This window comes from Arachis hypogaea, chromosome 2 (assembly GCF_003086295.3).
Source record: "Arachis hypogaea cultivar Tifrunner chromosome 2, arahy.Tifrunner.gnm2.J5K5, whole genome shotgun sequence".
NCBI classification, from domain to species: Eukaryota; Viridiplantae; Streptophyta; class Magnoliopsida; order Fabales; family Fabaceae; genus Arachis; species Arachis hypogaea.
Genome location: NC_092037.1, coordinates 16,411,315 through 16,483,403, shown reverse-complemented (window position 1 = coordinate 16,483,403; position 72,089 = coordinate 16,411,315). Strand labels below are relative to the sequence as shown.

At 36.6% G+C, this 72,089-nt stretch overlaps 1 protein-coding gene and 1 long non-coding RNA gene across 3 annotated transcripts; both read right to left on the bottom strand.

Annotated features, from left to right (window-relative positions):
- Positions 1-20,954: 20,954 nt before the first annotated feature.
- On the bottom strand, positions 20,955-23,426 carry LOC112739622 (membrane magnesium transporter). 2 transcript variants are annotated; one of them, XM_025788984.3, is made up of 5 exons: positions 23,108-23,426; positions 22,634-22,805; positions 22,493-22,545; positions 22,311-22,411; positions 20,955-21,275 (listed from the first exon to the last, which is right to left on the bottom strand). In XM_025788984.3, the coding sequence occupies exons 2-5, from the start codon at positions 22,704-22,706 to the stop codon at positions 21,182-21,184; spliced, it is 321 nt and encodes a 106-aa protein (XP_025644769.1). In that variant the 5' UTR covers positions 22,707-22,805; positions 23,108-23,426; the 3' UTR covers positions 20,955-21,181. The 2 variants fall into 2 exon arrangements, with proteins under 2 accessions (XP_025644769.1, XP_072071882.1); XM_072215781.1 differs by lacking the exon at positions 23,108-23,426 and having other exon boundaries at positions 22,634-22,850.
- Positions 23,427-39,173: 15,747 nt separating this feature from the next.
- On the bottom strand, positions 39,174-42,129 carry LOC112739601 (uncharacterized). Its single transcript, XR_003170535.3, has 3 exons — positions 41,526-42,129; positions 41,314-41,452; positions 39,174-39,341 (listed from the first exon to the last, which is right to left on the bottom strand). It is a non-coding gene; the product is annotated as an uncharacterized lncRNA (long non-coding RNA).
- Between the last annotated feature and the right edge of the window lie 29,960 nt (positions 42,130-72,089).

Here is a 72,089-nt window from a genome sequence, read left to right as displayed (position 1 = left end):
CTAATGAACAAAGTGTTCTCAGAACACATCGGACTACAGCTGGAGGTGTACGTCGACGACATGCTGGTAAAGACACAAGAAGACAGAAACTTGCTGACCGACCTCACCAGTGTTTTCGGCACCCTCAGAAAACACAACATGAGACTTAACCCGACAAAGTGCACCTTCGCCGCAGAAGCCGGAAAGTTCTTAGGCTTCATGCTGACTCAAAGGGGCATTGAAGCAAACTCGGACAAATGCCAAGCAATACTCAACATGAAGAGCCCGACGTGTGTCAAGGAAGTACAACAACTGAATGGAAGGCTAGCCGCCCTATCAAGGTTCTTGGCGGGATCAGCGATAAGGTCACTACCTCTCTACTCACTCCTAAAGAAAGGGAAACCCTTCTCATGGACCCCGGAGTGCGAAAAGGCCTTTCAAGACTTCAAGGAATTCCTCGGGCAGCCACCAATCCTAACCCGACCTCTAAAGGGAGAAGAACTCGTACTATACCTCTCGGTTGGGAATCGAGCAGTCGCTTCAGCGTTAATACGAGAAAATGACCAAGGACCGGGGCAAGTCAAATACCTCATAGTAGGGGTCGACTACTTCACAAAGTGGATCAAAGCTGAACCCTTAGCCACTATCACGGCTCAGAAAAGCCACAAATTCCTATATAAAAACATCGTCACAAGGTTCGGAGTCCCCTACTCCATCACCACAGACAATGGAACACAGTTCACAGACACAAGTTTTCAAAACTTGGCGGCCGAGCTAAAAATCAAACAGCAGTTCACCTCAGTTGAGCACCCACAAGCCAATGGACAAGCGGAGGCCGCAAATAAAGTCATCTTGGCTGGGTTAAAACGAAGACTCCAAGAGGCCAAAGGGGCATGGGCCGAGGAGCTCCCCCAGGTGCTATGGGCATATCGGACAACCCCACACTCTACAACGGGAGAATCGCCATTCCGACTAGCTTACGGGATGGAGGCAATGATTCCTATCGAAATAGATGAAGGGTCACCCAGAGTCATCTTCTACAACGAAGAAGGTAACCCACAGGCACAAAGGGAAGAACTCGACCTCCTCCCCGAGGTCCGAGAAAAAGCCCGGATCCGAGAAGAAGCCTTAAAACGGCGAACGGCCCTCAGATACAATCAGAAAGTAATAAAACGAAGCTTCTCAATTCACGACCTGATTCTGATCCGAAATGACATCGGAACACAAAAGTCGGGGGAAGGGAAGCTAGCTGCAAATTGGAAAGGACCCTACAAGGTAACAGAAGTCTTAGGAACAGGCTATTACAAAGTATCCGACCTAGAAGGCAATGAGTTGCCCAGGGCCTGGCATGCCTGTAATCTAAGACGATACTACAGCTAGAAAAACTTAAACCGAGGTGTACTCTTTTTCCCTACAAGGGTTTTTTAATGAGACACCCGGACAAGAAAAGCACCCGACCTAGCCAAGGGTAAACACTCTGTAAATATTCTTTCTTTTTCAATACTAATCGAATTTTTTCCTTCTCCTTCTTCCTCATGATGAAACCAATCCTGAAAAGTATCCCGCCAAGGCGCATTAATTTATGCTCGACAAAACGCAAAAAATCATTGCCAAAAGACCACACAAGGTCGGCAAAGATAAAGCGACGAGGTTCAGATTAATGTGAGAAGTTATAAAGCAACTCTGAAAAGGCTCAAAAGGCCAAATAAAAGAGGTCGCAAAAATAACTTAAAGGCCGACCAACAACAAGGTCGGACCCAACAAAGGGATGGCTAAAAAAAAAAAAAAAAAGGGCAAACGGCCAAAGAAAACAAAGATTTCGAAAACGCTTACTAAAAGGTTGTTATACAAAAACAACTAAAAAGTACAAGCGAAAAAACGAAATCAAAGGGAAGGATGAAACAAAGTTTCAAAAAGCGCTAGCTAAAAGGTTGTTATCCAAAAACAACTAAAAAGCATAAAGCAGAACTAAAAGTCAAAACGCGAACAAACACCACATAATAAAGCTAAAAAGTTACTACAAGTAGCTAATAGCAAAAAGGTGTTCAAAGCATTAACAGGTAGTAAAAACCATCCAAAAAAGAGCCCACAGGCCGGGCAAACAACCAAAGACAAAGGATTACAGGGAATCAAGATCCTTCCCGGACTCCACATCGGTAGGAGGCTGCGGAGGAAGAACCACAGAAATCGGGACAGCCTTGACAGCACCGACATCTCGGTTTAAAACCTCCACACCAGACTCCTCCCTGGCCAAAGGTAAGGTCGGGTTCGCAACCGGAACTTTGGGGTCAGACACCGGAACCTCATCCTCATTGGGAGCAGGAACGATCTTTCCCTCCACGACAACATTATCCATACTGAATAAACTCAGGTCCAGGTCAGGAGCAAGAACCCGGACCTGAGCCTTCAAATTATCAAACATAGCATCCATACCCCTAGCCACATGTCCTTGTAACTCGTAAAAATCATCTTGAGCGGATTGCAACCTCTCCTTTGTCTCCACAAGCTCGGCATATGTCCGAGTACAACTCTCCTTCGCCGCCTTCGCCATCTCCTCGGATGAATTCGCTGCCGCCACAGCCGCGGTAGCTTTAGCTTTCTCCTTCTCCAAAGACGCCTCCAGCTCAACAACCCTAGCAGCCTTCAGCTCACTAATCCTCTCGAACTCAGACTGAGCTTTCTCAAGTCGGGAACTGGTCGCACCAATGGGGGATTTCTTGAACTCCCGGGCAATAGCGGCATGAAGACTAGCCATCCGGACACAGCTCCGCGCCATATACTGAAAATGATGCTCAATAGACACATCATCAGTAGAAATAAAAGTCTGAGGGAGGACATGCTGTTCAACCCAACCAAGAGCATCAAAATCCTTATCATTAAAACCCACAAACTCTTGGGAGGTCTTCTGCTTCTTGGGGGGAGGACCCGAGGACGAAGGAGGAGAAGAGTTACCAGGTCCAGAGGTTGGAGGATCCTGATTTATAGGTCGAAACTGGGGAGTAGGAATAGTCTTCGACCGAGTAGTGACACCCACAGTAGTCTTCTTCGGAGAAGATCGGGCAGAAGCCTCCCCAGCCTCGATATTTCGAGCAGCCACGGACTTCTTTGTCCGACGAAGGTACTTCATGGAATCCGCCTGAGAAGACATCTCTGCAAAAATAAAAGAAAAGGATCACCAAAACAGAAATTCCACCAAAACAAAAACAAGCAAAGACAAAATACTAAAAAGATAATCTCGTAGGGTCGGGAACTACCTAACTCGGAACGGAGAAGGCTTGGATCCCCCAACATTTTCTTCATGTCCAAGTGAGGTGCCCGACCCCATAAACTGCTTACCACACCCACAAAGGCCTGCTCCACCTCATCTAGACTCTCAAGGGTATACTTAGTAGACACTACTTTCTCCTGCCAACAAAGAGGAAAAGAAGGCTCCCCACTCTCATCTAAAAAGAAGGATCGGACATCTCCAGTAGCCCGGACCTTGAAATAGAAGTTCTTAAAATCGTGAAAGGACTCATCATACAGGGTGCAAAACTTCCTTCCCTGGTTAGCCCTAAAGGAAACCCAAGATACCTTCCCTCCACCCGACCCTGGCTTCGTCAACACAAACAGGTAGGAAAAAAGAGAAATAGAGGGAGCAACGCCCAAGAACTGACACAAAAGTTGAAAAAGCTTTAAAAACGCCCAAGAATTTGGATGGAGCTGCGTAGGAGCAAGATTACAAGACCATAACACCTCGGACTCCAGATCGGTAAAGGGAAGTCGGACGCCCAGCTTAGAGAAAAAACAATCATAAGCATAAAAGAAAAGCTTCTCGGAACTATCTAAGGGCGGGAAGCACACTCTCTCCTCGGGATTCGGGGCTACTAGTTCATAATCCCTCTTAGACTCTCTATTTTCACATATGCTACAATGCCTACGGAACCTAACTAAGTACTCAGAATCTACCACGGTAAGGACTCTTAGAGGAAGAGGGTCTACCCAATCAAGACCACATGGAATTTTAGTCGACATCGCTTGAAGAACCTTTCGAGACATAAAATTCTTACCTACAAAGAAGAATACAACAGCAAGCAAAAAATCACATAAAGAAGACGAGCACGAAAACCCATTCAGCAAAGCGAGAAACAAAGACCTCACGAGAAGTGGGGCAATACAGAACAAAGACACCGGGGAACAAAAAAAAGAGCCCCCCCCATATAAAAACAACAGCAATGGCGGCACCTCTTTTGGGGCAACCCAGGCATAAAGAAAAAGAAATAAACAAGAAGCCACACAAAGATCAGAAGCATATGATCACAAGAAAAGAGAAACACGGAAACAAACCTGAAAGAAGAAGCGAAGGCAAAGAGCTCCGAAGCAAGTAGAACAAACGACGGCACAAAGGAAACGCTGGAAATTTAAAAGACACACAAAGAAAGATTCTGGAAAGCAAACAAAGGGAAAGAAGAAGCGGCACTCTTGAAGGCATAAAAAGAACAAACGCAGAAAGGAAAAAAGGGAGCAATAAATAAAGCCTTCACAGAGCCCGAACGGAAATCGAGGAAAAATGGTAAAATGCAATAAATGCAGGAACGGCCATTTTGAATTTTGAAAAACAAAAAAAAGACTACTATGCCCAAGCACGACCTCCCAAAAAAGGACGAACTCGGGCAAGGGCACTGTTCATACCCTGACCGGAGTCCTCCAACTCGGTAAATCCGCAAGAGGTCCGACCTTGTCCTAAAGCTCACACCTAAAAGTCGGACCTCGGACAAAGAGCTCGAAACCGGTCACAAGGAAGGCCCATCAAAAGGAACACAGCCCAAACCTAAAGGCCGAAAAGGCCTGGAAAAGGCGGTTCCACAAAGATAGAGATAAACTCCCAAAGATAAGATAAGATAAGAATATCTTATCCGGGGAAGATCACTGCCAACTACTATAAATACACTGGAGCACCCAGGTATGGAATTCATTCCAAATCTACACATATCTGTTTGGACCCATGCTAACTTAAGCATCGGAGTGTCATTGCAGGTACAACCACCAACCGTTCTGCATACCCAGCTCGGGTCACCGAGCCCCCACCTCGGACCTCTCCGGACGACCGAGCTACACGTTTCAGGCAACCCTCGGAACAGAAGGGTTTAGGGTTGGCACAGTTATCTATAACAATATATAATGGAAAAATATGAGTTTTGGGGTCCAAAATTTTTTTTTCAGCTATATCCTTCTTAATTAACTCCTCCACTTAAGTATAGTTTAATTAATCTACACAATAAAGCAAATATAAAACTTATATAATAGTAGTTAAATGTGAAAAGCAATGATAGTCTTATGTTCTAAGATACTATATTAAATTACAACTTAAATTTATAATTATTAGTTGAAAATTTATAATAGTGTACTATTTTTTATTATATTAATTAAAAATAATAGTCTTTTGATTTTATTTTTAAGGACTTCTGATATCAAATTTTGATCATTTGAGTAAAAATTTTGAATGCTTTATTTATGTCCTAAATTTTATCTTAATGGAACAATAAGACAACTTAATACGCACATGAAGAAAAATTTATTGTCTTTATGTATCTATATTCAAAAGAACAAAAACGAATTCTTTTAACATTTCAACGACTCATAAAAGTTAAAAGAATGAATGATTATAGATCAAAGTGATAGACAAGATTAAAAGTTACGATAATGGTACTTGGTGATAATTAATTATGATCGAGTGAAAAGATGGTGGAAGAGAAGAAGAAATTGAAAAAAAAAAAGAACAAGATAATACAACAATATTGGTCATACAATGACAGATATGTATATAGAGAATAATAGTAAGAGAAAATAATAGTGTGTGATACAGTAAGAAAATATAATGAAAATATAAATTAATAATTTTTGAAAAATAATAAAACAAAAAATAATTTAATAAATTGAATATAAAATTAAAAATAAAAATATTTTTTGTTTATTAGAATTATTCAAGAAGATAAAAAACGCTTTGAATATAAATTTTTATCTTTGCTTCAAATTAAATACCGTTGAAAAAATAAATAAATAGACTTATATAATATTTATATATGATTACTTTGTAAATATTTATCTTGATTTTGTTACACAAAATAATAACATAATAATTTTATAATATTTTATTTAATTTAAATTTATAATTTTTATACGTTTTAAAAGTTAAATAACTTATAAAATTTATATATATATATATATATATATATATATATTTTATTCTTAATTTTTAAATTATTTTATGAAATTTATAATTTTAAAAATAAAAATATTAAAATTAATTTCTTAAAAATAATAGAAAGGCTGCTGAATAGGCACAGTATAGCTAGGGGTGGCAATGGGTAGGGTATGGTAGTGTTTGGAGCCAATCCTAACCCTATCCGTAGGTTGAGATTTTTATATAAACTCAACCCTACCCTACCTGCGGGTTGAGAATATCTCAACCCTAACCCTACCCGCTCTTAATCCGCGGGTACCCGAGCCTACCCGCAGATTACAAAAAAAGATGCAATATTATTATATAACTTTATGATAATTTAAAATAGAATTGACTTTTATATAAAAAAAGTTTATTAAATTATCAATTAATGATCTTCTTTTAATAACTAAGAATCTTTTACATTTAATGAGAGGTATTTGGTTCAACGTCCACTTAAAAATATTTATATATATATATATATACATATATAAGGTGCGGGTTGGTCAGGTAGGGTTGAGACTCAACCCGTACCCTACCCGACCCGCACGAAAATCCTACCCACACCCTACCCTACCTACTGCAAATCGAGTTGGCAACCCTATCGCAGGTAGGGTACATATTGCCACCCCTAAGCATAGCCTGTTTAGCTGCTAGTTGAAATCTAATTCGAATATCATGAATGAGTAGGAAAGAAGAAAACTTATTCCATGTGAAAATTCAAAATGAATAGTAGATTAAATGTGGACCGCTGGATTTGATGGCGTGGTCTCCAAGGTTCTCTTTTGCATGACCATCATTACTTTGGGACCATGCCTTTTCAGGAGTCAGGTGAGTGTGACAGATATACATGTCCTAATAAAATGGAAAGAGTATACAAAGATAAAATTGTGAAAGAATAATAATGAAAGAAAAGAAAAGATGAAGAATTTTTATTGATTGTTGCTTGATTGAATTGTTCACTATGAAGGCAAAACTAAGTATATATAAAGCATTAGTCTATAAAAGATAAAAGATAAGATAAACATAAGATAGAGATAAAGATACAAATAACTATAAGATAAGATAAAGACTAAAATTATAATTGAATTTGTGTATTCTGTTGGGCTGAATTTGTGGGCCGTGAGACGTCTTTATTGCTGTCATGGGCTGAGATAGAAGAGTGATTTAATACGCCCTCGCAAGCTGGAGGATGAAAGATGTCAAGAATACTAAGCTTATTCAGATTAAGATGGAAGGGTTGAGGAGACAAAGGTTTGGTGAAGATGTCGGCTAGTTGCCCAGAAGAAGGAATTGGGAGAAGTTTCATCACTCCAGCTTAAGCTTTTTGTCGAACCAAGTGACAATCAACCTCTAAATGTTTGGTTCGTTCATGAAAAACCGGGTTAGCAGCAATATGAAGAGCACTCTGATTATCACAATATAAAACTGGTGGGTGAATAGGAGAGATGCGTAAAAATTGTAACACATTTAGTATCCATTGAAGTTCACAAGTTGTGTTGGCAAGTGCACGATATTCTGCTTCCGTGGATGAGCGGGCAACGGTGATTTGTTTCTTGGTCTTCCAAGAGACTAAAGAATTGCCTAAGAAGAAACAATAACCTGTTAAAGATCGTCGAGTGTCAGGACATCCAGCCCAATCAGAGTCACTGAAGCCAAGAAGCTGAATTTCTGATTCCCTTGGAAAGAAAAGTCCTTTGCCGGGACTAGTTTTCAGATATCGTAACACATGCTTGGCAGCTTGAAGATGAGATTCAGTAGGAGATGCCATGAATTGACTTAATTGTTGAGTTGCATACATGATGTCCGGTCGAGTAGTGGTGAGATAGATAAGACGGCCAACCAAACGGCGATATACAAAAGGGTCGGATAGCAGGGGACTTTTGTCTTGATATAGTCTTGTGGTATTATCCATTGGAACAGAAGCAGGTTTAGCACCTAATAAACCAGAATCCTCTAAAAGATCAAGACAATATTTTCTTTGAGATAAGCAAATTCCCTTCTTTGATTGAGCAACTTCGATACCCAAAAAATATTTTAATGGGCCCAAGTCTTTAATTCGGAAGTGTTGGTGCAAAATAGACTTAATGGTAGCAAGTTCAGAAATGGAATTACCAGTGAGAACAATGTCGTCAACATAGACTAGAAGGATAGAAATTTGATCACCAATGAATTTAACAAATAGGATATAATCAGATGAGGTCTGCTGATATCCATGAGATAGCAAAAGATGAGAAAGTTTGTCATACCACATACGACTAGATTGTCATAAACCATACAGTGACTTTAGTAGCTTACAGCATTGATTTTGTTGAGGAGATGTAAATCCGGGTGGCAGAGTCATATAAACATCCTCAAAAAGATCCCCATGTAAGAAAGCGTTATTGACATCCAACTGATATATGGGCCAACGCTTCATAAAGGCCAATGCCAAAACTAATCTGATGGTGGCAGGCTTGACAACAGGGGAGAAAGTTTCTAAAAAATTAACACCTTCAGTTTGAGTGAACCCTTTAGCCACAAGGTGTGCTTTATATCGATCAACTGAACCATCAGGCTTGCGTTTGATGCGATAGACCCATTTACAGCCAACCGGCTTAACCCCTGCAGGGCAATCAACAAGACGCCAAGTTTTGTTTAGCTCAAGAGCATCCAACTCATCTTTCATAGCACTACGCCAATTAGAGTGTTGATTGGCATCCTTAAAAGACTTTGGCTCAACGTCAGAATGTAGAGATAAAAGAAACCTTTTATGTGAAGATGAAAGAGAAGAAAAAGACATGACTGAAGATAAAGGATACTTGCACTTTGAGGGAGATTAATTTGTAGAGATGAGAGAGGAATTACACAAGTAATCAGAGAGGTATGCTGGAGGTCGGTGAGGTCGGTCGGAATGACGAGGATGGGGTTGCTCAGGTGGTGAAGAAGGTGACGGGGGATGAGAATGTGATGGTGGACTGGTGTCTAGTACGGAAGGAGAGGTGGGTGTCTGTGTTGAAAGTGATTTGGTGGTCATGGGTTTAACTTGGCTAGGTAACGATAGTGAGGAAGAGGGAGAGGTTGTTGGAGAAAATAAAGAACTAGGTGGAGTTGGGTCAATGGGTATAGGTGAGGGTTCAACTAGAAGACTAACTGAATCTTGTTTTTGAGAAGGTGTGTTTGTCAATGTTGGGCCGAGTGTATGGAATTGGGCATTTTTTGTGACTAAGGGTAAGATCATTTCATAAAAAATCACGTTTCTAGAAATCTTAATTCTTTTATCTTCTAAAACATAAACAATATATCCTTTAAAACCACTTTGAAAGCCAATAAATAGAACCTTTTTTGCTCTTGGATCAAATTTTGATCTATTTGCCATTAGGGTAGAAACAAAACATAAGCATCCAAAAATTTTAAGGTCATGATAATTTGGTGGATGATTGAATATAATCTCAAATGGTGTTTTAAAACTAATTGCGGATGATGGAAGTCTGTTAAGTAGATAAACAGCATGTCTAACAGCATAAGACCAAAAAGATGATGGTAAATTAGATTGAAACATAAGAGCACGAGCTATATTCAAAATATGTTGATGCTTGCATTCTACCCTTCCATTTTGTTGAGGAGTTTCAACACAACTACGTTGATGAATAATGCCCTTTGAAGCATAAAAATCAGGTAAAATAAATTCTGGTCCATTAACGGAACGAATAGTTTTGACTTTGGAGTTGAATTGTGTTTCAATTAAAGTAATAAAATTTTTTATTTGATTTTGCACTTCTCCTTTTGATTTTAATAAAGTAACCCATGTAAAACGGCTAAAATAATCAACAATAGTAAAAAAATATTTATGATTATGAATAGAGCTTTGTCGAAACGGACCCCAAATATCAAAATGTAATAAATCAAAACTTGCATTGGCTTTGTTAAAACTTTGAGAAAATGAAAGTTTCTTTTGCTTAGAAAGATGACAAATGTCACAAGCCTCATCATGATGCATAGAGATAAAAGAAAATTGTTTATGTAAATGATTAAGTCTTTGCCCAGAAGGGTGTCCTAAACGAAAATGCCATATATTGGAAGGTGTAATGGGTGGAGATTGGATGGAATTTATGGAATGTATAGTGAATGAATTTTTACCGAAATTGGGTTCAAAGACATATAATCCCTCTCTCATTCTGGCCAAATCAATCGTCCCCAAATTGTTGCTCTGTAAAGTGCAAGAAGAAGATGAAAAAGTGAGTTTACATGTGAGTACTGAAGTAATTTTTGAAACAGAGATAATATTAAAGTTGAAATGAGGTAAATAAAGAACATCATGAAGAACCAAGGATGGTAAAAATTGAACGATGCCTTTATAAGAAACAGTAGCTTGAGAACCATTTGGTAAATGAACAATAATAGGAGAAATTTGTGTGTAAGAAATAAACCAAGACAAATTTGATGCAATGTGATCTGTGGCACCAGAATCAATGATCCAAGTATTCAAGAATGAATCTCGATTTGAAGAATTGTTAACAATAGAAAAAGTATTGAAAGAACAAAGATAATGAATAGTTGGACTTGGCTCAAGTTGGTTTGAAGGACGAGCTTCTTCATTGAAAGGAAGTGCCATGAAAGAAAAGTGTTGGGTTGACGAAAGGTCCAAAAGAGGCTCCGGATGAAGTTGCTGTTGTGCCATTTCTCCTTGATCCATGGATGTCAGCAGAGCTCAAGAGGAGCTCTGATACCATAATAAAATGGAGAGAGTATACAAAGATAAAATTGTGAAAGAATAATAATGAAAGAAAAGAAAAGATGAATAAATTTTATTGATTGTTGCTTGATTGAATTGTTCACTATAAAGGTAAAACTAAGTATATATAGAGCATTAGTCTATAAAAGATAAAAGATAAGATAAACATAAGATATAGATAAAGATACAGATAACTATAAGATAAGATAAAGACTAAAATTATAATTGAATTTGTGTATTCTGTTGGGCTGAATTTGTGGGCCGTGAGACGTCTTTATTGTTGTCATGGGCAGAGGTAGAAGAGTGATTTAACATGTCCTATTTAAGTAGGAAGTAAGAAAATTAATAAATGATCTCTAATGTGTTACTTTAATCTAAGGAGGAATTAAAATCATGATTAAGTAATGGTTGTGAGAGTGTTGACGAGACTGCGGGCCCTTCAAATTGGGTCACTACAAATACCCATTATTTGGACGTTACATGGTTGAAAGACCTCTTTGGTATCCTTTATTTGTTGTTGTTTTGTTCGTTCCAAAGAGGGAGGAAGGCGTTTCCCTTTTATGCAGTGAAGGTAAGGAAACAACTTGGTATTTACACCTCTTGGGTTCATTGCAAGGCCCAGGTGGATGGTTTTAGTAATGTTGTGTTCAAGGATTTTCGTTTTCACCACTGAAATAGAAGTAAGAGATGAAAATTTAATTGGAACTCTCGCTCTGCTAAGGGAGCTCTTCTTCTCTCAATAGGAGAGTCATCCAAGAACTACAGGTTCTTCTCCAATAGGGAGTCTTTACATCCAGCACCAAAAATCTACAAATATTTTCTTATCCTGTCTTTTCTCAAATCTCAAAAAAACTACAAAATACAACAAATATATTGAGCAGAACACATTATGAGCAACATTGAAGGAAAAGTAATCAAGCTGAACAAGCCTGGAGAGCTGGGATATAAGAAAGAGTGCTTAAATATGGTGGGTAAGATAATAAGTGACAAGGAAATAAGCTTTAAAACATGCAAAAACGCTCTTCTGGGAATGTGGGGAAATCCACAAGGTGTAGCAGTCACTGATATAGGTTCGAAGAAAATGTTGTTCAGCTTCAAAGATAGAAGGAGAGGGCTGCAGATCATGCAGAATGGGCCATGGAATGTCAGAGGAAATATGGTCAACCTTAGATTATGGAGGGAGGGAGAATCAGTGTACGAAGTAGATCATGACTTTATGGAGTTTTGAATCCAGATACATGGTATCCCACACGATTTCATGGATAAAGAGACAGGTAGACTCATTGGATAAATGCTGGGAGTGTTGGCTGAGGTTGAGGAACCAAAGATGGATGGAGTGCTGAGGAGACCATATCTAAGGATCAGAGTTAGCATCGACATCACCAAGGCCCTACCTACAGGGTTCTGGTTAGACAGAGAGGAGTTACCACCGCTTTGGGTCTTCTTCAGGTACGAGAGGTTGTCGGACAGTTACTGCTTCAATTGTGGAATACTAGGACATGAGAAGAAGACATGCAAGTACCCAACAGCCATGGCATGCTGGGATACCACCAAAAGAAAGTATTCACCAGGTCTGGGAGTGGGTCAAGGCAGACCAGTTTCAACCGTGGGAGGAGGCAAATCAAAACAACAAGGATGGAGTGAGGATGGTGAGGAGGGGGCGCGTGAGCAACGAAACATGGACAGGGAGAGTGAAGAGAAGAAAAACTCAGAAGAGAGCAGGATAAGGGATGAGCAGGCACATCAGCGAAAAATCAGGGAGGAAAGTGTCTGGGAAAACCAAACAGGGAGAGAGGAAGAGATGGCTGAACCAGAAGAGCAGGTAGAGAGAGTACCAAAAATCCCTGATTTTCAGGGAATTAGGGATACGGGGCCAGAGTTAGGAGTTGCATACAAAGTGAAGAATCTCATTGAGGAGATAAGGGAAAGAAAAAATGAATGGGCTAATAAAAATAAGGCCCAAAAAGGAAAACAAATTATAGAGATACAAGGGTCAAGGGAGATGGGCCCAACAAAGGAGATTGGGGCCAAAGAAGGGGTAAATCCTGTTCAAGCAAGGATGGGGATGGGAAGTGGGCTAAAACAATATTATACAATTGAGGAGGGGGAGGTGAATAGCTATAGAACTGCTGAGTGGACATTGGGCCTGGAAAAGGAAGGAGGAAAAGAGACCATAGGCCAAGAATTAAAAAGGCTTATGCTGGCAAAAAACAAAGATATACAAACGCAGGATGGCAGAGTACAGGGGAAGAAAATACAAACATTGTCAAAGTGTGAAATGGAGGGAGACATACTAAAGAAGCCAATTGAAGAAATGCAGAAGGAAAACAATGAAGTGGGGGGTCAGTATAGGTTCGGGGGCGAGAGTTTTTACTATGTGGAGCTCGCAAGTGATGAAGATCAAGAGGTAAGAAAGGAGGCACATGCAGATTGGGAAACTCAACTAGCCAAAAAGCTGGAAAAGAAGCTGAATTTAAAGAGGAAGCGGGAGATCATACAGGTGCCACTACTAACACAAAAGGAATGGAAAGAGGAGCATGATGACAAGGAAATCAAGAAATTGAAGAACAACAGAGCTGTTCTGAACGTAGGAGAGCATCAATTAGCAATGCAGGATTCTAAACTCTTTAAGGGAGGTCAAATGGCTGAGGAGGCGGGCCTTAACATGCCCCAACCTCAGCCATGAGTATAATTAGCTGGAATTGTCGGGGAATAGCAGCTGCCCCGACAATCTCTGAATTATATAACCTATGTAAAAAAGTTAAGCCGCTAATAGTGTTTTTAATGGAAACTAGGGCAAGTAAAGAAAAAATGAATAGGATAAGAAGGAAGTTGTATTTTGACAATATGTTTTGTGTAGAACCCCGGGGACTGTCCAGAGGTCTATGTTTGCTTTGGATATCTAATATTAGTATGAATATTTACGAGTGGTGTGACAACTATATTAAAGCCAATATTAACATCAATAATGATTTGAAATGGCAGGGTATTTTTGTGTACGGGAATCCAGTTTTTCAGAAGCGGAGGAAGCTATGGCAAGAGCTAACGGTAAGTAACATGAACAAGGAGGAACCCCAAGCTTACATGGGTGACTTCAATGATATTTTAAGTCAAGATGAGAAGGTAGGTGTCCATCCTCAACCAAAAAACTGTTTAGAAACTTTTAGAAAATTTGTTGATGATAATGGTTTAATGGATGTTGACCTTAAAGGAAGTAGATACACTTGGTTTAGTAATCCTAGAAATAATTTTGTTACTAGGGAAAGACTAGATAGGGTGTTAGTGAATTGGAAATGGCTGCAAATGTACCAAAATGTTATTCTTAAGGCTGCTCCAGCTATAAGTTCGGACCATTGTGCACTTATTTTAGAAACTCAGCTGGGAGGACGGATAAAAAAAGAGTTCAAGTTTGAGGCTTTTTGGGCAGATCACGAGGAATGCAAAGAAGTGATCAGGAATAGTTGGCAACAGGATGAGGGAAACAGGAATTGCTGGAATCAATTCATAAGGAAAAGAAACAGATGCGAAAGGGAGCTAATCGAATGGAGTAGAAGAAAATTCAGGAGAGCAGACAAAGAAATAGAAAGAATGAAAACAGAGTTACATAAGATCCAAGAAGCTGATTTGATGGATAGAGACCAAAGAAGAGAGAAAGAATTGAAGACCAAAATATCAGAACTTTGGAAACAAGAGGAAAAATATTGGGGTCTCAGATCAAGGCTGAAATGGCTAAAGTGGGGCGACAAGAATACAGCTTTTTTTTCATGCATCGACCATCCAAAGAAGAATCAGGAACAGAATAGATATAGTGAAAGATGGAACGGGTCGGTGGATACAAGGGGAAGCAAACATAATGAGGCTAGTAGAAAGGCATTATACCGAATTGTTTGCTTCGGAAGGGGAGAGAAACATGGAAGAGTGTGTAAAAGACATTCCAAGGAGAGTCACTAGGGAGATGAATGAGGAGCTCATGGCTAACATTAATGAGGAGGAAATAAAGGAGGCAGCGTTTAGTATGGGGGGGTTAAAGGCTCCAGGGCCAGATGGTTTAAACGGGTTATTTTTTCAACAACACTGGGATATTCTGAGCAAAGATATTTGTGCGCTAGTGAAGCAAATTTTTGAAGACGGCGTTATACCGGAGGACCTAGGGGAAACAACGGTTGTTTTAATTCCCAAAGTAAGTCGGCCGGAAAGCCTCAACCAACTCAGACCTATTAGTTGCTGTAACTTTGTATATAAGATCGTAACAAGAGTCTTGGTGGGGAGATTAAGTAAAGTACTTGATCTCATCATTTCCCCAGTCCAGAGCGCGTTTGTTAAAGGAAGACTCATACAAGATAATATAGTTATTGTGCAGGAAGCTTTTCATAAGCTAAATAGGAAAGGAAACTTGGGAAGTCAAGATCTAGCCATAAAATTGGATATGAATAAGGCCTACGATAGACTGGAATGGAGCTTCTTGCAAAGGGTTATGGAAGAGTTCGGTTTCAGTAGTGAGTGGGTGAGGTTGGTGATAAGCTGCGTGAAAAGTGCTACTTACAGATTTAAAATAAATGGAAACTTGTCAACCAAGATATACCCACAGAGAGGTCTAAGGCAGGGAGATCCTCTATCACCTTACTTATTTATCCTGGCAGCCGAAAGCTTCACGTTCTCATGGAAAAGGCGATGAGTGACAACCTTATTTCTGGAATTAAACTTGCACCATCTGCACCGGTTATTACTCACTTGTTATTTGCTGATGACTGTATAATTTTTGCAGGTGCGCAGGAAGAAGAGATTTATCAACTCATTCAGATTCTAAATAAATATACCGAAGCATCAGGCCAGAGAATCAACACTGAGAAGTCTAGGTTGATATTTGGTAATCAAGTATCTATTCAAAGGAGGGTTAATATAGAGGAGATCACCGGAATGGCATCGTGGGAGGATCCCGGGAGATACCTAGGGTTACCAGCGAGATGGGGCAAGTCAAAAAATAAGGCCTTAGAATGGATAAAGGAGAGGATACTAGATAAGATGCAAGGATGGAAAGAGAAACTATTAAATCAAGCAGAAAAGGAGGTTTTGATAAAGGCGGTAATACAAGCGATTCCAACCTACGTTATGAATGTCATCAAATTTCCCAAATCTTTTTGTAAAAGCATTGAAGCAGCAATTGCGAGGTTCTGGTGGACAAATAATGGAAAGGAAAGGTCCATTCATTGGAAAGGGTGGTCAAATTTGACAAAGTGCAAATTAAATGGAGGATTGGGATTTAAGGATGTAGAATGCCAAAACATTGCGCACTTGGCAAAACAAGCATGGAGATTACTAAAGGAGGAGGACGCAATCTGGGCTAAGACACTAAAGGCCATTTATTATCCAAATTGTAGCCTGTGGGACGCCGAAGAAGGAAGGAATGCGTCATGGATATGGAAGAGCTTGTTGGAAGGGAGAGACTTCCTTAGAAGGAAAGGTAGATGGAGCGTAGGGAGTGGAACAGAGATTGACATTTGGAAAGACAATTGGGTGATGGGAATGGACAAGCTGGGGAGGCATGGCGAAGGGCAACCCAGAAGGGTCTGCGAGTTGATAAAAGAGGGTGAGGGTTGGGACGCGAACAGAATTCAGGAGTTATTTTCAGAGAACATAGCTGATTTAATTAAAAGAACACCCATAAGTTTGATTAATAAGAAAGATCATTTTGTATGGCCGGATAGATTGGATGGTCAATATTCAGTGAAATCTGGATATTATTCTGCGAAGGTGGAGAAAGATACAAAGGAGGAGATAAAATAGAGAAAAGCCTCAACAAGTCAGAATTTTAGGGAGGTGTGGGAAACTATTTGGAGATTACCAGTGCCACAAAAGGTCAAGATGTTCTTTTGGAAAGCAGCTCATAATATATTGCCAGTGAACGTTAATTTGTATAAGCGTAGATGTGCAGTTAAACCATCATGCAGCATATGTCAGGCTGAGAACGAAACAGTTGAACATGCATTACTATTGTGTCCGTGGACCAGGGCAGTTTGGTTCGGTTCTAGCCTTCAAATTGCGCCTACAGCCAATAATGTTTCATCTTTCGAGGAATGGATGATGGATACAGTTCGGAAGATAAAGAGCAGGACAGGGAAGGAACAGGATAGAATTTTGTGTAAACTGGGAAGTGTTTGTTGGTGCATATGGAAGGCAAGGAATCAGCACATTTACCAGCAAATAAGAATCAATCCAAAACAGGCAATTATCAACGCAGAGCAACTAGCAACTGATTATCACAATACAACAAGGAGTCGCAGCACAGACAACACATCAAGAGCAGATAGGAGTGGTGAAAGGAAGAGGATTACCTGGAGGCCCCCGCCACAAAACAGGCTGAAGGCGAATACTGACGCGGCTTTCCATAGAGAATCTAGCATCGCAGCTGCAGCAGTCGTCGTCAGAGATTGGCAGGGAAAGATCATTACTGGAACAACATCAAGGTTCATCACAAATTCAGCAATAGCAGCAGAGGCTCAAGCATATAGAGAGGCACTTATTCTGATTAGGAATTTACAAATGGACAACTGCTTAATTGAAACTGACTGTTTACCTTTGGTTCAAGCCATCAAGGCTAGAATGCCGATAGCAGAAGCGGATGCTATCATTAGAGACATTTTCCAGCTGCTGGACAAGGCTCCGGACGTGGGAGCTACCTGGACTCCAAGGGAAGGCAATAATGTAGCTCACCAACTGGCAGCAATGGCAGCAGGGAATGAAATCAGGAGGCAGTGGATATTTGATCCTCCTATTCAAATCAGGAACACAATCAGAATAGAAGCTGGATTCGCAACTCATCAGCACAATCAGCAGATTCATAAACAATTAAAAGGTGTCTCAAGTCCTACTAACCATCAAGGGTACCAATTAGATAATGGGTTACCTGAGAGGGAGGAAACGAAGACTCAGGACAACCAACAAGCTGAAGTGGGGATGCAGCAGAGATCCACCGCGGTGCTCCAGCCAACCTCAGAGATCAGCAACCACAAACTCGATTCAGGGAGACGAGTATACAGAGGGATCGTTGACGGATCCAGAGCTGCGCAATCGAGTGCGAGGCAGAGGATTAACGGCGAGGTAAACACGATCGAAAAAGGAACGTCCTCACGGCGGATCCACTACCAGGGGCATCAACAGCGGCGGTCGGCGATGGGTGGCGGAAATGGAGATTCCATGCTGACTACCGGTATATGCAGATCGATGATGTACGAACGCTGCAGTCTTCAGATTCATGCAACAACTCCTTCAGCCCGTAATGGAGATCCCGGCGATATTGGCAACCACAATCATAGAACGTTGAACAACACAAGTTCCATCCTTAGAAGCGGGCACTAACTGCGTCGGGTCGGGCACCGTCAGACTAGATCATTGGGGGGGTTGGGTTTCTTGTTCTGTTTGTGTTGCTGGGTCAGTTCTCTGGCCCAAAATCATGACCAAAAAAAAAAGGATTTTCGTTCTCGTGAGGATGCACTGAGATGGCTTCACACTTGTAAGAAGAAAATTGTAGAGACGTTGGCCCTTAGCAACAATGACCGTGTGTTTAGGCCAGTGACAGATTTCCTAGAGGATAGACACTTCTCTTTTCACGCTGGTGCTGTCTCTACTGGTGAGTCATCACAGCCAGAATCTCTTATTTACAGGTAATATTTTTAACCATGCGGGACTCAGTTCGCGTGTGTGGTTTGAAATTTGAAGTTCGTAATTTGTGGTGTTGTTTTATCATTGTTTGAAGAGCGTGTGGTAGGCGAAGGACTTCTTGTATGTTGAGAATATGAAAATGTTTGGCTATAGCCAAAGTTGCGAAAACCAGACCGGTCAATATATCGGTAGAATGACTGATTGAATGGTTTAGAAGTTCAATTGGATTAATTAAATATAAAATAAAATTATTAAAAATTTAATATATACTTTTAAATATTTAAATTTAATGTTTTCTAAACTAATAAAATTTAAAATTTTATAATTTTATATATTAAATATCCATTAAAAATTCACAAATAACTTCAAAAATTAACAGGTATAACTGACAAAAATTAAAATCCACATAATATCACCATCAGTTATTCTAATTTCAAATAATAAAAATATAACAACATAAACAATGCATTGAAGCACTGCATCATAACACCATCAACTTAAAATCAGAAAAATTAATAACCCAAAATTAACAAGTCAAAAAAAATTCAATCTTACAACAAAAATTAACATTTATAACTAACAAAAATCAAAATACACATAATATTACTAACAGCTATTCCAAATTCAAATAATAAAAATATAAACAACATAAACAATGTATTGAAGCACTGGACTATAACACTATCAACTTAAATTCAGAAAATCAATAACCCAGAACAACAACTCAAAAAAAAATCAATCTTATAATTTTCAAAAAATCACTGAAAAATGTTAAATAAACAAACAAGACCAAATTGTTAAGCAATCAAAAGATTTTGATGAAGGCGACTTCTATGAATTTTCTGAAAATGAATTAACCAGGATATTAAAACGCTTAAATGTCAATGTTATTTTAGGCCAAAAGTATCTGCATTATATAAAATAAAAATTTATAATAGAAATATACTTGTGATTTTGGAATAAAAAAATTATAATTCACCCAATTTAACTTATGTTAAATATTAATTAATTAACTTCATGACTTTTCTATAAAATCTCCATCCCAAGTTTTTTATTTTTATGCTATATATTTCCCTAAGATGTTAGTATCAAAATAAATAGCCAAACTCATATAAAGACAACATAAACTTTTATTTCGAGAATAAATTTTTTCAATTTTTTTTGGTTAAATTAATATTGTCAAGTGTGATTTTATATGTTTAATATCTTTTCTCATTTTTTTTTAGTTCCACTTAAATAGTGTAAAGTGAAAAATCACATTTTACAACAACAATTGAAAGGAAACAATTGAAAAGATCTATTTCTCTTTCTAGATGGTCAGCTCCTTTGTTTGTCAGAAGTCTCTCACTCTTAGCACCAAAATGACAGCAATAAAGACACTTGAAGAATGAAGATCAAGTGAAGATGTTATGGAAGAACACTTTGCTATCGTTGTTTCTTGGAACCTATTCTGTTTTACTTATCACATTTGCCTCCCTCCCAAACACGATTTTCCAATTCAATTCCCCAAATAATTTTGCAGCATAGCACATGCTTATGAATATAATTTTAATACTCTTTGGTTTGTTATCTGAGAGGTATTTCTTAAAATTTTCTAAAACCAAATTGTTACTTTGTTTGATAATGTGTGCTTTTGTGCTGAAGCAGAAACATTACAGTTTGTGACATTGTGAACATCTGATCCAAAATTGGAAAAGGATCACAAATTGCTAGAACAAATTAGTACATATATGATATGTTAGAATTAAGAAGAATTATTTGGGTATTTAATATAATGTTGTCCACTATCTAACCTTTTTTTTCCAGATTTTATCTATGATTTTTTGCATTTATGGATCGCAGTTTTACAAGTTGAGATCCGGCTAGACATAACATGTGGTCCCATGTGAAACACAATCACAACTTGACCTAATGTTTATTACATCTCTGTTAAAATGGGCCACACGAGCCGTATTACACCGCATTCCAATTGTTTCCCCCTCCCAGTTGATTCATCTACCAATTTCAAAAATCAAATTGTTGCTTTTAATGTAGGTATAAAGATCTTTCAATTACTTACTAAATCACATTATGAGATTTGCCCATTGCATGTTGCTGTATATGAGTTATGACTTGATCTTACCTGTCTTAAGCAATTATTATGCGTTAATAAATATCTATCAATCATGTCATAGCAACTGTAAGGTCTTGTGTTTCGAAACTACTTGCAAAGACGACCCTAAATTTTGGCATTTATCAACATTTAGCTTCCAGGTCAACTACTCTCCCAACTACCAAAATAAACTTTATTATTGTAGCTTGAAAATGTTGCCAAATTCTAAGAATAACATGGTGCTTGAAGAGCTACGTTTTCAAAAATATTCCTCCGGTTAGAAAACTTGTGCACAACAACTAAGAAGGTTAAAGTGCAAGCTATTCCTTCATAATGATTTAAGTGATAATATGATGTCAACATTATCAGTAAGTGCTAAGCAGCCAGTACAGGAATCTGAAGTATATATAAGCTACAAAAGGAAGGTGCAAAGAGACCTAGATAAACCAATGAAATTATCAAATTCAAATCCAAAATTCTAAAATGTTCCGGGGAAAATATCTTTAATCCTCAAAAGAGGGATATCCTAAAGTCATCATTGTTTCAGCTTCAAATCCATTTCCACGGGGAAGACCTTGCCTCGGTGGTTGAAGATCATGAAGTCAACGTTAGCAGGCAAAGAAACAATCCTGCACCAAAGGAGACAAACTCTGATTGAGATTCAAATGATTCATAACATGTGAGATTGATCAGCAGCTAGTATGTAGAATTGTATATTATAGTCATGTGCCTCAACTATGAGGGCAGCTGCACAACATAAACAAAGGAAGAAATAATAAACTTTTGCAAATGTAAAATTCCTTTGCAGAAACAGTGAGATATCTTCCTTGTCTCTTCTCTTCTTGATGAAATGTTGATAGTGAGTATATTTGTCAAAGCCAGCTGCCTACCACCTTTCATCTACTGAGAGATTGTGAATGAACACATCGCTGATCATTGCAAATTAATGGATCCTTGCAAATTGCAATGCAATGAACACATAAAACAACATGATCCTAGACCACCAGCAACACACGGAATGGTAGGACACTCTGGATTTGATTTGTGTAAATAAACAGGAAAAGTTGAATCTGTTTTTTCCCTTTCTGTTTGGCTTTTCACTCCTCACGGAAAATGCATAAGGTGGGATTATATTTTTCTCAAGTCACCTTTAACATAAAAACCTACTATCCCTCTCTATTAAGTACAGCGGAAGACAAAGATGACCTATAGATGAAGCGGCTGAATAAGATCAATTGATCAAGTTAGACCAAACTTAAACTGAATTGCAACTATAACAACCCAAATTCTCACAGCAATGCTGCTCCAAAGTCAGATTTATTTTCCGGCGGTATATTCACCTCTCTTTTAAACCCTGGCGTCAACTAGACCTATTCTATTTACATCCCCCATATTATTCTCTATATTTCCATTCCTTGACTATCATGGTGCTCTCTGCCAACTAAAGCCTCAACTCAGAAAATAGCCAGCAACCGACAGAACTTTAATTATATCATAGCTTTTGTTTGGAAACAAATTAAACCTATGTGAACCACTTCAACGGCCCATCTTATAATAATTAATTAGCAAATCATCATGACAGCAAAATGAAATCAAGCACAAACTACTTAAAACTCACTAGAATCTAGCACTCACATGAAACTAAAAAGAATGAATTAAATTACCTATTCTCCTCAGAATCTGGGTGTATGGACAGAAACTTCCCCGGCACAGTTAACGCAGCCCACATACAAAGAACTAGCCCCAGAGATAGCTCAGTCACCACCTGCGATCCCAAAAACCATAAATTGGATAATAAAAAACGCATCATTGTAAGAAGATTCAAAGATGAAAGAGTAATTATTACATTGAAGGGAGGCCCTGAAAACTCTTCTTCGGTGATCTTGAGCAAACCCCTATCTACAACAAAATCAGAACCAGAATTAGATTCCATTGAAGAAGGTAAAAATAGAGAAAGGAAATGATATGTTTGAAGGGATATATATACATTGGATGGTTGAATAAGCGGCGTGAAAAAGAATGAGAACACCGAAGACTCCGATGGCAAAACCTAAAGCCATGATTTGGAGGGTGACAATGCAGATCGATCTACTTGATGAATTCTGAGGTTTTGGACTGTGAGAGGTATGTGTAAATCGCCAGATGCCCAACCCCGTTGGCTGTCCACACAAACCAAGTTACCATCATCTTTGCGTTGAATAAAAAGTAAAAACAGGGCCTATATGCGCCAAAGTGAAGCTTGGTTTGCTTTGATCTAAACGACCGAACCAAAATATTGACCGGGTTTATTTTCAAGACTCTAATTCAAAATCTTGAAACAACAAAAATCTGGGAAAAAAGTCTGAGATTCTAATATCCATAAAATTAATTCAGGATCCAATATCTCAGAATCTATACATTTAACTCAGTAATCAGAATATATACAACACAATCATAAAAATTAGCAAAAAAAAAACGCAACTGAAGAAGGAGTAGATCAGTGCTTATCGGAGAAGAGAAGAAGGGCGAGCAGCAGAGTCCTTCGCGTGAAGGTGGTGGCCGAGTAGTGTAGACGGCGACACCGGCGAACGCAGAGAGACAACTCGAACAGAGGAGACACAACGGCCAAAGAGCTTCCTACAGTGGCTGTGGAGGCTGCGGGGCTAGGTGGCTGGGGGCTAGGGGCTAGGGTTTTCTTCTTTGTTCTTTCAAAGCTTCGATTTGAATTTTTAGAGAAGAGAGGAGATGAGTGGATGGCTTATGGCTGCGTTGGGTTCTTTAGTTGTAGGGTTTATTTGTTTTTTTTAAAGCACCAAAACGGCGCTGTTTTGAAGGGGATTATCAAACCAGAAAACCTCTAAAAAATCAGCCAGTTCTATTGGTTCACTAATTAATCGTCGGTTTGATCGATTTTTTGACCGATCTTTTATTAAATGGTTTTTTAGTCTAATTAAACTGGTTTGGTGACCGATTTTCGATTAACCTAATTGAACCGACCGATCTGATTTTTAGAACAATGGCTGTAACAGCTCAAGGCGAGCTAAGCATGTTGGAGGAGAATGCTCGGGAAGATACTGCCTTCTGAGCGATTGAAAGGGTGTTAAATGCGACAGGTAAGAAGACACTAGACTACAACTACCATGTCTTGATGCTTGTTCAGAAGCAGCTTGAAGAGCTTTGCCGTCAATGCGCATACATGAATTGTGACCGAAAATATCAACTTGAGATTGAAAATGCAGTTTTGAAAGAGCAACTTGCCCTATTCAATAACATGTTAATATGAGAATATCTTCAAGTGTCACGGTTAAAATTGGCTAGATTGGGACAGTGTGAATTAATGATTGTGGTAGATTTTCTGGGGTTTAAGTGTAATCATTCAGGACAGGTTTTTCTGGAGGGTTAATGGAGGATTATTGTATGTGTTATCAAGCATGTAATTTATGGTTGGTTCCATTATAGTGTATTTTCCATAGATGATAATGGGTCAATTAAATGTGATTGGATTTTGATTATACACTTTGCATGCATATGTAAATGAATGCAATACATGATGAAATGGTAATTTACTTGAATATGAGAACACAAGGCCATAGAGTGGTGCAATCTATCTGTGTGTAGTTTAGTGAGGCCACACATCTCCACTTGTCCAGTACGTAACATAATTACATTTTTAATTCAAGACTAATTTTGTTGATTAGTGCCACTGGGTTTGTGTTTATGGGTTTCTTGCTTGGATAAATTTGTGTTCATTTAAATATTTGTGATTGATTGACGTCTTGAGTTGAACTGGACCGGATGCAGCAGCTTTAGGTTGGGAGTAATCTCATTAATGTCAACTGTATTTGTACTGTGCCACTCAACTGTTATAAAAAAGTGAATAAAGTTGAAAAAGGTGTCAAGTACTAAGAGGGTAGAGCAGAGCCGCGTTTTAATAACTTAGTAGCTTAGTTTGTGATGGAGCCAAATCTCAGCAAAACGTTATGGGGGTTTATTGGACCAGAATATCATGAGGCCAAGGCCCACTAAGGTTTCGTTGGACTAGTTACTCGTATAAAAGTCGCGTTTGGCTATGCGTGTTTCACAACATGATACACCTTTCCTGCGCATGTAAGCATTGCGTTTTAATTGTAGCTTGATAGAGAAGCCAAGGGCTGACCAAGGCAGGAAGGGGACTGCATCGAGCAAGGCTTCAGAGGATGGGGCCACACGAGATGCGTCGGGGTTGGACAAGTAAGTTCACTAATAATCCGCATGCATCCTTTTTCGTTTATTGCATGACACTGTTTAGGGTTGTAGTGAAGGCCTTTGAGTGTGATGGATTTTTTTGCTGCATCATTTGTTTAGGAAGGGCCAGGCGGACACCAGCGAAAATGTGACCTCTTCTGACGATCGGGTGCTGTAACTTCTCGGGTCCATCTGTCAGGTGTAACATAGCCCCGTAATGTTGGTTTCATTTTTTTCGGTATTGCAGCATTTGCAAAGGGATGAAGCTACTCAGACCACGGCGGTGAGGATTTAGAACGATCAGATAAAGTCGCTACACGAGGTAGTACCGGGCATGCAAAGATTATTGAACTACTTTTGCAATCTATACCCACTGAGGGGAAGGAAAAGCCACACCTTGTGGTAAACAGCAGCGGCGACTCAGGTACAAAGACAGTCCGTGGTCGGAAAGCACCAGCTGTGGCGCAGAAGAAGGTTTTGCTCGGGTCAACTACCAAAATTCCTCGTCAGGCAGTGCCCAATCCAGTCCGAAACATACCCTCCCTTAAGGTAATGATGACTGAAGTTGCACATTGTGAAAATCACACATTTGATTACCTTTGTTATTAGTTGTGTATTCATGTTTTCATGCATCTAAATCGATCACGCACCCACCACCCGTTTATACCGCAGAGAAAGCTAGAGTTCACTGACAATAACGGGTCCGACGGACTAGATGACGTGCATCAAAATGGTCCAGGGAAACCCTTTACATACTACACTCACGTTGGACATTACATGGATGATGGAGAGATCCCCCAGGTCAAGGATCCAAAAAATCACGTCTATTAATCATATGGGTTGTGTAATGCAGTGTAATAATGCATTGACCATATGTCCCCCCTCCCCCTCCCCCCGCCGAAAGGAATGGAATTTGCTGGTTTGGATCTTGTAGTAGCAGTGTACATTTTCAATAAAGACCTCCCAGAAAGGTTGGTGTTGACCCTTGTTAAAATCAACGAACATTTTTTTTACTTTTTCTACAAAAACTTTTTGCCTCACCGTAAAGTACACATATTGCTTTTGGAAATACACTTATGAAGTTGGTCCTCTTGACTGTAGCGAAGTGCTTGTTCCTGATGAACACTACCCCGTAACTAGAGGTTCTCTTCAGACACTGTACTTTTGGCAGCACATCATCAATGACGAAAGGTACAAAACCTAGGGAATACCGATGATATGTTGAGTCTTGCATGACCTCTGAATGTGTGACACTCATAGGTCCTTAGTTGACTGACACAATGTGCACTAGGATTATTACCGTTGAATCGATTTTGAAGCGGTGGTGGCTTCCTACTGGTTTCTCGGTTAGTACCCCTTGAACTGATTTTCTTACGTGATTTGAAGCAGGTTCTTATGCGTTATCCGTGTGCTAGAACGCCAATAGGCATGATTGTTTGAAATTTTGGCAGTAAATTGCACTGAGCCCAGGACATCATTTCCCACAAACACTGGAATACATTAGGAAGAAGTTCATGGGCTTAGCCGATAACTTATTCAAGGTATTTTTTAATTAAGAGGTGTGGAATCTAAATTTTTGTTAGTTGTTGGTGTCATTGTTCATCTGAGCATGTTGTTTTGGTCATGTTGTGTCAACAGGTGTATGTGCCGATGCACAAGGATAATCATGGGTACCTCATAATTATCGACTTTGTGAGCTCAGAACTTGTGTATCTAGAAAAGTTGATAAGGAGACAAAGGTCCGTAAGGATCAAATCAATTACATGGTAATGCGTGGTTTGTTTTTTTTTCATTGTAGTCATGTTCCTTGCATACGAATGTAACATAATCACTTGTACTGAGTGCTTAGGTCATTTTCCTAGAGAATATGCTTGCTGATCGTAGTTTTTATGAGGATAAAGTCAACTACATCTTACTGAAGGCTTCGACTTTTGACGTGTGGAACCTGAAATAGGGCAGCATCATGAAAGATCGTGTGTAACTGCATCTAATTTAATTTCCTCATGGTAGTGATATACTTAAAATCTTTATATTCTCATTGTGCCTAAACGCTTGCAGCAATGATTGCGGAGTTTGGGTGGCTCAGTGGATAATCCAGTCCCACATATGGTGAGATTACGATCTACAGGTAATTTCTTTTCACTTCATGTCACGTGTCCGCGCCATATGATTGATCCTTTATAGACTATCTTGTCGTTGATCTGGCTCAAGTGAAACTAGGTCGTCAACGCAACCACGCGAATGCGACTCGCACTGGACCTGGTCATGGGGAGGCATAATGCACTCCGAGGGACATAAGTTGCATTAAAGTTGATAATTGGGATATGAGATGCCATAGATTGACCAAAAAGGCAATGAATCATGTTCGAGAATCATCAAGCAAAGTCGGGCCGACTGATGAGCGGATAATTTATATGCTTTTTGGCATTGTTTTCATTTAGTTTTTAGTATGATCTAGCTACTTTTTTGTATATTTTTATTAGTTTTTAAACAAAATTCACATTTTTGGACTTTACTATGAGTTTGTGTATTTTTCTGTGATTTCAAGTATTTTCTGGCTGAAATTGAGGGACCTGAGCAAAAATCTGATTCAGAGGCTGAAGAAGGACTGTAGATGCTGTTGGATTCTGACCTCCCTGCACTCGGAATATAATTTTTGGAGCTACAGAAGTTCAAATGGCACGCTCTGAATTGCGTTGGAAAGTAGACATTCAGGGCTTTCCGGAAATATATAATAGTCCATACTTTGCCCGAGTTTAGATGACGTAAACTGGCGTTCAACGCCAGCTTTCTGCCCTATTCTGGCGTTAAACGCCAGAAACAAGTTGCAAGCTAGAGTCAAACGCCAGAAACAAGTTACAAACTAGCGTTTAACTCCAAAAGAAGTCTCTACACATGAAAGCTTCAATGCTCAGCCCAAGCACACACCAAGTGGGCCCGGAAGTAGATTTTTGCATCATTTACTTATTTCTGTAACCCTAGTAACTAGTTTAGTATAAATAGAACTTTTTACTATTGTACTCACATCTTTTGATCACCTTTTGATCTCTTGATCACGTTTTGGGGGCTGGCCATTCGGCCATGCCTGGTCCTTCATCACTTATGTATTTTCAACGGTGGAGTTTCTACACACCATAGATTAAGGTGTGCAGCCCTGCTGTTCCTCGAGTATTAATGCAAAGTACTATTGTTCTTCTATTCAATTCATGCTTATTCTTATTCTAAGATATTCATTTGCCCACAAGAACATGATGAATGTGATGATTATGTGACACTCATCACCATTCCTATTTATGACCGCGTGATTGACAACCACTTTCGTTCTACATGAAAACAAGCTTGAATGTATATCTCTTGGGTTTCTAATCAATGATTCACATCGACTCTCCTCTGACAATGGGGCATATGAATCCGAGATTAGAACCTTCATGGTATAAGCTAGAATCAATTGGCAGCATTCCTGAGATCCGGAAAGTCTAAACCTTGTCTGTGGTATTCCGAGTAGGATCTGGGAAGGGATGACTGTGACGAGCTTCAAACTCGCGACTGTAGGGCGTAGTGACAGACGCAAAAGGATAGTAAATCCTATTCCTACACGATCGAGAACCAACGGCTGATTAGCCATACGATATCTGTGCATGGTATTTTTCATCCGAGACGAGAAATCCGACAGTTGATTAGCCGTACAGAAACCGTAGAGGACCATTTTCACTGAGAGGACGAGAAGAAGCCATTGACAACGGTGACACCCAACATATAGCTTGCCATAGAAAGGAGTATGAAGGATTGGATGAAGGCAATAGGAAAGCAGAGATTCAGAAGGAACAACACATCTCCATACGCTTATCTGAAATTCCCACCAATGAATTACATAAGTATCTCTATCTTTATTTTATGTTTTATTTATCTTTTAATTATCAAAACTCCATAACCATTTGAATCTGCCTGACTGAGATTTACAAGATGACCATAGCTTGCTTCAAGCCGTCAATCTCCGTGGGATCGATCCTTACTCACGTAAGGTTTATTACTTGGACGACCCAGTGCACTTGCTGGTTAGTTGTGCGAAGTTGTGAAAAAGAGTTGAGATTACAATTGTGCGTACCAAGTTGTTAGCGCCATTGAGATCACAATTTCGTGCACCATATTTTTGGTGCCGTTGCTGGGGATTATTCGAGTTTGGACAACTGACGGTTCATCTTGTTGCTCAGATTAGGTAATTTTCTTCTTGTTTTAACCATTATTTTATTTTCAAAAAGTTTTCAAAAATCTTTCAAAATTTTTCTTCTTTTCTGTTTTTCTAAAAATAATTTTCGAAAAAAATTAAAAAAATTTATAAAATCATAAAATCAAAAATATTTTTGTGTTTCTTGTTTGAGTCTTGAGTTAAATTTTAAGTTTGGTGTCAATTGCATATTTTTAATTTTCTAAAAATTTTCGAAAATTCATGCATTGCATTCTTCATGATCTTCAAGTTGTTCTTAATGAGTCTCCTTGTTTGATCTTCATATTTTCTTGTTTTGTGTCTTTTGTTGTTTTTCATATGCATTTTTGAATTCATAGTGTCTAAACATAAAAAATCTCTAAGTTTGGTGTCTTGCATATTTTTCTTTTCTTGAAAATTTTTCAAAAATAAGTTCTTGATGTTCATCATGATCTTCAAAGTGTTCTTGGTGTTCATCTTGACATTCATAGTGTTCTAGCATGCATCATTTGTTTTGATCCAAAATTTTTATGTGTTGAGTCATTTTGTGGTTTTTCTCTTTCCTCATTAAATTCAAAAATTTCAAAAAAATATCTTTTCCTTATTTTACTCATAAATTTTGAAATCTTTGGGTTGACTTAGTCAAAACATTTTAAAATAAGTTGTTTCTTGTTAGTCAAGTCAAGATTTCAATTTCAAAAAATTATCTTTTCAAAATCTTTTTCAAAATCAAATCTTTTTTATTTTTTTCCTTTGTTTTTCGAAAATTTTCAAAAAATATTTTTCAAAACTTTTCAAAATCTTTTTCCTATTTTTACCTCATATTTTTCGAAATTAATACTAACAATTAATGTTTTGATTCAAAAATTTCAAGTTTGTTTCTTTCTTGTTAAGAAAGATTCAAACTTTAAATTTTAAAATCATATCTTTTGATTTCTTGTGAGTCAAGTCAATAATACTAATTTTAAAAAAATTAAATTTTTTTCAAAATAAATTTCAATCATATCTTTTTAATCATATCTTTTTCAAATCATATCTTTTTCTAATCAAATCTTTTTCAAATCCTATCTTTTCAAACTTTAATTTCAAAATCTTTTCTAACTTCTTATCTTTTCAAAAATTGATTTTCAAATCTTTTTCAATTAACTAATTGACTCTTTGTTTGTTTTACTATTTCTTATATTTTTCAAAACCACCTAACTACTTTTCTCTCTCTAATTTTTGAAAATCATTCTCACCCCTTTTCAAAATTCTTTTAATTAACTAATTGTTTCAAATTTTAATTTTAATTTTATTTCTTCTCTTAATTTTCGAATTCTAACTAAATAATTAAGATAAAAACAAAAAATATTTTTCTTTTCTGTTCTTCTAATTTTCGAATTTCCCTCTCTCTCTTTCTATTTATTTTATTTATTTACTAACACTTCTCTTCTCAAAATTTGAACCCCTCCATTCTCTGTGTTCGAATTTTTCTTCTTCTTCCTTCATTCTTATTCTTCTACTCACATAAAGGAATCTCTATACTGTGACATAGAGGATTTCTTTTCTTTTTTGTTCTCTTCTTTTTCATATGAGCAGGAGCAAGGACAAGAATATTCTTGTTGAAGCTGATCCTGAACCTGAAAGGACTCTGAAGAAGAAGCTAAGAGAAGTTAAAGCACAACAATCCAGAGAAAACCTTACAGAGAATCTCGAAAAAGAAGTAATGGCTGAACCCAACAACAATGCAAGGAAGATGCTTGGTGACTTTAATGCACCAAATTCCAACTTCCATGGAAGAAGCATCTCAATCCCTGCCATTGGAGCAAACAATTTTGAGCTAAGGTTTGAATTAGTTTCTCTGATGCAATAGAATTACAAGTTTCATGGACTTCCATCAGAAGATCCTTTTCAGTTCCTAACTGAATTCTTGCATATCTGTGATACTGTTAAGACCAATGGAGTTGATTCTGAGGTCTATAAGCTTATGCTTTTCCCTTTTGTTGTAAGAGACAGAGCTAGAATATGGTTGGACTCTCAACCTAGAGATAGCCTGAACTCTTGGGATAAGCTGGTCACGGCTTTCTTAGTCAAATTCTTTCTTCCTCAAAAGCTGAGCAAGCTTAGAGTGGATGTTCAAACCTTCAGGCAGAAAGAAGGTAAATCCCTCTATGAAGCTTGGGAAAGATACAAGCAATTGACCAAAAAGTGTCCTTCTGACATGCTCTCAGAATGGACCATCCTGGATATATTCTATGATGGTCTGTCTGAATTGTCTAAGATATCATTGGCCATTCTGCAGGTGGATCTATTCACCTGAAGAAAACACCTGTAGAAGCTCAGGTACAGGCTGCCAAATTCTCATTAGAGATGGCAGACAAATCCATGAAAAAGGCTTATGGACAGGTAGAGGACATGCTAGTAAAGGTCAAAGGCCTTTACATCCCTACTGATTTCATAATCCTAGACACTGGGAAGGATGAGGATGAATCCATCATCCTTGGGAGACCCTTCCTAGCCACAGCAAAAGCTGTGATTGATGTGGACAGAGGAGATTTGATCCTTCAATTGAATGAGGACTACCTTATGTTTAAAACTCAAGGATCTCCCTCTGTAACCATGGAGAGGAAGCAAGAAAAGCTTCTTTCAATGCAGAGTCAAACACAGCCCCCACAGTCAAACTCTAAGTTTGGTGTTGGGAGGCCACAACCAAACTCTAAGTTTGGTGTTGAACCCCCACATTCAAACTCTAAGTTTGGTGTTGGGAGGCCCCAACAATGCTCTGAACATTTGTGAAGCTCCATGAGAGCTCACTGTCAAGCTATTGACATTAAAGAAGCGCTTATTGGGAGGTAACCCAATTTTATTTTTCTATGTTATTTTCTTTTTTTTTTTGTTGATGATCATGTGGAGTCATAAAAACAACTGCAAAAATTAAAGAAAAATAAAAAACAGCATTAAAAATAGCACACCCTGGAGGAGAAACTTACTGACGTTTAAACGCCAGTAAGGGTAGCAGAATGGGCGTTTAACGCCTAATCTGGCACCATTCTGGGCGTTAAACGCCAGAAGGAAGCACCAGACTGGGTTAAACGCCAGAAAGAAGCAACAAACTAGCGTTAAATGCCAGAAACAGGTTGCAGCTTGGCGTTTAACGCCAGGAAAGGAATAAAAGCTGGTGTTTAACGCTAGAAACAAGCAGCAGTCTGGCGTTAAATGCCAGGATTGCACAATAAGGGCGTTTTGCACGCCTAAAAGGAGTAGGGGTGAGAAATTCTTGACCCCTCAGGATCTGTGGACCCCACAGGATCCTCACCTACCCCAGCTCTTCACTCCTTCATTTTCACACATCACAACCACTCTCCTACCCCTTGGCCAAACCTATCTCTCCCTCTATCTCCTCCATTTTCTTCTTCTTCCCCTTCTTTCTTTCTTCTTTTGCTCGAGGATGAGCAAACCTTTTAAGTTTGGTGTGGTAAAAGTATTGCTTTTTATTTTTCCATAACCATTTATGGCACCTAAGCCCGGAGAAACTTCTAGAAAGAGGAAAGGGAAGGCAAAAGCTTCCACCTCCGAGTCATGGGAGATGGAGAGATTCATCTCAAAGGTCCATCAAGACCACTTCTATGAAGTTGTGGCCAAGAAGAAAGTGATCCCTGAGGTCCCTTTCATGCTCAAGAAGAATCAGTATCCGGAGATCCGACATGAAATCTGAAGAAGAGGTTGGGAAGTTCTCACCAACCCTATTCAACAAGTCGGGATCTTAATGGTTCAAGAGTTCTATGCCAATGCATGGATCACTAGGAACCATGATCAAAGTATGAACCCAAACCCAAAGAATTGGCTTATAATGGTTCGGGGGAAATACTTAGATTTCAGTCCAAAAAATGTAAGGTTAGTGTTCCACTTGCCAATGATGCAAGAAAACGCACGCCCCTACACTAGAAGGGTCAACTTTGATCAAAGGTTGGACCAAGTCCTCATGGACATATGTGTGGAAGGAGCTCAATGGAAAAGAGACTCAAGAGGCAAGCCGGTTCAATTGAGAAGACCGGACCTTAAGCTTGTGACTAGAGGATGATTGGAGTTCATCCAACGCTCCATCATTCCTACTAACAATCGATCTGAAGTGACTGTGGATCAGGCCATCATGATCCATAGTATCATGATTGGGGAGAAAGTGGAAGTTCATGAGATCATACCTCTAGAACTCTACAAGGTGGCTGACAAGTCATCCACCTTGGCAAGGTTAGCCTTTCCTCATCTCATTTGTCACCTATGCAATTTGGATGGGATTGACATAGAAGGAGACATCCTCATTGAAGAGGACAAGCCCATCACTAAGAAAAGGATGGAGCAAAAAAGAGAGCCCACTCATGGACCTCAACAAGAGCATGAGGAAATTCCTCATGAAATCCCTGAGATGCCTCAAGGGATGTATTTTCCTCCACACAACTATTGGGAGCAACTCAACACCTCTTTGGAAGGCTTGAGTTACAACATGGACCAACTAAGGGTGGAGCACCAAGAGCACTCCATTATTCTCCATGAGATTAGAGAAGCTCAAAGAGCTATGAGGGAGGAGCAACAAAGGCAAGGAAGAGACATAGATGAGCTTAGGCGTTCCATTGGATCTTCAAGAGGAAGAACTAGCCGCCATCACTAAGGTGGACCCATTCTTTAATTTCCTTGTTCTTATTTTTCTATTTTTGAATTTGATGTCTTATGTGTTATCCATGTTTGTGTCTTTATTACATGATCATTAGTGTCTAGTGTCTATGCCTTAAAGCTATGAATAATTCCATGAATCCTTCACCTCTCTTAAATGAAAAATATTTTAATTACAAAAGAACAAGAAGTACTTGGATTTCAAATTTTATCTTGAAATTAGTTTAATTATTTTGATGTGGTGGCAATACTTTTTGTTTTCTGAATGAATGCTTGAACAGTGCATATTTTTTATAGTGAAATTTATGAATGTTAAAATTGTTGGCTCTTGAAAGAATGATGAACAAAGAGAAATGTTATTAATAATTTGAAAAATCATGAAATTGATTCTTGAAGCAAGAAAAAGTAGTGAATAACAAAGCTTGTGAAAAAAAAAGAGAATGGCGAAAAAAAAGAGAGAAAGAAAAAAGAAAAAGAAAAAGAAAAAGCCAATAGCCCTTTAAACCAAAAGGCAAGGGTAAAAAAGGATCCAAGGCTTTGAGCATTAATAGATAGGAGGGCCCAAGGAAATAAAATCCAGGCTTAAGCGGCTAAATCAAGTTGTCCCTAACCATGTGCTTGTGTCATGAAGGTCCAAGTGAAAAGCTTGAGACTGAGTGGTTAAAGTCGTGATCCAAAGCAAAAAGAGTGTGCTTAAGAACTCTGGACACCTCTAACTGGGGACTTTAGCAAAGCTAAGTCACAATCTGAAAAGGTTCACCCAATTATGTGTCTGTGGCATTTATGTATCCAGTGGTTGTAACACCCTCACTACCAGAATGTCACGCTTCCGGCTGCGCCACTCTGATAGCAAGAAGTATTACGACTACTTTATATACTTAGTATTAAAATAGGAGCCTGTGACTCAACACCGTATCATTCTCTTTTTAGAAAACCGAAAATAAATACTTTATCTTAAAAAAACAAGCAGGCATAGATTCATATACAAAACTTCTTACATACACTACAAGAAAAAGCAATATTTGTAACGAAAAAAATTGTTACAAAAAATCGAAATTTTGAAACAAAAGGATTTTGTAACAAAAAAAGGGGACGTTGCAGTATGTCCCGTTATAAAAAGTTTTTGTAACAAAAAATAGAACTGTTACAATTTAAAGTGATATTTTTGTAACAAATTTTTCTGATACAAAAAACCAGAAGTCGTTACAAAAGTGGTAACAAATTTGATCTTCAAGGTATTTTTGGTGACAATCTATTTTTTCCTATCATAAAATTTTGTTACAAAATGTAACTTGATTTTGTAACATTTTTTTTCTTTAGTTACAAAAGCAAAATAATTATTTTGTAACCATTTTTTTAATACAAATTGTATGCATAATTTACTAAATTATTTTTAAATTAACTAATCTATTAACTATTTTAATAAGCAAGTCTACATTTATATAATATGCAAAAACATACATAATTCAAATATGCCTCATTTAGCTAAAATTGTTTTAAAACAAAATAACCTTAGTGAGTACATTGATTAGTTCTACAAGTTATATGTCTTGCATAAGTTCAACCAAAAGTTAAAAGTTCTAACATAGATTAGTGTCTCTATGAATCAAAATATTCTTGAGCTCTCAAGGTAGCATGTGGTCACCATTTTAGCACTCCTGTAAATAAAAAAAACCGAAATAAAAAATTAGAAACAAGATATAATAATAATTATAATTTTTTTCATTAAGTTTTATCCAAAATGTTTAGAAAAATTTTGGCAAAACCTCCCCTAAAACTTGGATATTTCCACCGTGTACGGTTCCAACAAAACAACCAATTCACAACTTATTTCTCAGCCAATACACAACAAAATTTATCAAACTAAATTTGTCATTTCTCAACCATGACACAAGTAAAATGTCATAAATAGATCCTTATACTTTTATAAAAATTCGGACATGATCTCTTCTGAAAATAAGACTTAACCACCCTTACGAGTCCCAACCAAACAATTTACCAAACTCTTTTCAACCTTTCCAGTATCAAATCAATTCAGAATCAAACAAATTCTAACATTGAATCAGCCATATAACGCTAAGGTTAATCTTTAATTTTATGAACTCATAACTATTACTAAGACATTCTTAACACTCTATCTTCTTTTCTATTTTTAATATAGCAAATAAACTCGGAATTGTACAAACTTTATGTCTAGACGTTCATCTTGAAATAAGCTTTCTAATAAATCAAAGATCATAATTTTATGATTTCTCTAGTCTTAGGAATAGAGGAAAAACTGTGACTACTCTACAGTGCGTAAAACCAGAAAACAGCAACAACATGTGATATTCAAAATTCAGTATAAAATCCAAGTTAAATCCAATGACCTTAAAAATTAATATGGTTCAACTTCACTCATCCAGGTTTCTTTTTCAATTGGTTTTGGGTTAATACCATTTTTAATGAAGAAGTTACATAACCTGGAAGTTAAGTAAAAATGAGTCAGAATCTCTTTTAGAAGCCAACAAGCTTAGTATCTTTCAATTTGAATAACTTTTATTACAAAACTTCAATTAAGCTAAATTTTGGTTTGGAAACTCCTTGCTCATCCAGAAACAAGTGTGTTTTGATTGCAATCCAATTGCTGTTCAATTCTAAGAGTTACAAGAATTGGAAGTTGATGCATAGCTTGCTGAAATCTGTTTCTTTCCAGCTTTGACCACCAATATTCAAAAATTCACAACTCCTAATACTTAACTCCTAAAATTATGAAGTTTTATAGAAATAAACCAAGTTAATCAAATTTTATAACAAAATTAGTTTTGCACCAAAACTCAGGTCGTAGAAGTCGTAGCAAGACAAACAAGTTGCTGCCCTGTTTGACCTTTCTGCTGCAGGACAGATTTAACAACCTAACTTTAAAAATTCTCCATAAATTGTGTATTTAACAAAAAGGTCTCAAATTTTCCAGTTTATTTTATTATATTTCCAAGGTTAACCCAGACTTGGTCTCATACAATTCCGATTATTACATAATTAGTTATAGTTTTTCAAAGTTTCTAACTCCGTTTGAAAGTAATGCAGAAAATTAGATTTTACTATTCAACTTTGAAAAATCATAACTAACTCTCAAGTTAATACGAAATCTTCAAAATTGAATATTAATAACTATACTTGTTGTAGTTTGCTTAGCTTTTAGTCTCATACTATTCCAATCTCTATTAAGTTACTGGTGCACTTTCAAAGTTGCCGTTTCATTTCAAAACTCTTATTTTCAACATAAAGTTTAGCATTTCAAGTTTAAATTTCAATATTTCTCAAAATCAATTTCAAAACAATCACCAACCAATTCTACCACCATCCCAACATATTTAATAAGCAACCCAACAGTAATCAACCAATACAATCCATCAAGATTCAGCATTCAATCACTCATCAACAATTCGTAATTCACACGCAATCAATTAATTTCACAAAAACCACAAGATCAATCACATTTTCAGCCACAATTCAATATCCACATAACTAATCAATTACTCATAAAAATTAAACCTATTTGCAGTCATTCAATAAACTTTATGGGCATTCTAAAAGTAAAGTCATTTAAGTTAAACCCCCTACCTCGATGTCGCCTTAATAATGAACTCGACAACAGCATTAGGATTTCTTATGACTCTTCACTCTCCTAGCAGTAGTAGTGGAAGTGACATTAGAACTAGAATGGCAACCATGATAATCCTCTCCGACAACAACAATAATAATTCGAAATTTCGGTAACTGACAAAGAATAGAATGGAGACAAGGTAGCAGAAATAAGATGACCATAAAGTAAAAGTGGAAGTAGAACAAGTTAAAGGAGTGAAGGACCTAAACTGAAATAGAGTCTGCAACAGCACCTCCATCATTGGCCCCAACGGCAATAGCGTATAGCTCCAGTAGCAACCACCATGGCATCGTGGCTTCAGCAGTGGTTTCCGATGGCAACAGCGGCGTATAGATCGACGGGAACCTCCGTCTCCAACAACGGCAACAGTGATACGAGCCCCTATCTTCCCCGTCACGTCTCTCTTCTCTGCGAACTCCTATCTTTCTCTTCGGGCTCGTCGGTATTGGCAGAGGTGGCAGCAACGAACCCTAGCAGTAGTGGCAGCAGATCGGTCGCGATAGAGGCAGCAGCGCAGACAACATCTCCTTTTCTCTCTCGAACGTGGGCTTTCTTTCTCTCGTGCGATAACGATGGTGACGGTGGCAAGGATACCTACCGGCACCATCTCCCTTTTCTCCTCTTCCCTCTGCGTCCCGTTCTCCTCAATCTCTCATCCTCTGTTTCTCTAGTTCTCTCAAGAACTCCCTATCCTTCCTTCTCCGTTGTTTCCCTTTTTTTTGAAAGTATGTGTGTGTGTGTTGTGTTTTAATTTAGGGATTTAGGGTATAAATTTAGGAATTTAGTGAAATTCGGATTTTATTTGATGATTCTAGAATTAGAATAAAATATATACGAGTAATATAACAATTTTATAAAAATAACCAATTATAAATTTTGCACAAGAATAATCAATTATAAAATCTTTTAAATTAAATTGTATAATACTTCTATTATTGAATTTTAATTTCAAATAACCAATTATAAAATTTGCACAAAAATATTAATTAATTAAACTCCAAATATTAATAAAACTAATTTAATTGCTCTTAATAGATTAATTTATAAAATAAGAAGTTTAAGTTAATAATAAGTCATAATTTTTTTATGATAAAAGTTACTTAAATTAAGCTATACAATTCTTTCTTATTTTTTAATTACTAAAATTACGTAAAATATTCAATTATAATAAAATTACTTAAGAATCTTAATTGATTTATAATGAAATTATCTTCGAATCTATTTAATTATTTCTAATAAAATAATTTCTAAATTTATAAACTTTAAACTTAATAAATTAAAATCACAATTTATTTATATTTAGATTTTCAAAAATGCAGGATGGTACAAAATAAAATTATTTTAAAAAAATATATATATAAATTTTTTTACTCTAAAAGTGTTTAACATTTTGAAAAAAAAATAGTTATAAAATATATTTATATTTTGTAACAAATAATTAACTTGTTACAAATAATTAACTTATTACAAATAATATTGAATTTTGTGACAAATTAATTTTTTGTTACAAAATAATTGGAGTTTTTAAAACAAAAAACAAAATTTGTTAAAAAATATTTTGAATTTTTGTCACTTGTTTTTTTTTTGTTACAAAATATTACAATATTTTGTAACAAAATACCATCTCGTTACAAAAACTAACATTATTTGTAACAAAATAAAACAGGTTGTTACAAAATATTATCATGTTTTGCAACAACTTGTCAACTTGTAATGTTGTTACAAAGCATTATTCTTTTGTAACAATCACATATTATTATTACAAAATACTATTTTTTTTGTAACAATTTTAAATTTGATATAAATTTTTTTGTTACAAATGTTCCATTTTCTTGTAGTGATAATATATTGTAATATAATATATATAAAACATACAACTCCTATCCCTCTTACAAAATTGTAAAAACAAAGACGAGGGAAGAAAATAATCTAATTAATACAACAACATATAAACCAAACGCAATATACTCCTCTTAATGCTTCTTCATCCGGTTCCTGAAAAGGTAAAGCTGTAGGGGGTGAGAACTTAACCACACGGTCTCACCACGGAATTTCAAAGTTGTTATAAGAAGATATTTAATAAGAAAATTGTTTTCAAACTCAGTAATTATCATTGCCTTATGAATCTTTTAAAAACCAATAGGTAATTGTTCAAAACCTTTTCAAAGAAACAATGTTTAATCTTTTAGAAATCCGAAACATTTCCTTTTTAATAAGAAAATCTCAATCAGAAACCAAGCACGCAGTCCAACAACACAATCATTTATTCAGCACCAAAATTCATTCACAAATGTAGCACACCAGGACAAACACAGGCAAGACAGACAAGGAAAGCACAAGTAGGTAGCAGTTACAGCAAATAGTTCAAGTAGCAGTTAAGAACAGTTTAGCAATTAGGCAAACCAAAACAAGTTCAAACCCAAGCAAAGCATACAGATGCATATGATGCATGCGTGTCCTATGGCTGATGAGGCTCATCTATCGGTTATCCAGCCAACCCGACAAGTCTGAATTGTCCTTAGACTGTCCCACGACGTGCATCCCCAAGAGTCTATGCATAGCTTTTTCTCAAATAATCAATATTGCTTAATGGGGGTAACATTCCCGGGAATTTATATAGTGCCCGGTCACACTTACGTCATAAGGTCAACAGAATATCGAGTTTTCAATCTGGTACATGTGGTGGCAAGCCATGGTACTTTATTCAGAGAACCTCGTATCTCAGATAATTCAATTTCATAAGCCAAATGAATAATTCAAAAATCATATTTTAACATTCTCAATCCATATCTCAACATTCTCATCATTCTTAACATTAACATCATTCATCAATCCAAATCTCATTTCCAAATTCAGTCAAAAACCATATTTCAAAGAAAATTCTCAATCATCTTTCTTTCCATTCCATTCACTAACAATTCCCAATCCAAAACATAACTCTTCCATTGATAAATGAGGTAATTTTAAATCATATAATACTTAAAACCTTTTAAAATAACTACTTCCAATAAAACTTTTGATTTTACAAAATTTTGGTAGCATCTCCTCTAAAACTTGGATTCTGTCACCCTTTTCGGGTCCCATCCAAACATTTCTCAAACCTTTTTCTCAACCATTTCCAAATCTCATTCATTTTCCAAAATTCAACTAATCCCAATATCGAATTGCTTTCAAAGTGATTCAGTGCCAATAATAAATCTATTTTTAGAATCAAACCAGCTCAAATACTAAATCATTTATAAAGTTAGACTAACTCAAAATTAAACCGTTTCCAAAATTAATTCAGTTTCATATTCCAAGTCATTTCCAAAGCTAATTTATTTACATTATCAAAAATAGCCTCAAAACCAAGAAAGCCATTTCTTTTATAATAATTAACTAAATAACCTTTCGAACTAATTTCTGTTCAGCAGTCACAAACTACTCAAGCAATCAAGCAATCAAACAATCAGTCATTCAGTCCAGCAAAGAACCACATTTATAAGACAATCATAATCACAAACATATGTTTCTCACATTAAAAATCTATTTATAACAACTTTGTAAAATAAAGTAAATTTTAAGAAAATTCCTATCTCGTTCGCAATTCAGCTATGCGACAAACTGCATTTTTATTCTTATCCCACCGCAACAGCATTAATACCGACCGTCCCCGCAGCAGTCACAGCCTCTAAACACAGCCTTAGCTCAATCCTTAAACATTAATATCGTGTAAAACTCAATAATCTATAACAGAACAGCAACTAAAAGAGTTTGGAACAAGAAACGACTTATTGGGCATACGAATAATCGAGAAAACGGAGCAATAGCAGCTCCAGTGATGATGCAGCACCTTGATGCCGTATGCAACAGCCATAGAACTCAGCAATCAAGACCTATAACTCGATCCTATGACACCAAGACCTCAGATCCTCAACTAAATTAAAATAGAAATACTAATTTATAGGTTTTGGGACGCATTGCTTACCCAAACAAGGGCGAACGGCTAAACTGAAATAACGGTAACTCCGATGGTGGTTCCGGTGATCACTGCCATGTTCCCAATGACCTGAATGGCGGCAACGACGGTGCAACAGTTCAGAACAACATGCAGCGGCGGCGGATAACTGAAATAAACATGCAGTGACAATAAAGGTTCCCGCAATCCAAAAGAATAGAAGCCAAAATTAAAACCCTTACCCGTGGTGCTCACTCCGGCGGCGGCAGCGGGGTTTCAAGTTGCAGAAACGGAGGTGGCTGGTGCGGATCTCTCTTTTCTCTCCTCTGTTCCCGTGCTTTCTCTCTCTCACTCAGTGCAACCCGACGGCTTCCCCATCAACGACACGGCGGCGGCAGACACAGCTGGGAGATGCGACAACCGCGGCTGGCTTCGTGTTGGACGGCGATGACAGGAAAGGTGAGCTGCAGCGACGAAGGCGCAGCGGTTCCAGGCCCGCGACCTCCCTTCACTCGCGAGCCATCTCTCTTCGCGATCTCAACAGCGACGGTGAGTAGAAGCGGCAGCTTCCTGGACAGCGGTTGCAGCGCGAGCAGCAAGACACAGCGACAGCGGTGGTCGGCGATGATGGCGTGACCTCCTCCACTGGCGCTCCCCTCTCTCGGATCTCCCCTCCCTATTTCCTTCTTTCTTTCTTTTCATTCTTTTTCTTTTTTTTTTTACTTTCTCTCTGAAGCTTTCTTTCCTTCATTCTTTTCTTTCTTTCTTTCTTTTTTGCTTCCTAATGCTGCGTATATGTTGTTAGAAAGGGGAAACAAGGACGGCTAGGGTAGATTAGAAGGAATTAGGGATTATTGCCTCAGTTAGGGTTTTATTTAGGAATTTAGAATTAGGGTAAAATTCATATGAGTAATATAACAATTTTATAAAATTAAGAGTAATAGGATAGTTGAAAACCTATTTTAATCCAATACTAATATTTATTAAAAATACTATTTAACTATCAATTCACAAATTATTCTCAAATAATTAATTCTAATTCGATAACTATAGATAACACAATTAATTTTCTTTACTCATAAAAATTAAAGTATTCATTTCTAAAATCACAATTATTTAAATCAAATCATATAAATTCTTATTATTTTACGAATTCTAAACTTTATAATTTAAATATGAAAATTGCCCAATAATTTTAAAATTAGATAAAATTTCTAATTTAATTATCAAAACTTGATTTAGTTAGCTTTAATAAAATAATTTTCGAAATTAAAATCTTTAATGAATAAATAATTTGAAATTAGCTCATAATAAGATTTTTTTCGAAAATTCTGAGTCTTACATCCTACCCACCTTATAAAAATTTTCGTCCTCGAAAATTTAAAGTAATATATATGGTAATACATAGTCTTTGCACTCTACTTTTTAAACACTTTATAGAGAAGTATAAAATTTTAGTATGCATATATAAATGTTTAAAACTTTACAAAAGTTTGGAAGGACAAAATAGGGTGCAAATCAAGTTAGGCGTTCATAAAGCAAAACGGTAGCTTGTATGGCAAAAGAACTACAAAACAAGTTGGTACAAAACAATGGATATAACGCTCGCTCACAGATCTCTTACCCATTTCAGAACTTCAGCCCTCCAATTCCATCAATCATTTCACAACTCCATAACCCGTCACAACCCTAACATATGTAAACTTTTACGAGGAACAAACTGCTATACTCCTCAAAATGTTGCACACTTACCAATCCATCTTTCATGTCTATGAGCAACATTTTTAAAGATTCATTTACTACCCTTAAAAGTCATACATGATTCTAAGGCAATTCTCGAGTTTATCCAAAAGAATACAAGACCTTGGAAAAAGATAAGCGACAAAATCCGCCAGGGCTTAGAAAGATTGTTGAAATGATAAATAATCAAGAATGCATAAGAAATGAAGAGTGTCAGACAGAAAATTAGTTTGGCGATCTCAAGAATAATTTTCGAATCAACAAAACCCGATAGGAATAACAAAAGGAAAAGTAGTGTAGCAGTTTGATGCAAAATTAAGTCAAGTCAAGGAATATGAGGTTTACAAAAAAAGAATGTCTAAGACCAAAGACAAGGATCATAAGTCTCGAGTAGAATTAAGAATACTTTCGAATGAATTGCTCATAGAGAATGAAAAATATTTCAAAAATTATTTCACATTTCAAAGGAAAAGTGCGCATACACTTTGTAAAAGAAACAACAAAAGTATATTTGTGGCATTACATTAATACAATTCCATGTTGAAATAGATTATGTAGAGTTTTAAAAGAAAATAAATACCGATATGGCTAAGAACAAAAATATTCTCTCAAATATTTGAGAAAAAATAGTTAGGTGCACCACTTAACCAAAAGTAGGTATAAAACTCGGAAAAAAATTAAATTGCCTCTTATCAAAATAATTTACAAGTTAAAGACAAAATATGTGAGGTTTGAAAAAGGAAAGTCAATTAGGTTAAGGCCAAAACAATTTTTTTTTTGAAAATCTTAAAAGACATTTAGGTATTCAATCAAATAAAGGCATACAGTGAAATCGTGGCAAGGTTGTAAGAAAATCAAATGTTTGTTTAAAAATTCTCAAGGTTTATATTCAATCAAGTGTGTATAAAAATTAAGGCAAATATGAAAGAAGAAGTTAAACTTTATTTAGAAAAGAATTCCGAAGTAAAAATTTGCTTATAAGTCGGTTTCGAAACTTTATTTAAAACAATGTATGCTAACCACAAAATAACTTTATCAATTTAAAGAATAGCTATGGATGCAATTTAAACGAGAAAAATTGATTTAACTTTCTTAAGAAGCGAATCCAAAACTTATTTTAAAAGTTCATATCAAAACGAAATTGCCATCACATAAAGAATATTCAAGAATATTAAGATGTACTTAAAAAGAAATCAGGTCATACGAAAAAGGATACTAAATCAAGGGAGTTTAAACAAGATCAACTAGACATACGGCATCGAGCAAGCTTTCAATCAAGCTACTAAAAACTTAAAATTTCTCTTCTACCAGTTGTTCCCTAAAAAGCTAGCACATCCGTTTTTTTTACCTCTAAAAATCACGTGTAACACTGAGATGAGTACAAGTACATTTAAAGAGATACAATTCGTAGGAAGGAAAAATAAGCGATAAAATTATGTTTCTCATGAATTCGAAAGGAGGTGTAACATTGCAACTAAGCAATGATGTACATGCACGAGAAAATATTTCGAAAAGAGTCATTTCGCATCATAACAAGAAATATTTAATTTAAGAATTCTAAGAGGTACAAGAGAAGGGTAGTAGTAAATTAAATCAAAATAAACTAAAACCAAATCAGAGGAGTACAAGATTCACAAAAATATGAACGAATGGTTGAAATGACCAACAAAAAAGAATGGTTAAAAGTCATAAAGTATGTCGGAAGGGAGAATCAAAATGCAAATAGAAAAGAATTTTTATTTCAAAGAACTCCAATAGGAACTTTAGAGAAGAACAGGGTAATTGCTTTACAAAATTCAAGAGAATCATAAAAAACGTAAATATTGTGTCATGTTAAAACAAATTCAAGTCGAACTAAATTATGCAAAATTTGTGAAAATGAAAATTAGCTAGGCTAAGGATGGAATGTTTTCTCGACAACCTTAAAAGGTACTTTACATAATCAATTAAGAATTTGCATAAAAACAAAACGAGGTTGTTAGGAAATCAAGTTGTTTTTTGCCAAAATTATTTCTAAGGTAAAGACAAAATATGTGAAATTTAAAAGATAAAATCTAATTGGACTAAGAACCAGAAGTAATTCTTTAGAAATCTCAAAAGGTACTCAAGCATTTAGTCAATTAGGAATATATAGAGAAATTACGGTAAAATTGAAAGGAATTTCAAATTCTGTTTGAAAAAGAAAATTTGAGGTATGGTTTCAAAAATACATATGAATAAAGACATTCCAAATTCAAAATACCTTTATCAAAATTTAAAGAATGATTATAGGTACAATCAGGTAAGAAAGGATTAAGTTGAAATTTTCTTCTAAGAAAATCGAAAATCTCTTTTTAAAAGTTTAAAACTAGAATTCCAAGTGTTTTTTTTTTTTGAAATCACAATTTCATAAAGATATTTAAAATGAGAGATGTAAGGAAGAAACCCACTCACATTTTGAGAAAGAAATTTAAATCAAAGAATTCGAACAGAATTCACAAGACATGACAAATCGAATAAGTTCTCAGCTAATTCGTAGAAATACAAACTTAAAGAAGAACAATCCAATCAATAGCAATTTCTTAAAGATTTCAAAGACCTTTTTGATACATTAAACGATTTTCAAAATCACATAAAAAAGTACATGAATAAAAAAGAGTTTGAACAGACAGAAACAAATCCTCGAGAATTAATTCCTAACGTCCCCAAGCCGCATGATAAGCATTACCTATTTCTTATCAATTCCGATTCGCCTATAATAACCTATTAACTTCCCGCTCACATAAGCCATCAACATTAAGTTGGCCAGACTTAACATCAACATATATATAACGATAAGTTAACAATGTTAATTAATAGGCAGTCATGTGCATAAAGCTCTATTCTCGTTATTCAAACAAGACCTACTACATGACAAATTCTCAGAGTATGCAATTGAAGCATAATCAGTCCATTCTCAAGGCTCTACAGGAAAGACCGCTCTGATACCATAATGTAACACCCTCACTACTAGAATGTCACTCTTTCAGCTGCGCCACTCTGATAGCAAGAAGTATTACGACTACTTTATATACTTAGTATTAAAATAAGAGCCTGTGACTCAACACCGTATCGTTTCCTTTTTAGAAAACCGGAAATAAATACTTTATCTTAAAAAAACAAGCAGGCATAGATTCATATACAAAACTTCTTACATAATATATTGTAATATAATATATATAAAACATACAACTCCTATCCCTCTTACAAATTTGTAAAAACAAAGACGAGGGAAGAAAATAATCTAATTAATACAACAACATATAAACCAAACGCAATATACTCCTCTTAATGCTTCTTCATCCGGTTCCTGAAAAGGTAAAGCTGTAGGGGGGTGAGAACCTAACCACACGGTCTCACCACGGAATTTCAAAGTTGTCATAAGAAGATATTTAATAAGAAAACTATTTTCAAACTCAGTGATTATCATTGCCTTATGAATCTTTTAAAAACCAATAGGTAATTGTTCAAAACCTTTTCAAAGAAACAATGTTTAATCTTTCAGAAATCCGAAACATTTCCTTTTTAATAATAAAATCTCAATCAGAAACTAAGCACGCAGTCAAACAACATAATCATTTATTCAGCACCAAAATTCATTCACAAATGTAGCACACCAGGACAAACACAGGCAAGACAGACAAGGAAAGCACAAGTAGGTAGTAGTTATAGCAAATAGTTCAAGTAGCAGTTAAAAACAGTTTAGCAATTAGGCAAACCAAAACAAGTTCAAACCCAAGCAAAGCATACAGATGCATATGATGCATGCGTGTCCTATGGCTGATGAGGCTCATCTATCGGTTATCCAGCCAACTCGACAAGTCTAAATTGTCCTTAGACTGTCCCCCGACGTGCATCTACAAGAGTCTATGCATAGCATTTTCTCAAATAATCAATATTGCTCACTGGGGGTAACATTCCTGGGAATTTATATAGTATCCGGTCACACTTACGTCGTAGGGTCAACAGAGTATCAAGTTTTCAACCTGTACATGTGGTGGCAAGCCATTGTACTTTATCCAGGGAACATCGTATATCAGATAATTCAATTTCATAAGCCAAATGAATAATTCAAAAATCATATTTCAACATTCTCAATCCATATCTTAACATTCTCATCATTTTTATAATTAACATCATTCATCAATCCAAATCTCATTTCCAAATTCATTCAAAAACCATATTTCAAAGAAAATTCTCAATCATCCTTCTTTCCATTCCATTCACTAAAAATTTCCAATCCAAAACATAACTCTTCCTTTGATAAATGAGGTAATTTTAAATTATATAATACTTAAAACCTTTTAAAATAACTACTTCCAATGAAACTTTTAATTTTACAAAATTTCGGTAGCATCTCCTCTAAAACTTGGATTCTGCCACCCTTTTTGGGTCCCATCTAAACATTTCTCAAACCTTTTTCTCAACCATTTCCAAATCTCATTCATTTTCCAAAATTCAACTAATCCCAATATCGAATTGCTTTCAAAGCGATTCAGTGCCAATAATAAATCTCTTTTTAGAATCAAACCAGCTCAAATACTAAATCATTTATAAAGTTAGACTAACTCAAAATTAAACCGTTTCCAAAATTAATTCAGTTTCATATTCCAAGTCATTTCCAAAGCTAATTTATTTACATTATCAAAAATAGCCTCAAAACCAAGAAAGCCATTTCTTTTATAATAGTTAACTAAATAACCTTTCGAACTAATTTCTGTTCAGCAGTCACAAACTACTCAAGCAATCAAGCAATCAGTCATTCAGTCCAGCAAACAACCACATTTATAAGACAATCATAATCACAGACATATGTTTCTCACATTAAAAATCTGTTTATAACAACTTTGTAAAATAAAGTAAATTTTAAGAAAACCCTACCTCGTTCGCAATTCAGCTATGCGACAAACTGCATTTTTATTCTTATCCCACCGTAACAGCATTAATACCGACCGTTCTCGCAGCAGCCACAGCTTCTAAACACAGCCTTAGCTCAATCCTAAGACATTAATATCGCATAAAACTCAATAATCTATAACAGAACAGCAACTAAAAGAGTTTGGAACAAGAAACGACTTATTGGTCTTATGAACAATCGAGAAAACGGAGCAATAGCAGCTCCAGTGATGACATAGCACCTTGATGCCGTATGCAACAGCCATAGAACTCAGCAATCAAGACCCGTAACTTGATCCTATGACACCAAGACCTCAGATCCTCAACTAAATTAAAACAGAAATACTAATTTATAGGTTTTGGGACGCATTGCTTACCCAAACAAAGGCGAACGGCTAAACTGAAATAATGGTAACTTTGATGGTGGTTCCGGTGATCACTGCCATGTTCCCAATGACCCGAATGGCAGCAACGACGGTGCAACAGTTCAGAACAACAAGCAGCGGCGATGGATAACTAAAATAAACATGCTGTGACAATAAAGGTTCCCGCAATCCAAAAGAATAAAAGCCAAACTTAAAACCCTTACCGGTAGTGCTCACTCCGGCGGCGACAGTGGGGTTTCAAGTTGCAGAAACGGCGGTGGCTTGTGCGGATCTCTCCTTTCTCTCCTCTGTTCCCATGCTTTCTCTCTCTCTCTCTCTCACTCAGTGCAACCCGACAGCTTCCCCCCTCAACGACACAGCGGCGGCAGACACGGCTGGGAGATGTGACAACCGCGGCTAGCTTCGCGTTGGACGGCGGTGACAGGAAAGGCGAGCTGCGGCGACGAAGGCACGACGGTTCCAGGCCCACGACCTCCGTTCACTCGCGAGCCATCTCTCTTCGCGATCTCAACAGCGACGACGAGCAGAAGCGACAGCTTCCTGGACTGCGGTGGCGGCGCGAGCTGCAGAACACAGTGGCAGCCGCGGTCCGTGATGATGGCGCGACCTCCTCCACTGGCGCTCCCCTCTCTCGGATCTCCCTTCCCTGTTTCCTTCTTTCTTTCTTTTCATTCTTTTTCTTTTTTTCCCTTTCTCTCTGAAGCTTTCTTTCCTTCATTCTTTTCTTTCTTTCTTTCTTTCTTTTTTTGCTTCCTACTGCTGCGTATATGTTGTTAGAAAGGGGAAACAATGGCGGCTAGGGTAGATTAGAAGGAATTAGGGATTATTGCCTCAGTTAGGGTTTTATTTAGGAATTTAGAATTAGGTTAAAATTCATATGAGTAATATAACAATTTTATAAAATTAAGAGTAATAGGATAGTTGAAAACCTATTTTAATCCAATACTAATATTTATTAAAAATACTATTTAACTATCAATTCATAAATTATTCTCAAATAATTAATTCTAATTCGATAACTATAGATAACACAATTAATTTTCTTTACTCAAAAATTAAAGTATTCATTTCTAAAATCACAATTATTTAAATCAAATCATATAAATTCTTATTATTTTACGAATTCTAAACTTTATAATCTAAATATGAAAATTACCCAATAATTGTAAAATTAGATAAAATTTCTAATTTAAATATCAAAACTTGATTTAGTTAGCTTTAATAAAATAATTTCTGAATTTAAAATCTTTATTGAATATATAATTTGAATTTAGCTCATAATAAGATTTTTTTCGAAAATTCTGAGTCTTACAGTGGTAATACTGGAAAATAAAATGCTTAGGGCCACGACCAAGACTCATAAAGTAGCTGTGTTCAAGAATCAACATACTGAACTAGGAGAATCAATAATACTATCCAAAATTTTGAGTTCCTAAAGATGCCAATCATTCTGAATTTCATAGGATAAAGTGAGATGCCAAAACTGTTTTGAAGCAAAAAGCTACTAGCCCCGCTCATCTAATTGGGACTAAGTTTTATTTATATTGTGAGATTCATTGTATGTTCTCTTCTTATTATTCTATTTGATTTTTAGTTGCTTGGGGACAAGCAACAATTTAAGTTTGGTGTTGTGATGAGCGGATAATTTGTACGCTTTTTGGCATTGTTTTCATGTAGCTTTTAGTATGATCTAGCTATTTTTTAGTATATTTTTATTAGTTTTTAAATAAAATTCACATTTCTGGACTTTACTATGAGTTTGTGTGTTTTTCTGTAATTTCAGGTATTTTCTGGCTGAAATTGAGGGACCTGAGCAAAAATCTGATTCAGAGACTGAAGAAGGACTGTAGATGCTGTTGGATTATGACCTCCCTGCACTCGGAATGGAATTTTTGGAGCTACAAGAGTCCAAATGGCGCACTCTAAATTGCGTTGGAAAGTATACATCTAGGGCTTTTCAGTAATATATAATAGTCCATACTTTGCCCAAGTTTAGATGACGCAAACTGGCATTCAACGCCAGCTTTCTGCCCTATTCTGGCGTTAAACACCAGAAATAATTTGCAAGCTAGAGTCAAACGCCAGAAACAAGTTACAAACTGGCGTTTAACTCCAAGAGAAGTCTCTACACGTGAAAGCTTCAATGCTCAGCCCAAGCACACACCAAGTGGGCCCGGAAGTAGATTTCTGCATTATTTACTTATTTCTGTAACCCTAGTAACTAGTTTAGTATAAATAGAACTTTTTACTATTGTACTCACATCTTTTGATCACCTTTTGATCTCTTGATCACGTTTTGGGGGCTGACCATTTGGCCATGCCTAGACCTTCATCACTTATGTATTTTCAACGGTGGAGTTTCTACACACCATAGATTAAGGTGTGGAACCCTGCTGTTCCTCGAGTATTAATGCAAAGTACTATTGTTCTTCTATTCAATTTATGCTTATTCTTATTCTAAGATATTCATTCGCCCACAAGAACATGATGAATGTGATGATTATGTGACACTCATCACCATTCCCACTTATGAACGCGTGATTGACAACCACTTCCGTTCTACATGAAAACAAGCTTGAATGTATATCTCTTGGGTTTCTAATCAACGATTCACATCGATTCCCCTCTGACAATGGAGCATCTGAATCCGAGATTAGAACCTTCGTGGTATAAGCTAGAATCAATTGGCAGCATTCCTGAGATCCAGAAAGTCTAAACCTTATCTGTGGTATTCCGAGTAGGATCTGGAAAGAGATGATTGTGACGAGCTTCAAACTCGCGACTGTAGGGCGTAGTGACAGACACAAAAGGATAGTAAATCATATTCCTACACAATCGAGAACCAACAACTAATTCGCCATGCGATATCTGTGTATGGTATTTTTCATCCGAGACGAGAAATTCGACAGTTGATTAGCCGTACAGAAATCGTAGAGGACTATTTTCACTCAGAGGACGGGAAGTAGCCATTGACAACGGTGACACCCAACATACAGCTTGCCATAGAAAGGAGTGTGAAGGATTGGATGAAGGCAATAGGAAAGCAGAGATTCAGAAGGAACGACGCATCTCCATACGTTTATCTGAAATTCTCACCAATGAATTACATAAGTATCTCTATCTTTATTTTATGTTTTATTTATCTTTTAATTATCAAAACTCCATAACCATTTGAATCTGCCTGACTGAGATTTACAAGATGACCATAGCTTGCTTCAAGCCATCAATCTCCGTGGGATCGACCCTTACTCACGTAAGATTTGTTACTTGGATGACCCAGTGCACTTGCTGGTTAGCTGTGTGAAGTTGTGAAAAAGAGTTGAGATTATAATTATGTGTACCAAGTTGTTGGCGCCATTGAGATCATAATTTCGTGCACCACCGACCCAGTAAGTGATGTTACCGGAAGGGTACTATTGAAACACTCTTCGAATGAATTTTGTATCTACCATTTGTCACATTTTTCCATTTATGGAATAGTATACTTTTTATTAGGATCCGATGCATAGGTGGTTTGTTCATAAGAACATATTTTTTGGGAATTGACATGGAGCCGATTGTGCGTTAGTTTTGCTTCAACCAGCATATGCTTAGTGACGGTCACTTGGTTGATCTAACGTGATATGTAGATCATTAAGTTGTCCGAGTTTACAGTTTGCACTCCTATTAATACCTGTTTGTAATCATTGGATACACACTTGTGCATCTTGTAATGCCCAGGAAACTAATGTTTCCGTTATGGTATGGAATTTGGGTATTTAACACCTGTGACGAGTGTGTATATAATCCCATGAATGAACATGTTATATCATGTGTTTCGAAGGTTTGGATTCATAGACTTTGTTGACCACATCCTGTTGGCTCTGTCATAATTAATTAATTAGAAAAATCTGAAGCAAAAGTGCGACACTAAAAGAGGTTCAGGATTCCACACAACAAACCAATGCTTATATATTTTCATAGCCCAGCCAAGTAACAAGTCCAACAAAAATGAGTCCAATATTAAACATTAACTTACAACAACTATCCATCATTGGGGTATGCCCAAATAAATAAAAACCATCATTGGGGAGAATAGCCACATGGAACCTCCATATACCAGAGAACTTCTCTATAAGAAATGATAAACGCAATGGTCGCGATCCTCAATCTTCGAACATTTCATCAAACATTTGCATACATTCCTGCAACTTCATAGTCTCGTGTTCCAACTCACATACACATTTGGAAAGAGACAAAATAACTTCATTCTTATCTTCCTCGTGTTGTCGCTACATAAGTCGTGTTTTTCTGTAGTTGAAGTCCAAGGTTGCATAACCAGTGATATTTAGAATCTTATCCAACATGATAGCGGACACTTGTTGCTTGGCATCGTGGTCTTCCTTGCACACAGGACCCTCAGCCACAACATTCATAAATCTGGCACAACTAGGTATGATTATGAAATACCAAAATCAAACCTCACCATGCGAGTTGTTGGCCTTTCTCAAAATGAAAGCCAGAGAACCAACATACAGATTCGCACAGACCCTTATGAGCATCAACTCCATATCCTCCTCATATATGAGGATGGCATTGCCGGTTTGAGTTTCCTCGGTGCCAGTAACCCCTGAACATATGAAGTTAAATGGTGCGCAAGGAAGATTTGTAACTATAAAATTCTTGGATGCCTAGTTTATACAAGTTAATAGACCAAGGTGTTCGATATATTTTCACATAAACATACCTGTTGGTTTCGACGAGTGATCCCCATCAAGGTCTGCTTGGACACCACTTGAACATGCATCTATGGTAGAATGTAAGACAATGTTGTTTCACTTGTTGGCATAAGAATGGCACCGAGCAATGTGAATAGAAAATAATTAACAAAATTGTGTGGATAAAATGGTCATTGATTGTTCATTTGTATGTCCTTTTGTAACCCTACTCAAACCTATAGCTACTTACTCCTCATACGTCTTTTTAGTGTCTTTTTCAACAAACTTTTGGCGATAATCTTGAGGTTGATTTTTTCCTAGCCGTCAGATTTAGAAAAAATCTGTGTATGCATCACGTCAATGGGTACGAATGCAACTCCAGCCAAATAACACAGTTCATGGCGTGGAAGGAAATTTGCAACCCATATGTATACAATGTGCAATTTATTGGGCCGAAAAATCCAGCCCAGTTGAAGTTAGTTGCAGGCATTTCTGTGTCTTATCCAAAAATATGCAAGCAAGTGTGACCAAAAAAGATTTTGATGCGAACCCTTCATCTTATTAGGTGGTATCCCCCATCGGAAGGTGTTTTCAAGATCAATGTTGATGGGTCCTTTTACTCATATATAAATAATGCCTCATGTGGCGGTGTCATTCATAATCATTTGTGTAGGTTCATAAAGGCCTTCTCATGTAACTTAGGAAGTTGTTCCATAATGCACACTGAATTATGGGCCATTGTCAAAACGTTGTAAATTGCTATATCAGAGAACTTCAGGAATATCGTCATTAAATTAGAATCCTTGATGGCCATAAATTTCATCAAAGATGGCTTACCTCCCACCATCCGTGTGCTGTTCTCCTTGAAGAGTGGTAAATCGTATTCATCTGGTTCATTGGAATCATACTCTTCGAGAAGCTAATTCTGTTGTTAACATTCTAGCAAAGAAAGGGCATGATTTACCTTTTGGCCTCCATACTTTCAAATTGGCCCCCTCAGACATCTTACAAGCATTGTCTTTTGATAGTTTTGACTCTTTTAGATTAAGATGATGTAGTTAGTATTATTATTTTTTGTATGTTTTGTTTTTCTTTCTTTCTTTGGGGTCCTTGACCCCTCTATTCTACAAAAAAAATATTGTATAGATACTATCTTACTGTACCAACATAGAAGATGGTGTTATTAGATTAAGTATTTGCGTAGAGTTTAGCCAATTTATTTTTATACGCGCATGACTTAATTTAATGATATCATTTTTTTTAAATTAATTTTGCAGTACTCAAATAAATAATACAACAATACAAGTATATTTGTTTTTATTGAACTAAATTAAATTATTGATTTAAATTATAATCATCTAAAGCTTAAATGAAATATTTTTATAGCCAATGAGTTATAACTTAAATGACATAGTCTCTCCATACTCACTTAAGAGGTTGCGGGTTTGAGTCTCCCTATTTTCGGTAAAAAAAATGAAATATTTTTATAATTTTAAAATTTAAAACTATTTGAATTAAAATGAATGACCATATCTCGAGTACTGAGTCACCAATTCTTTAGAGACTTTTGAAAAATACATGTTTTAAGAAATAAATTATATTTTTAGGAATGTTAAAAATTAACTTAAAAATTATAATCGATTTTGTATAATTACAAAAAATTGTTTTTTAAAAAAGAAAAATCAGTTACGTCAATTAAAAAATTATTTTTTATTTGCAAAAAGTATTTTATTTTTGGTAAAATAACCTGTTATTTTTGAAAATTTAATTTTTGTTTTTAAAACTAATGTATTAATTTTATAAACGAGTAATTTCACTATTTTTATCGTTTAAAATTAGTGTGGTATATTGACTTAAACCAAATTTTCAATTTGCCAAAATCAAGTTTAGTTTATCGGTTAATCATAACTATATATAGTTGCACGTATTAATAACAACTTTAAAGAATAAATATATTTGCAAATTTTTTAAATGAACACTGTCATATAATTTTGTCATTGTTTTTGTTAACATTCTTCGCCACGTGACAAATTTCTTTCGAGCTTCACCATGGCTCAGCACGTAGATGGACCTATTTTCCATTACGGGCTCACTCTATACGACATCAATGTGTTTGACTGGGCTGAATGTTGCCTTCAATTGTAAAGTGTAACTTTAGGTCATATTATAGTTGGTACCAAATCCATTTCGGCCGTGAATTAATCAAAGACATTACTTAGATAATTAGCCACTAAACTCATGTTAAAGTTCAAGTCACTTAATAACTACAAACAATATTCACCGAGTAGATGCAGCGAAGAAAGAGGTTAAACATTCTAGAGAAACCAATTGTTTGTTAACAATCCAACCAATAATTTTTCCTAGAAAGGAAATGATACACAAGAAAAGCAACACACGTCACTTTTCCCATTCATAAGGTTTTTGCGAGAGAGTGGCCACCATCTCCATCAGCTGCAGCATGCATCACAGATAGAAGAAAATAAATATCTACCCAGTTTTAGACAACTAATATTTGCAGCATCAGAAATAGTACAAATAAGGCATACCTTGCTTGTGTTGCTATCCTCCACATCAAGTCCTCTGAAGGTGCCCTCCCTCGAAGCATGATAGTCTGAACCAGGATCAAAATTGTCCACTCTGGACATATCCATTGTCCTAAAGTTGAAATCATGCACCTCATGAGGTTCACTTATGCCAATTAGATGTCCAATATTGTCGTTTGATCCAGTAACATCAAATTCAGTCACCTACATGTGACAAGAACAATATTTTTCAAAATGACTCCTGGATCTCTACAAACCTATTAACTACCACAGCCCTTCCACACATACAATAAGCATTGTTTAAACAGTAACCATAACAAACATATATCCATTAATATTAGGTTAACTTTTTCGGTTAGCCCGCCATTACATGCGGCACAAACATGAACATCGCGTACATCCATCCTCACAATTCGGGCCCTTTTTGCCATATTTCTCGTGTTGCAGTCAGAACAGATTCGTTTGGCATGACCCAACATCTTACATGTTGCACACTTTCTCTACAATACTTTTTATTTTGGCACCCTAGGTATACCCTTAGTTCGCACAACATCAGGGTCACGAAGTTCTGCAGTTGTTACATCAGTCTTGCCGTTTGTCTTTTTGGAAAACATATCTTCCAGATTGGCACGTAGCTCCTATATCCCCTTCATCGCCTTCTGAATAGACCAAATTGTTGTGCCCCAAGAAAGAACAACCAATGAGATGCGGAATGCAATACCTCATGGCAAAACAAAAATTCTCGGTCATCATCATCATATTTTTTTTTTCACATACTCATCAACATGTTTGGCATCTTTGGTCCATCGCTTCAATACCAACCGCTTTAGGACCTCTGTTACATGCTCGTGCTTCATGAAAAAGAACATATGCTTACATGGGTATCCACGTGTCTCCCAGAAGAAGCAGTCACACTCTACCCTTCCCATATTCTTATCACATAAGAACACAATATGCCGGCCCGGATGCCCATAATCTTCTACTATGTACACTTTGGTGGTGAGCGACCGCCGAACCCCCACAAAGTTAACAGAGGCAATAACTTCAATTTTCTTTTTCACATGATTGAAAACAGTTTGGGTATATACTCTAGCGGCAAACCCTTAAATGGAGTCCAACGATGTTGTCAAGACCAGGTCACCATAGGTTGATCTGAACTGAGACAATAGCTCGTTATTTCTAAACTCCCGAAGAAGAATCTTAAGGTTTTGGACAAGCTCAAGCATTGTGTTTAGATTAAAGAAAATTTTTCACCACGGTGTTAATGCCCTTGCATCATGATGTTGTCCAGAACCTGGCACAAAACTTATCACGCAAGTATGTGTTGGCCCACATCTTCCTCTTTCCATAGACTTGGTTCCCTTACAACGTACCATTCAATCCAAACTTAGTCGATGCCTTGGCCCACTCAGTCTCAAAGTCCTCGACCTCCATGTCTGTATACAGCCACCTGTTGAATAGTTGACGTAAAGCCACATCCTTAACTTAGACATAACATTCTTCTCAATGTGCCATGCACATAATCGATGGGTTGCCTTTGTTATAACTTTTCGAACAGCCTCTTGGATTGAATCATCTCCATAAGTAACAACAACCGATGACACCTTGTTGCATATGACCTCCAAAAAATTCTCTAGCAGCCATGTATATGATGCGATACTCTCGTCTAACACCAACCCAAAGCCAAATATACAAGTTTGCTTGTGATTGTTACAGTTAGAGAAAATCACCAGCAACCTGTTATATTTATTCTTCTTATATGTTGAATCGAATGCAAGGACATCCCCAAAGTACTGATAGTCAAGCCTATTACCCCCGCTCAGAATAAATTTGCAAGCATGTGATGCACAGTAACATTATACCGAGCTATTGACATCGGGTCGGCATCAACTTTTCCCTCCAGGTACACTATAGTGGAGTTCACATCCCTGTCGACTATTCTAGCACGCCTACTTCTACCAACATAGTTATAAGCATCCTTTTCTAGGAATCCAACTAGAGCATACCCTCCAGCCATGCCAACCGAGTACTGCATCGTCTTTGACGTCGAAATTCCACACCATTGCATTCTATTTATTTGAGCTTTTACCGCTTCTGTCATGGACCAAATATTTGGAATTAAGTGGACCATGCCATGATGTGTGAGTGCATGGTTGTGCTTTGTGATAACCTTCTTCACCCTCTAGATGTTATTGCTCCTGTTAAGGTATATACACATTCTCGCCTCACAGTTTGTCCTTGTCTCTGGCTTGTAATGTTTATCCACTCGATTGTAATGTTTTCTATGTCTGAGCCCTTCTCTATTGCAAAAAAATCTTTACCTAATTAGGTTCCCTCCTTTATCCTTAAACATATCACCCTTCCGAATTTTAAAACATAAAACCTACCTAACTTTTGATAGAAATCATGTGCATCTTCTTCCGTCGGAAATACCTTTCTTAATATGTCATCATCGGTCAGAGATGCAACATCTCCGTAATCAACACCGCCGTCACTCCGTGTATACAACACATCTTCTGAGTTGATTGTTGCCATCTACAAATTCACACGCATAACTTGTGACATAACCAATCATAACACACCAAAAGCAAGTCGTACAGACATTCTTTTATGTACATTCATAACTATTGTTAATCTCGTGCATAGTTGAATATATAACCCAACAGATTTTAGTTTCCATCCATCGGGCATAGCACTACATTTAGTGAAACAAAATTTCTAAAATCAAAATCACACAATTTTAACAATGGCCTAATCTATATCTGCACAAACACATACTACCATAACCACTGCCATTGAGAACGGGGCTAACATTACATATTTTATATTCGTCAAAATTCATAACTTGGAACATACAAACCACAAATAAGGGATTTATAAACATCAGCGGAAAACCACTTGGAATGGAATCAAAATCACTAGCCGCTAAATTCCACCCTACAACTTTCTACAGATAGAGGTACCAAAATATACCAATTACGCTAGACTCCAATTGTGTATGAGATGCCCTCCAGTATTAGCCAGCTAATGAAAACCACTATATCCTATATCCTTCAGGGATGAAGACATCCACACTCCAGTTGTTGTACCATCTGAGTATAACGGCTAAGGTTCTGACGTTTCCTTCCCTTCAACTGTGCTCGATGGATGTGTTCCCCTTTACTCTTTTTCTTAATTTATAACAATATTTTCTTTATATAAATTTAAGATCCTATTTCTCTGACCCGATTTGCCATTTTCACTTATGTTTACTTGTTCTCGGTTACTGGGTCAGCGTTAATAAAGCTTGCTCTAACTACTATACCAACTCAAAAAATGTCAACACAACAATTCTTCACTAAAAAATAATGCCCAAGATACACAACCCAACTATTTCAAAAAATCCGATTGGCCTACCAAGTGTTTTCCTCCAAAAATTATTTAACCATATGCTTCAATTAATAATGTCACCTTAATAATTAATCCTCTGCAACATTAATGGCCCAGATCTAAAAAACACTTTTCTTTGCTTCTTGTGTCAGGATAGCTACGTATGTGCTGACTTCCCAGGTCCATGTATTCCCACACGCGTAGTGCGACAGAAAGATATACCTAGCATCCATACGTCTGGGTGTTTTCTTGTGTCCATACCATAGCCTTTGCCTTTGAATTATTCTTTTTTAAATTCTCATATGTTTTGGATATTATAGCATGAGGGTATGCTAGTGTTTAAGTGTGGGGTAATTGATAAACTCCATTTTATCATTCTAAATTGTGTTAAAAAGTATGGACTTTATCAACAAACTTATATCATTTTGGCTTAATTAATTAAGTTTTTTTGGAATCTTGCTTCCGATAAAGTATGTGTGAAAAAGACGCTTTTTGTGCTTCTAATAATTAATTTCTTAATCTCTTCGATACCATTCGATGCCGTTATCAATTTTATTCAAGTGTTTTAGAGTTTAGGTATATCAATAGCTTCAAAGGATCGAAAAGAGTGGAGCGAAGAAGTGAATTTGAGAATCGATTTGGGAGTGGATCTTTCTCCGTGTGCGTGAGACGACTCCACAGGCGTTATTTAATAAAACACATGTATCCTCATTTTTGGGCCCCAAACAGCCAGAAAGGCCCCCAAATATCTATTTAAGGAAAAATGCAAGAAAAAAATGAAGTAGTTTTTAAGTAGTCTTAGTTTTAGTTTTATTATCATGTTTTAGTGAATTCTAGATAAAGAAGCTCCAACTTTTCTCTAGAATTCTTAGGTTTTCTGCTTTAATTCTCTTTTATTTTAGCTTTTAATCTTGTTTTAGTTTAGTTTTATTTACTTTTTCTTGTTCTACTATCTTATTTTGATAGAATTTTCTCATTAGTTTTCTTTTGTTTATGTCATTTTAGTTTATGAACTATTGTTGAATTCTCAATTTTCTATTACTGCAATTTGATGTTTTATGATTTATTCATGTTTATTTGAGTTGTTATTATTGCTTTTTTAAATTGGATAGTTGTAGTTTTTATTATTCTTGCAATTTATAACGCACTCTAGGTGTTTGAAAACATGCCTACTTTAGTCATGGAGTATATTTTTGTATTCTTGGCTTGGGGTTGAGAAATTATAAAAAATGTCTACTTTAATTAAGTGACCTTCAGTCATTGATGTCTAATATTGATTGGTAATTTAGGATTGTTAATTAATCTCTTTTCTTTTGACGCTAATCTTTTACTAATTCAATTAGTAAGTTGATTAGGATTATGGATTAGAATTAATTATGTTTACTTAACTTTTCTTAATGATTAGCATTAGGATTAACTCTTTATAATTGCCATGTTTGTAGTCAATGATATGGGGGCAATTTATATAGTGAATTACCCTGACAAATTCGAGTGTAAGGAGCAGCGTAATACCGGACTACTATTCCTCGACGCGGATCCCGCTTCGATAGTGATTCTTGACTTATCAACCCTAACCAAGGACTTTTAGCACTTGAATTTGATTCATATTACTTGTCGATTGCCTTAATTGTTTCTAGTTTAATTGCCTTTGATATTTAGTTATTGTTTAGTTATTTAATTTTTTGTCATTTAAATTCTCGATTATTACAATCAAACCCTTTTTCTCCCACAAGCAATAATTGAGTACTCAATTGTCGTTCTTAGGGAGAACGGCCCGGGATTAAACTCCCGGTATTTGATTGAAACTTTGTGACACTTTTACTAAACATTGAAGTGCATTGAATTCTGGTTTAGAGCTACAGCGAAACTTGAACTTTAAAACTTGTAAATTTCTAAACCGATGTTTAGTGCTCGTCAGGGAGTAGGGATGCATTCCCGCCCCGGTCCTGTCCCGTTGCCATTCCTACATTCAAGAAACAAATCATCTTTGGTAACTCATATGATAAACGGATTCGGTACGAAATGAGGTCCGTGGTAAGCAAGCCAAGATGTGAAATTTCTGAGTGGTCTAAACTTAGCTTTGTATACCCTTCGAATATGATCCATTTTGTAAACATCATGAACGTAAACTTGCCAATCTAGCCACTGATTTGCACAACAAGCAAATATATGTCGACACGGAATGCAATTTAGCTGGAATTCACTACAATCACAGTGTTGTCGACGTAGGTCATTTGCATACTCCAATCCACTAGGCATCTCAGGCACTACAAATATCTCATTCTACTTATCGAAATAATTAATTTGGATGTTTTCCTATGCATGCTGATTTGCATGTAATTTGAATGTCACAAGCTCTGAAAAAACATGTCCAGCACTAATGCAAGCCTCAACCTTGACTCTTTTCTTAGTGAACAACTTGTTAAGCCAGTAATATGTTGCCTTGATAAGTACAGTGATTGAGAGATTGTGCGTCCCTTCAAGACCGAATTGATGCACTCGACTAGAATTGTAGTCATATAACTCTATCGATATTAACCATCGAATGCCAAAGCATATTGTTCATGTGGATCCAGTGTAGCCAGTTAGTGTAAGTCTCACCTCATTCGTGTAAATGCTGATAACGCATCTCGTATTCACGAACTGTCTTCGGATATCCTGTGATAAAAAAAAGTACAATTACCAAGCATAAATGACATTCATAATAATGGTAACTAAAACAATAACAAACTTTAATATATTCAAAAATACCTATGTTGATGATAAGCTTCTGCAGGTACGGTGTCTTGAACTTCCTCAAGAAGTTGGATTTTATATGCATGATGCAAATATGTGAAAAACTCTAAGAGGCAACCAAGCTCTATTACTACGAGCAATAGTTGAACTAATGGAGTCATGTCGATCAGAGATAATGCCCACACCATCCCATGTCACCATATATTATCGCAAGTTACTCAGAAAAAAGTGTCACGCATCAGAAGTCTCCCCATCTACTATCGCAAATGCAATATGCACAATATTATTGTTACCATCTTGTGAAATTACAACCAACACACAACTCTTGTATTTTCCATATAAATGAGTCCCATCTACCTGCACTAATAGTTTGCAATTTTTAAATACTCTAATGCAAGGATAACAACTCCAGAACACTCGATGTAATACCCAGATATCAGGAACCAAGTCATACCCTGGTACGCACACATGTTTCAAAATGGATGGTTGGTGATGGCTTCTTGTGACACAGCCTCAAACCATATGGGCAAAATTTCAAACAAAGCTTTTCAACCTCCAAAAATTTTTTCACTGTCTTTTGCTTTGCTAACCATGCTTTGTGATAACTTATGGTATAATTAAACTTTGATTAAACTTTTGCAATGACTGATTTCACTTTTATAGAGGGGTTAGCCTCTACCAATGATTTTATTGCTTCTACAATTATGTTGGAATTCAGTTTTGAATAGTCCTGAAAAATAGTGGCTCTGGTATAAGTGTGACTACCATTGTATCTCTTAATATTCCAATAGTACTTCCTGTGCATCTGGCTAACCTTGATCAGCCAATCAAAATTTGCGCCGTATTATGTGCATTCGGCCTAAAATGTCATTGGTTTCGACTCATATACCTGATAATCAACACCTTTGCAGATAGGGGTGGCAATGGGGCGGGTAGGAACGGGTTTTTACCCTACCCGACCTCGCCCCGCCGTCCTGTTACTCATGTACTACCCACCCCGTCACTACCCGCGGGTAATAAACTGTAGTACCCGAACCCGTCCCACCCCTACTCGCCCCTATAAAAATTAAATAACATTTTAATTTTTACATATTAATATATAAATTAAGACAAAAAATTAAAATTCATAGATAAATTAAAATACAAACATAAAATTCATATAATGTCATTAGTTCAAATAACGATCCACATGGTTCCTCAATGACTTGGTACCATTCCTCGGATTTGCATTAAGCACACTCTTGCAAAACTTGCATTTCGCCTTTGATAAACCACTATTTGATGGTTTATATTGTGTTTTATTGAGTGATTTTTTCAAGTTTTTCACCCACTTATTCATATGATTTGCATGTATTTACAATTCCTTCCTAAAAATATCCTATGATTAATAACTTGCTTCCTAAGGACCTTTTAGTTGTATATTTTTATCTTCCTTCATACCATTCGATGCCGTGATCTATATGTTAAGTGTTTCAAGCTTCATAGGGCAGGAATGACGTAAGGAATGAAGAGGAATCATGCAAAAATGGAAGGAACAAAAGGAATTGAGGAGATGACCAGCGAGAAGTCACGCGGTCGCATGGCTCACGCGACCGCGCGAACTAGAAGGAATTACCATGATGTGCTCGCGTGCCTGACACGACCGCGCGGATTGGAAGCTGCACGAACGACGCAAAAGCGTGGACAACGCGCACGCGTGGTACGAGAAATGCTGAGTGACACGAATGTGTGGACGACGCGGACGCGTGACGTGCGCGATCTGCAGAATTATAGAAGTCACTGGCACAAATTCCGGGCCGCATTTTAACCCAGTTTTCGGCCCAGAAACATAGATTAAAGTCAGGGAACATGCAGAGACTCAAAGGAGGAATTCATATCAGATCATAATTCAATTTTAGGTTTTAGATGTTGTTTTTAGAGAGAGGTTCTCTCCTCTCTCTTAGGATTTAGGATTAGGATTCCTCTTAAAGGATTTAGGATTTCGACTCTTCATCAGGTTCAATATTCCTTTTACTTTATATTTCTCTTTTACTTCCAGATGCTTTAATGCTTGTATTACTTATGTTGCCTATTTGGCTTATGAACTTTTCATGTTAGGATTTTCTTAATTAATATAATTTGAGGTATTTTAGACTTATGATTGTTTTCTCTAATTTATGTTATTGATGCTTGGGCTCTATCCAAATTATTTTCATTCAAGTAGATTTTATTCCCTTTTGGCTTTGGTTGATTAATTGGTAACTCTTGAGTTGTAAAACTCAGCAGTGGTTGAAATTGGCAGATTCTAATTGATCTAGATCGCTCTAAAGCTAGTCTTCCCACAGGGATTAACTAGGACTTGAGGATCAAACTAATTAGTCCACTTGACTTTCCTTTGCTTTAGTAAAGGTTAACTAAGTGGGATTAAAACCCAATTCTCATCACACCTGATAAGGATAACTAGGATAGGACTTCCAATTTCTCATATCTTGCCAAGAGTTTATTTTATAGTCATTTATTTATTTTTCTTATCAATTAAATTACTTGTTCAACCCTTTTTAAAACCCCAAAATATACCTTTGCATAACCAATAATAAGAACATACCTCCCTGCAATTCCTTGAGAAGACGACCCGAGGTTTGAATACTTCGGTTTATAAATTTATTGGGTTTTGTTACTTGTGACAACCAAAACGTTTGTACGAAGGGATTTTCTGTTGGTTTAGAATCTATACTCACAATGCGACTATATTTTTACAAAATTCTTTACTAGCAAAAATCCTAACGTCAGCCTTCCTTTCACCTTCAACTTTCAAACGATCAAAATACTCCCAATAAGCACTCTTAACATGAGTCTTATTGTCACCTTCATTAGGAGTTGATCCTTCTGGAGTTGAGACATTATCCGTTGCTTGTAGAATTTCTGAAGTTAGATTAGCATTACTTTGAACTTCAATTTCATTATCATTAGGAGCAACTCTGTTGCTTTGTATGTCTTCTCTAGCATTACTAGCCATGAAGTAATTTAAAAATACCTATATAAAAAAATTAAAATTACTAAGGGTTTAGTAGTTGTTTTCTTGCACATTTCACTTCAACTTAAAAGAATAAAGATGTTCAACTAAAAGCATATATATTTTTAGTTATTGGATTTTATTGGCATTTCCAAAGATATTTGTTCAGTGCATTGAGCTAATGATAGTATCTTTTTAAATCACAAACTTGACAAATCACAAAACACATTTTTCAATCATTTTTCTCTCTTGCTTTAATTTCCCAGTTTAATACATGATTGGTGTCACAAAATGTATATCTAAAATCAAATTTATTCTACTATAATTGAATAACAGATAAAAATAGCAACATCACGGTTGCCTAGTTGAGACCTATTTACCAAAACATAACCATGTGGTTAGCAAATAGTAACTTCCATTAGAAATAAACTTCATTGACTCTTCAAAAGTCACTTTGTTTCTCTGAAAAGGAATACAACCCATTCTCCAAAACAACTAGAAATAAAGAGTAAACAATGGGACTATCTCAAAAAAACCACGCTCTAGTACATTCAACAATACTGTACCCCAAAAAATAAAAATCATCCACAAAAACTCATAAATGAGACCTTGAAGATGACTGTGGCATGATGAAACAAACAAAAGCTCGACCTTTTCGAAGTCTCATATAAACTAAGAGAAAGGAGAAGCAAAAGCATAATTAGCGCATCACAAATCTGATTATGTTGCCAATATTTTCTGAAACCTAATGATGAAATGAATACAGGAACATCACTTTGTTTACTCTACTATAATCTTTATTCTTATAATTTGAATCTTATATAAATAAATAAATAAATAAATAATATTCAAGAGAAAAATACAATGGCAAAATAAGCATGATTTAACCATTTTTGTCATATTAATTTGAACAGGTTTCATACAAATAGAATTGCATGCAGCCACAAATCCATGCTCAAATAAAAATTAGGACAAAATTGTAACTCAAATTAAAATTAGAAAACATTGCAAACCCTAATTAAAATCACCAAAAAAACATAGTGATTCGCAGTGGACTCACAGCGACGGACTCACAACAACGACGACAGACTCACGGCGACGAAGGACGGAGGACGGAGGATGTCGGGTAAGTTCTGTGCTCAGACGAAGGATGACAGCAGTGAAGCTCTGCTCAACTACTCTCGGACAGAGGGCACGGTGACAGCGATAGATGATGAGCGAATAATTTATACGCTTTTTGGCATTGTTTTTAGGTAGTTTTTAGTAGGATCTAGCTACTTTTATGGATGTTTTCATTCGTTTTTATGCTAAATTCACATTTCTAGGCTTTACTATGAGTTTGTGTGTTTTTCTGTGATTTCAGGTAATTTCTGGCTGAAATTGAAGGACCTGAGCAAAACTCTGATAAGAAGGCTAACAAAGGACTGCTGATGCTGTTGGATTCTGACCTTCCTACACTCGAAATAAATTTTTTGGACCTTCAGAACTCCAAATGGCGCGCTCTCAACGGCGTTGGAAAGTAGACATCTAGAGCTTTCCAGCAATATATAATAGTCCATAATTTATTCAAAATTAGATGACGTAAACTGGCGTTCAATGCTAGTTCCATGCTGCATTCTAGAGTCAAACGCCAGAAACACGTCATGAACCAGAGTTGAACGACAAAACACGTTATAACTTGGCATTCAACTCCAAAAGAAGCCTCTGCACGTGTAAAGCTCAAGCCCAGCCCAAGCACACACCAAGTGGGCCCCGAAAGTGGATTTCTGCATCAATTACTTACTTCTGTAAACCCTAGTAGCTAGTCTAGTATAAATAGGACATTTTACTATTGTATTAGACATCCGAGATTGTATTTTTGATCCTGTGATCACATTTTGGAGGTTGGCCATTCAGCCATTCCTGGACCTTCATCACTTATGTATTTTCAACGGTGGAGTTTCTACACACCATAGATTAAGGGTGTGGAGCTCTGCTGTACCTCGAGTTTCAATGCAATTACTACTATTTTCTATTCAATTCGACTTATTCTTATTCTAAGATATCCGTTGCACTTCAACATGATGAATGTGATGATCCGTGACACTCATTATCATTCTCACCTATGAACGCGTGACTGACAACCACCTCTGTTCTACCTTAGACCGAGCGCATATCTCTTGGATTCCTTAATCAAAATCTTCATGGTATAAGCTAGAATTGATGGCGGCATTCATGAGAATCCGGAAAGTCTAAACCTTGTCTGTGGTATTCCGAGTAGGATTCATGGATTGAATGACTGTGACGAGCTTCAAACTCGCGATTGTTGGGCGTGATGACAAACGCAAAAGAATCAAGGAATTCTATTCCGACATGATCGAGAACCGACAGATGATTAGCCATGCAGTGACAAAACATTTGGACCATATTCACTGAGAGGATGGGATGTAGCCATTGACAACGGTGATGCCCTACATACAGCTTGCCATGGAAAGGAGTAAGAAGGATTGGATGAAAGCAGTAGGAAAGCAGAGATCCAACAGGGACAAATCACCTCCATACACTTGTCTAAAATTCTCACCAATGATCTACATAAGTATTTCTATCTTTTCTATTTATTTATTATTATTATTCGAAAACTCCATAACTATATATTATCCGCCTAACTAAGAATTTCAAGATGACCATAGCTTGCTTCATGCCAACAATCTCCGTGGGATCGACCTTTACTCACGTAAGGTTTATTACTTGGACGAACCAGTGCACTTGCTGGTTAGTTGTGCGAGGTTGTGAAGAAAGTGCTGAGTTATAAACGCGCACACCAAGTTGAATGCCATTATTAGAGATCGCAATTTCGTGCACCAAGTTTTTGGCACCGTTGCCGGGGATTGTTTGAGTTTGGACAACTGACGGTTCATCTTGTTGCTCAGATTAGGTAATTTTCTTTTTGTTTTATTTTCAAAAATTTTTCAAAAAAAATTATTCCTATTTTCGAAAAAAACAAAAAATTTTTTAATTAAAATTAATTATTCTATGGCTTCAGAATTTTTGAGAATGGATTCTAGAGTTTCATGAAGCATGTTGAAGCCTGGCTGGCTGTAAAGCCATATCCAAATCCTTTTGGAATGAGACTTCAACTAATCACCTCAATGCATGTAATGCCACCCTAAAGCTGGCTGGCTATTAAGCCATGTCCAACCTATGGATTGGAGCTTTAGGCTAACATTGAAAGATTCCTGGAATTCTTATTAAAAATTTGAATTTCTTATGTTCTTTTTCTTATATGTTTTTCGAAAAAATAAAAGAAAATACAAAAAAAATCATAAAATCATAAAAACCAAAAATATTTTGTGTTTCTTGTTTAAGTCTAGAGTCAATTTTTTAAGTTTGGTGTCAATTGCATGTTTTTTAAAATTTGTGCATTTTTCGAAAACTCATGCATGGTGTTCTTCATGATCTTCAAGTTGTTCTTGGTAAGTCTTCTTGTTTGATCTTGATATTTTCTTGTTTTGTGTTTTTTGTTATTTTTCATATGCATTTTTGCATTCATAATGTCTAAGCATGAAAAATGTCTAAGTTTGGTGTCTTGCATGTTTTTCTTTTCTTGAAAATTTTTCAAAAATAGTCTTGATGTTCATCTTGATCTTCAAAGTGTTCTTGGTGTTCATCTTGACATTCATAGTGTTCTTGCATGCATTATGTGTTTTTATCTTAATTTTTCATGTCTTATGTCAATCTTGTTGTTTATTCAAAAAAAAAGAGAAAAATACAAATATGACATCTTTTCTTCTTTTTTCTCTCTCATCATTAAAAATTTAAAAAAATAAAAAAAATATCTTTTCCTTATTTCTCTCAAAATTTCGAAAATTTGAGTTGACTTAGTAAAAAAATTTTAAAATTAGTTGTTTCTTGTAAGTCAAGTCAAATTTTCAATTTTAAAAATTTTATCTTTTCAAAACTTTTTCAAAAATCAAATCTTTTTCATTTTTCTTATTAATTTTCGAAAATTTTTAAAATATTTTTCAAAATCTTTTTCTTAATTACATTTCAAATTTTCGAAAACTTTACTAACAATTAATGTGATTGATTCAAAAATTTGAAGTTTGTTACTTTCTTGTTAAGAAAGGTTCAATCTTTAAATTCTAGAATCATATCTTTTAGTTTCTTGTTAGTCAAGTAATTAATTTTAATTTTAAAAATTAAATCTTTCCCAACCATATCTTTTTAATCATATCTTTTTCAAAATTTTATCTTTTTCAACAATTTGATTTCAAAATTTCTTCTTATCTTCTTATCTTTTCAAATTTGATTTTCAAATCTTTTTTAACTAACTAATTGACTTTTTGTTTGTTTCTTATCTTTTTCAAAACCACCTAACTACTTTTTCCTCTCTAATTTTTGAAAATTTCTCCTTCCTTTTCAAAATTCTTTTAATTAACTAATTGTTTTAAATTTTAATTTTAATTTTATTCCCCCTTTAATTTTCGAAAATCATTAACTCCTTTTCAAAAATTATTTTCGAAAACTTCTCTCTCTCATCTTATTCTATTTATTTATTCATTTACTAACACTTCTCTTCATCTCAAATCTCTGCTCCTATCCTCACCCTTGTGTTTGGATTATTCATTCTTCTTCACTCTTATTCCCTTTCTTCTTCTACTAACATAAAGGAATCTCTATATTGTGACATAGAGGATTCCTCTTCCTTTTCTGTTCTCTTCTTTCTCATATGAGCAGGAACAAGGAAAAAGGTATTCTTGTTGAAGCTGATCCTGAACCTGAAAGGACTCTGAAGAGGAAACTAAGAGAAGCTAAATTACAACAATCCAGAGACAACCTTACTGAAATTTTCGAACAAGAAAAGGATATGGCAGCCGAACCCAACAACAATAATGCAAGGAGGATGCTTGGTGATTATACTACACCTACTTCCAAGTTTGATGGAAGAAGCATCTCAATTCCTGCCATTGGAGCAAACAATTTTGAGCTGAAACCTCAATTAGTTACTCTAATGCAACAAAACTGCAAGTTTCATGGACTTCCATCAGAAGATCCCTACCAGTTTTTAACTGAGTTCTTGTAGATCTGTGAGACTGTTAAGACTAATGGAGTAGATCCTGAAGTCTACAGGTTCATGCTTTTCCCTTTTACTGTAAGAGATAGAGCTAGAACATGGTTGGACTCACAACCTAAGGATAGCCTGGACTCTTGGGATAAGCTGGTCACGACCTTCTTGGTTAAATTCTTTTCTCCTCAAAAGCTGAGCAAGCTTAGAGTGGATGTTCAAACCTTCAAGCAAAAAAATGGTGAATCCATCTATGAAACTTGGGAAAGATACAAGCAGATGACCAAAAAGTGTCCTTCTGACATGTTTTCAGAGTGGACCATGATAGATATATTCTATTATGGTCTATCTGAGTTCTCTAAGATGTCACTGGATCATTCTGCAGGTGGATCCATTCACCTAAAGAAAATGCCTGCAGAAGCTCAGGAACTTATTGAAATGGTTGCAAATAACCAATTCATGTACACTTCTGAGAGGAATTCTGTGAATAATGGGACGCCTCAGAGGAATGGGGTTCTTAAAATTGATGCTCTGAATGCCATATTGGCTCAAAACAAAATGTTGACTCAGCACGTCAACATGATTTCTCAAAGTCTGAGTGGATGGCAAAATGCATCCAACAGTACTAAAGAGCATCTTCTGAAGAAGAAGCTTATAATCCTGAAAACCGTGCAATGGCAGAGGTAAATTACATGGGTTAACCTTATGGAAACACCTATAATTCTTCATGGAGAAATCATCCAAATTTCTCATGGAAGGATCAACAAAAGCCTCAACAAGGCTTTAATAATGGTGGAAGAAACAAGTTTAGCAATGGCAAGCTTTTTCCATCATCTTCTCAGCAACAGACAGAGAATTCTAAGCAGAGCACCTCTAACTTGGCAAATATAGTCTCTGATCTGTCTAAGGCCACTTTAAGCTTCATGAGTGAAACAAGGTCCTCCATTAGAAATCTGGAGGCACAAGTGGGCCAGCTGAGTAAGAAAGTCACTGAAACTCCTCCTAGTACTCTCCCAAGCAATACAGAAGAGAATCCAAAGAGAGAGTGCAAGGCCATTGATATAGTCAATATGGCCGAATGCAAGGAGGAAGGGGAGGACGTGAATCCCAATGAGGAAGACCTCATGGGACGTCTCCCAATCAAGAAGGAGTTTCCTATTGAGGACCCAAAGGAATCTGAGACTCATATAGAGACCATAGAGATTCCATTAAACCTCCTTCTGCCATTCATGAGCTCTGAAGACTATTCTTCCTCTGAAGAGGATGAAGATGTAACTGGAGAGCAAGTTGCTCAATATCTAGGAGCTATCATAAAGTTGAATGCCAAGTTGTTTGGTAATGAGACTTGGGAAGGTGAACCTCCCTTGCTCATTGGTGAACTAGATACATGGGTTCAGCAAACTTTACCTCAAAAGAAACAAGATCCTGGTAAATTCTTAATACCCTGTACCATAGGCACCATGACCTTTGAAAAGGCTCTGTGTGACCTAGGGTCAGGCATAAATTTTATGCCACTCTCTGTAATGGAGAAGCTGGGGATCATTGAGGTACAACGTGCCATATTCTCATTGTAAATGGTAGACAAGTCAGTAAGACAAGCTTATAGATTGGTAGAGGACGTGTTGGTAAAGGTTGAAGGCCTTTACATCCCTGCTGATTTCATAATCTTAGACACTAGGAAGGAGGAAGATGAATGCATCATCCTTGGAAGACCTTTCCTAGCCACAGCAGGAGCTGTGATAGATGTTAACAGAGGAGAATTAGTCCTTCAATTGAATGGGGACTACCTTGTGTTTAAGACCCAAGGGTGTTCTTCAGTATACATGGAGAGGAAGCATGAAAAGCTTCTCTCAATACAGAGTCAAACAAAGCCCCCACCATCAAACTCTAAGTTTGGTGTTGGGAGGCCACAGCCAAACACTAAGTTTGGTGTTGAATCCCCACATCCAAACTCTAAGTTTGGTGTTAGGAGTCTACAACATTGACCTGATCACCTGTGTGGCCCCATGAGAGCCCACTGTCAAGCTAGTGACATTAAAGGAGCGCTTATTAGGAGGCAACCCAATTTTTATTTATCTAATTTTATTTTTCTTTTATTGTTCTTTTATGTTTTATTAGGTTCATGATCATGTGGAGTCAAAAAATAAATACTAAAATTAAAAATAGAATCAAAAACAGAAGAAGAAAAAGCACACCCTGGAGGAAGAGCTTACTGGCATTTAAACGCCAGTAAGGAGCATCTGGCTGGCGTTCAACGCCAGAACAGAGCATGGATCTGGCTTTGAACACCAGAAACATGCAGCAATCTGGCATTTAAACGCCAGGATTGCACACTGAGGAAAGCTGGCGTTCAACGCCAGAAACATGCTGCAGATGAGCGTTGAA

What these genes read in the sequence shown, in the direction of transcription:
- LOC112739622 (XM_025788984.3), bottom strand. Translation starts at nt 22,706, where the DNA reads ATGGCTTTAGGTTTTGCCATCGGAGTCTTCGGTGTTCTCATTCTTTTT. An exon ending in CGCTTATTCAACCATCCAAT is followed by an intron (nt 22,546 to 22,633) that starts GTATATATATCC and finishes ATTTTGTTGTAG; the next exon opens with ATAGGGGTTTGCTCAAGATC. An exon ending in TTTCAGGGCCTCCCTTCAAT is followed by an intron (nt 22,412 to 22,492) that starts GTAATAATTACT and finishes TTGGGATCGCAG; the next exon opens with GTGGTGACTGAGCTATCTCT.